Source organism: Perca flavescens, chromosome 5 (assembly GCF_004354835.1).
Source record: "Perca flavescens isolate YP-PL-M2 chromosome 5, PFLA_1.0, whole genome shotgun sequence".
In the NCBI taxonomy this organism is placed as follows: domain Eukaryota; kingdom Metazoa; phylum Chordata; class Actinopteri; order Perciformes; family Percidae; genus Perca; species Perca flavescens.
The window spans coordinates 10,422,889-10,492,791 of record NC_041335.1 but is presented as its reverse complement, the minus strand read 5'-3'; the positions used below and the strand labels follow the sequence as shown (position 1 = coordinate 10,492,791).

The 69,903-nt window shown below is 42.6% G+C and overlaps 6 protein-coding genes and 1 long non-coding RNA gene across 10 annotated transcripts; 6 read left to right on the top strand and 1 right to left on the bottom strand.

Moving 5' to 3' along the window:
- Positions 1-618: 618 nt before the first annotated feature.
- crybb2 (crystallin, beta B2) lies at positions 619-1,857 on the top strand. The gene is made up of 5 exons (XM_028578661.1): positions 619-682; positions 877-995; positions 1,204-1,336; positions 1,434-1,576; positions 1,689-1,857. Exons 1-5 carry the CDS (start codon positions 620-622, stop codon positions 1,855-1,857), a joined length of 627 nt encoding a protein of 208 aa, XP_028434462.1. The 5' UTR covers position 619.
- Positions 1,858-2,215: 358 nt separating this feature from the next.
- On the top strand, positions 2,216-5,016 carry ctu1 (cytosolic thiouridylase subunit 1 homolog (S. pombe)). 2 transcript variants are annotated; one of them, XM_028578658.1, is made up of 3 exons: positions 2,216-2,361; positions 3,466-3,966; positions 4,120-5,016. In XM_028578658.1, the coding sequence occupies exons 2-3, from the start codon at positions 3,471-3,473 to the stop codon at positions 4,653-4,655; spliced, it is 1,032 nt and encodes a 343-aa protein (XP_028434459.1). In that variant the 5' UTR covers positions 2,216-2,361; positions 3,466-3,470; the 3' UTR covers positions 4,656-5,016. The 2 variants fall into 2 exon arrangements, with proteins under 2 accessions (XP_028434459.1, XP_028434458.1); XM_028578657.1 differs by having other exon boundaries at positions 2,216-2,458.
- Positions 5,017-5,326: 310 nt separating this feature from the next.
- Positions 5,327-26,693, top strand: pxnb (paxillin b). 2 transcript variants are annotated; one of them, XM_028578038.1, is made up of 14 exons: positions 5,327-5,529; positions 19,325-19,533; positions 20,015-20,100; positions 20,306-20,445; positions 20,521-20,704; positions 21,348-21,462; positions 21,567-22,865; positions 23,905-24,171; positions 24,299-24,721; positions 24,901-25,062; positions 25,619-25,792; positions 25,886-25,967; positions 26,110-26,258; positions 26,393-26,693. In XM_028578038.1, the coding sequence occupies exons 1-14, from the start codon at positions 5,517-5,519 to the stop codon at positions 26,657-26,659; spliced, it is 3,570 nt and encodes a 1,189-aa protein (XP_028433839.1). In that variant the 5' UTR covers positions 5,327-5,516; the 3' UTR covers positions 26,660-26,693. The 2 variants fall into 2 exon arrangements, with proteins under 2 accessions (XP_028433839.1, XP_028433840.1); XM_028578039.1 differs by lacking the exons at positions 21,567-22,865; positions 23,905-24,171; positions 24,299-24,721 and having other exon boundaries at positions 5,346-5,529.
- Positions 26,694-29,653: 2,960 nt separating this feature from the next.
- rnf181 (ring finger protein 181) lies at positions 29,654-33,785 on the top strand. The gene is made up of 6 exons (XM_028578670.1): positions 29,654-29,728; positions 31,040-31,167; positions 31,497-31,633; positions 31,748-31,863; positions 31,963-32,037; positions 32,123-33,785. Exons 2-6 carry the CDS (start codon positions 31,082-31,084, stop codon positions 32,180-32,182), a joined length of 474 nt encoding a protein of 157 aa, XP_028434471.1. The 5' UTR covers positions 29,654-29,728; positions 31,040-31,081; the 3' UTR covers positions 32,183-33,785.
- LOC114555905 (transmembrane protein 150A) lies at positions 33,674-51,434 on the bottom strand. Of its 2 annotated transcripts, XM_028578669.1 has the most exons (9): positions 51,395-51,434; positions 42,131-42,406; positions 41,670-41,717; positions 41,434-41,520; positions 40,894-40,961; positions 38,663-38,790; positions 38,389-38,566; positions 36,415-36,754; positions 33,674-36,278 (listed from the first exon to the last, which is right to left on the bottom strand). In XM_028578669.1, exons 2-8 carry the CDS (start codon positions 42,193-42,195, stop codon positions 36,453-36,455), a joined length of 876 nt encoding a protein of 291 aa, XP_028434470.1. In that variant the 5' UTR covers positions 42,196-42,406; positions 51,395-51,434; the 3' UTR covers positions 33,674-36,278; positions 36,415-36,452. The 2 variants fall into 2 exon arrangements, with proteins under 2 accessions (XP_028434470.1, XP_028434469.1); XM_028578668.1 differs by having other exon boundaries at positions 33,674-36,754.
- A 4,827-nt stretch (positions 51,435-56,261) lies between these two features.
- Positions 56,262-59,309, top strand: LOC114555403 (potassium voltage-gated channel subfamily V member 2). Its single transcript, XM_028577770.1, has 2 exons — positions 56,262-57,385; positions 59,055-59,309. Exons 1-2 carry the CDS (start codon positions 56,315-56,317, stop codon positions 59,307-59,309), a joined length of 1,326 nt encoding a protein of 441 aa, XP_028433571.1. The 5' UTR covers positions 56,262-56,314.
- Positions 59,310-64,902: 5,593 nt separating this feature from the next.
- LOC114555055 (uncharacterized) lies at positions 64,903-67,087 on the top strand. The gene is made up of 4 exons (XR_003692523.1): positions 64,903-65,073; positions 65,919-65,973; positions 66,432-66,530; positions 66,761-67,087. It is a non-coding gene; the product is annotated as an uncharacterized LOC114555055 (long non-coding RNA).
- Positions 67,088-69,903: the final 2,816 nt, after the last annotated feature.

Here is a 69,903-nt window from a genome sequence, read left to right as displayed (position 1 = left end):
TGGACAAAACTGACAACTAATGAAATAACTTTGTGGGAGTGTGACACCCCGGGGTGGGGGGAGGCTACGCGGTGACCCCTCATTTCAGTCTGCTGGGCCTATGGCAGGCCGATCTGCGGGCCGGCTTGGATGCTGTGGGTACTCTTGGCAGAGTTTCCACCCCTGGGCGTCCCGTATATATTGGGCTGATCGTGCCATCACAAACACACTGGCACAGACAGGTACTGGTAAGAGGTTTATGTCCATCACGCTGTATTCTTTATAAAGTTTACGTTTATAATTTTTTTTAAACGTATTTGCTTCCATTTTGCCTCTGTTTAAGGTTTATTCTCTACAAACTGTATCTCATGTTGCATTGCTGTAATTCTGTGTTCAGAAGGCTGTGAACTTTAGAAACTTTGTTTTGGAGGGAGAGGGATGGAGACTTGTATACATGTGTGTGGGTAAATAATATAAAACTAAATCTATGACAGTGGGATAATCAGCAGTTTGATCTGCTCATATTTTTGATATAACGATAGAACATTTTGTAAATTGTAAAGACATCCACAAATATTTATCAGAAACAAAGAAATGATCGGTTCTTCTTTTCAGTTTCATCTTTGCCGATCCATTCACTATGGCCACAGACCACCTGAAACCTGCATCCAAGCAGCAGCAGCCAGGCACCAGTGCATTTAAGGTGAGAGGAAATGCAACAGACACGCAGAGAACAATTCAGTTACAATTTACAACTTCCTCCTTGGAGTAAGCACTTGTGCGTGCCCTATTTGGATCCCTGCATCCTCCGAACATCAACAGATTTGCGCTCTTGAAATTGAGCCCAGTAGCTCGACAACACTCACCCTTTCCCCTTTTCTCCCATGATTGGTACAGCTGGTTATCTATGAGCAGGAAAACTTCCAGGGACGCTGCCATGAGCTGACTGGTCCCTGCAACAACCTCCAGGAAGCAGGCGTGGAGAAAGTGGGCTCCATACTGGTGCTGTGTGGACCGTAAGTGTGGGTCAGAAACAGACAAAACACTAGACAATGGATTAAAACCAAAACAGACAGGCAGTGACACAGAGACTGGGCCAGTCAGAGGAAAATACTATTGTGAATGAGTATGGGATGGAAGGGAGTTAAATGGCCAGAAAAATCTGCTATTAGCTTTCTTCCCTGCTTTGCCACTACTCCTTTTCTTTCTCCTCTGCCCGCTCAGATGGGTGGGATACGAGCAGAACAACTGTAAGGGGGAGCAGTATGTGTTTGAGAAGGGGGAGTATCCTCGCTGGGATTCCTGGACCAACAGCAGGCGTAGTGACACCATTGTTGCATTCCGCCCGATTAAAGTGGTAAGAAGGAACACTTTTTACTGTTACCCCTGGCATGCGTCCCATCACGTGCTTCCCAAATCACCCACTGGGTTAATGCCCCTCTCTCCTCTCTCAGGACAGCCAGGAGCACAAGATTGTCCTTTACGAAAACCCCAGCTTCGCGGGGAAGAAGATAGAAATCATAGATGACGATGTCCCCAGCTTTCATGCGCACGGCTACCAGGAGAAGGTCTCCTCTGTTCGGGTTCAGAGTGGCACGTGAGTAACATTCACCGTCAAGATGTTGAAGATAACTTACTACACGTCCCTATCCTTTTACCTTTAACTGTCTCTCATCTGTTTTCCCCTCTCTGTGCTCCTGGTGCACCAGGTGGGTGGGCTATCAGTATCCAGGCTACAGAGGCTATCAGTACCTGTTTGAAAAGGGGGAGTATAAGGACAGCACTGAGTTCGGAGCCCAGATTCCTCAGATCCAGTCGGTTCGGCGCATCAGAGACATGCAGTGGCATCAGAGGGGTACTTTTCACCCCGTCAACTAAGCTTGTGACTCTTTCCTGTCATGAACCCTGACCTCGCCATGCCTTGCTCCCTTCCAGCACCAACCCCTTTGTCCTTCCATTACACCATACTGCATTTTGATATCTATTGCAGCTGCTGCAGTAGTGACATTCTTTGAAGCAAACTAATAAATCCTTATGGCTTACATTTGACTTAGTTGTGTGTTTTACCTGTTTCACCCTCTGCCTAAGTTATTTGCCAGACTTCTCACCAACATATTAAAGGGACATCACACAGGTGGAATAAAGTTACGTCAGTTATGTTAAATTATTTGGTCTATGAAGGTATTATATAAAAAAAAAACCACACACACACACAGACACACACATTTCAGTGCTGTTCACGTGCACTGGGCAATTGCGACCACTAGGTTGTACTGCAGGGGCTAACGACGGACGTCACTTCCTGTTTTCCGGACGAAGAAGAGCTAACGACACATGATGAAACAACATGCCACTTTATCTGGTCGCGTAGCTAACGCTAAGGTTGTTAAAGAAAGAAAAGTTATATTTTAAAAGTAGTTTTCCTAGTGTACTTCATCACCACATTCTCGATTCGGACCTCGGCTTGTCGGAAACGTTGGTATGGAAATGTTAACTTATAGAAATGTGATTACTTAGCTAGCTAACTGAACTTGGCTAGCTAACGTTAGACCTGGAAACACGTATAACGTTGACCGTTTGCTCATGATGATTTTGGTATCATTGGACTTCTAATCACGCTGTCAAACCGGGTAGCTAACGTTAATTAACTGACGCGTGCTTTTATTATATTAAGTCATTTCAAACAAGCTATGTGAAACGTTTTAGGTTCTGTATGGACTTTATCCCACTATGTTTGTGTAGTTGTTGGTTGTCTTGAACAGAGACAACCTCACATCTAACTTAGCTCCCTTCAAAGCTGGCAATAACGTTAGCTAGCTACATGAGCTTTGCTCGTTGCCAAAAGTGCATTCCTGTTAGACGATATTTAAAGACGTTTTATGAGTCGTTTTGTTCAACTCTTAAATTCAGTATGCCTCAAAAAACAACAATAGTCGTGTACTTATACAAGTTACTTACTTCCTTCTTAAATATTGTATGTTGGTCGAAATGTCCATAGACCGTATATAATGTCCAGTTGTAATCTGCTCCCCCAATTTCTGTTGTGCAGTGCATTATGGGTATCCATTAACAATATTTAAAAATCAAGTTAATTTTAGTATGCAAATGGCATTCTTAGTATACTGAATTTTGTCATTTTTCCAGCTGCATAATAATGGTGTGGATTTGGGAAACTATTTTTGCCGTTGCACAGTATCAAAAAGTAGTCTTAATGCCAGATTTTCTGTGTCTTTTGTGTTGGTTCTCTTTATTGGAAAATAATGTATTTATATTGGCTTTTCTATAGCACAGACAGACTTCTTAAACTATAGAGAGATTTTGTATTCCAGGGGCACCTTTTACGAAAAAATAAGTGTAAGATCGCTTTCAACAAGTGAATGATAATGAAAGAGAAAAAGTAATTGACACTAAAACCTGTGGGTCAGCTGTACTAAAGCATCTGCCACAATAACATTGTTGTCCTTTTGAAAAAAAAACTTCCAACAGTCAAGATGCCTGTCCTGTGCAGTAACTGTGTTGACAAGCGTGCTGTGCTGAAACGTCCAAAAACGGGCCATTCGCTGTGTAAGGAGTGCTTTTTCTGGGCCTTTGAGGAGGAGGTGCATCAGACAATCGTGGCAGCACAGCTGTTCAACCCTGGGGAAATAGTAGGAATTGCTGCCTCGGGTGGAAAGGACTCCACAGTGCTCGCACATATAATGAAGCTTCTAAATGAGCGATACAACTATGGCCTTGAACTTATGCTTCTCTCGGTGGACGAGGGAATCTCTGGTTACCGAGATGACTCCTTGGAGACAGTAAAGAGGAATCAGCAACAGTATGAGCTGCCACTGAAGATTGTGTCGTATGAGGAGCTGTATGGCTGGACTATGGATGCTATAGTGAAGCAGGTGGGACTGAAAAATAACTGCACCTTCTGTGGAGTGTTCAGAAGGCAGGCATTAGACAGAGGAGCCATCATGCTGAAAGTGGACAAGATATGTACAGGTAACTCTAAATAACATCATTAAAATGTGAATGCACAAGTTTCAACCTTGAAATTGGACTGAGCACACTTGGCCTCAATTTCAAAGAAAACTGTTTTGTTAGAATATGTTACAATGGCTGGATGTGGGTTTTTTTGTTTGTTTTTTCCCACAGGTCACAATGCTGACGACGTGGCGGAGACTGTTTTGATGAACGTCTTGCGAGGGGACATAGCCCGTCTGCGCCGCTGCACTGCCATTTCCACAGCCAGCGAAGGCGAAGGGGTCGTGCCGCGCTGCAAGCCCCTCAAATATGCGTATGAGAAAGAGATTGTTCTCTACGCTTACTTTAAGAAGTTGGACTACTTTTCCACTGAATGTATCTACTCTCCCAATGCTTATCGTGGCCATGCGAGGACCTTTTTAAAAGACCTGGAGAGCGTAAGGCCTAGCTCCATAATGGATATCATGCACTCAGGGGAGAACCTGTCGGTGCGGGAGGGGGTGAAGATGCCTGTGCAGGGAACCTGCAACCGCTGTGGCTACATCTCCAGCCAGGCTCTGTGCAAGTCATGTGTGCTGCTAGAGGGGCTGAACCGAGGTCTGCCAAAGCTGGGCATCGGCAAACACCACCGCCTGCATGACAAAATCCTCTCCCAGCAGCCCCTTACTGAGAAGGAGGAGAGGAAGCTGAAATCAACAGACTTTTGACAATTATTATCCTCTGTTTTATTTGACATAAGACTTTAAGATTTTAGAATAAACCATATTTGTTGTCTTTTACATAAGAAAAGTTATTTGTTTTCATTTGGCATCAATATGTCAATATGTATTGAAAGTTGGCATGGAACCGCTCAGACCAGTGAAGTATCTTCACAGCATAGAAAGTCCATTCACTGCTGTTTTACAGCTGATAACCAGGAATCACTGCGATACTATGTACACATACTTTCCAATGGTTTTTATATATACACATACATACATACATCTCTGGGGAGGATATGATGACAGTTGTGGTCACATTCCAAGGTGTTTTATGAACTCTAATTTAATAAATGCATTGTCCAGTATCCTTTTGTTTCTCCTGTTTTTTTTTTTTTTCTTGATTCGGATGACCAGGATGCAGTAGTTATTAATCCTAATGAAATGTATCAGTTGAGGCTTAGAAACCAGTGAAAACCCCACTCATTGTGTGAATACTGTTTGTTATCACAAACAAATTATGAAAATATCCTTGCAGTTCGTCACTTTAACTACAGTCCAGTCGCATTACTTTAAAGTTAGTTTCGCATTTACTGACCTATCTCCACAGCGCTGCAGCTGGCTGGTGAACGGTGACGCTTTGTGTAATTCCATCTTCTGGCCGCTAGATGTCGGTCATCACTGAGCCTCAATCAGAGCGCGCGCTCTGCTAAAGTACACATGCACATATTGCAGCGCGTTCACGAGCCCAATCCTGACCAACTTCCAGGGCAGCAGTGGTGAAGTTTGGAGAGGAAAATTCAGACTTCGTAAACAGTTGAGAAGCTCACCAAACATAACACTGACGCAGGCCAAAGCCAGGCAGCCACTATGGACGATTTAGGTAAGTTACGAAGTTGTTTATAAAACGCTCTGTTTTCCTACAGCCCTCAGTGAGGAACGAATAGCAGGGTGGAGGAGTTAACGTTACGACGAGATTTAATGTTGAAAAGACAGTTTCTGGGTCACATTAATCTGGAAATGCTAGCTGTTTTCTGACAAATGTTACAGTACTGGGTGGCTGAGTGATTGTGTGGCACATTTTACCCACTTTGATTTATGTAACGTTAAGCATCGTAGTAACTTAGCGGCTGGACATCGTTAACGTTAGCCTTCACCACCACCACCTCCTTTTAAACTCTCCCTCTCTGTAGTTAGTAGCTTTAATGTCTCTGATAATAATAACACGCTATCCTGCACTTTTAAAGAAACTACTTTTTTTTTTTCTTCAATATATATATGCCAGAGGGAGGAGATATTTGGCTGACATTTTGACACCGAGCTTCAACATTACCTCCTCAACTTTTGCCCCCCAGGCTATTCATTCCAGCTTTGAAGTGGCGGAGTCAACAGGCCTCCCCATTTAGACTGCTCCGTACAGCACAATGTGAGCTCAACCCTGGCTTGGCTGGCTTTTAATGCATCTCCAGTCTGATGGAGCAGACTTAACTTAATTGCTCGTGATACTTAATTACTGACCATACAATCTAGCCTTAATACAGGACACAAAGATGCAATTAGGACAAATAGAAAAACTGCAGATTGTACTTTATGTAAACTACTGTATGTGATCACTGATTAGACATGTGGGAGCCATATGTTTAATTTAAAAATAAACCCCCCAAAGGAAACCTCCACATCTCATTTTACTATGGCAATGGTAGTGTGTGTCAACACACCCTTCTACAGGAGGTGAAACCGTAGTAGTAATTGGTAGGTTCCTGACCCAGTGCTACAGAGCAGGTTTTATATGTTAGATTGGTGTAGCTGTGCCAGTTTCAATCTGTGTCCACGTATCATAGACCTTGTTGGGGATTCAAAACCCCTCATGCTCTGCCCTGTGTTTTATTGATTAATTATTGTACATTGACATTTAGAGTTGCAAATCATGTGGTGAAAAGGTATAAACTAACTTTTGTGTCTACCCGCAAGTACAAAATTCACTGCAATTCACTAAACAGTCAGAATTTTAAAATGTAAGAGGACCCATATTCATGTTTGGTTATTTGCCAAAATTGCTGTTGGAATAGATACTTTCCCCCAAGAATATTACTATTCAAATAAGTGTTCATTTTACATAAACTTACTGCTGATGCTAAAGTCAGTTTGCCATGATATCTTATGTGTTTTAGAGGCATTGACATTTGCTTAGAATTCTAAGTTAGGGCTGTGACTAACTCGTTATCATTAAGTTGAATTATTTTGCTCTATAAAACGTTTAGTCTACAAAAAAAATCTGAAAATAGTGAAAAATGCCCATCACAAATTGTGAAACCCCAAAGTGACGTCTTCAAATAGCTAGTTTTGCACAACTAATGGTTGAATACACAAAGATATTTAACTCGCAGTGATAAAGTATATTCTGACAAAAAAGCATTATAGAACATATTCAACATTTGAGTGACAGTTAATTTCTGACAATTTTTCTTACACAATCGATGATCAAAATTGTTGATTATTTTTCTGTAAATCGATGAATCAACTAATCTTTCAGCATACTGCCTTTTATCTGCCCTATATCCAGTACTAATAATGACAATCAGTGACTGACTATGTGTATCTCCATGCAGTCTATCCGCTCCGTCTATTTTTTGTGCCTCATTAACCAGTCACCTCTTCAGTTCATTGGTCCTTGACCTTTTGCACTGAACCTCTGAACTTCTAACTCTGGTTGTTATAGGGTTTACCAGCTGGTCAGTTTGCTATATTTGCTTATTCTGAATAAATCGTGTATTAAGCCTCTGCCGGTTATCTGTAGGGATGCTCCCATCGTAGGCATTTAGCGAATTGTTTAAGTGGAGAGACGATGGGCCGTAGTTTGGCCCCGATCTAAGAATGCCTCCAGGGCACATTAGATGCTCTGGCTGCCATGTGCCACTGAAAGGCTTGATTGTTGTTTAAGAGGGAGCCTGCAGTCTCACTGAAGCAGCGTGGACTGCAGGCTGAAGGAGGGGGCGAGGCTGCTGTGGAATGTCGAACATCACTCTGTGTCAGGGGTCCAAGGCCAAATACTCTCTGGGTCATGACTCACCTCCTACCACTACTCTCAGCCCCGTACGTGCTGCCACCAGAGGGAGGGAGTCTCAGTCCTCGAAATGGGTTTTCTGGTAATTGCAGACGCTTATAGATTGTTAAAAGAAGGTCTTGAGCTTTAAGGTCTGGTTGGTAGCCTGACGATCACAGAACCGTCAAGGTAAATTGCTTACTGTTACGATTTAAACATTTTATTTTTTTTGTCCACATCATGTGGCAAACCCCTCGCATATCCTCCCTAAATATGCAATGACCACGACCAATTTTTTTAATGTTTGTAAATACTTAAAGACTGTGGTTTGCTGTACTTCCAGTAAGCCCCCAGCTAACAAGTCCCCACAGGCCCTTGTCTTGAGGCCCATATATGACTGACAGGTCTACATGGAGCTGTTTGGAAACCTGATCAGACTCCACTCTTTCCGTCTTCTTCTTCTTGTGTATATTGATCTGCCCACGTTGCTAAACACTCGAGGAAGGGAATTCCCTCAGCATAGTGCGAGCACTCTTCCAGTCTGTCCTTTTTGAGTCAGAAGTTTCCACAGGTTTGCTCTGATCAGTCTTTTACAGTCCAGACCAGGTGGCAGCCAGGCCGAGCCCCACTGTCATTACTGATGTCTTCAATGGGGGACCAGTCCTCACCCAGATATGTCCTTTTAGACCACATGTGACACACTGTCCTTTGGCCCGTCCTGCTTCTGTGTTTCATGATTGTGGAGTGTGAAGCTAAGCTTCGCTCTCTGTGAATTCCTCAGGATTGCGTGAGATTCAGGCAGACTGACCTCGCTAGGCTGAGGAGGCCCTGCTCTATGTCTGCAGGTTAACGGTGAAGAAATTGGATTGGTACAGCATTATGCTGGAGGGTCATCATGACTAAAGTGAAAATAACCCATGCATGATAGACTTTTCTTTTGGTTGTAAATTCCCACTAAAATTGGCTGTTTGTGGATTACCAATAAATCAAATCAAGGGCTGGATTACTGACACGGCAAAGTGGCCAAGGGCCCCCCACAAAACCCAGGTTCACTGCGTGGCCATTTGATTCATTTAATGCACGATCATCTTGCAGAGGGGCTCATTTAAAAATATGGTTTTAGTACCTTCAATATTTTAGTTGATTTTATACTTACATAGTGCATTTTCTTGTGTCATTTTGTGTTAAACACAACAACGCGGTTTAGTCAGCATCAGTATATTTATTTGAGACACTGGGCGAGTCTTGCTTGTTTCATACAACACCGGAAAGATGTTGTTAACACTTAATATCACGCTGTGTCCTAAACAGACGAGAATGTAGCTAGTAACAGTCACACTAACAGTCACACTTGCTGACTTTGTAACGCCAACATGCAGAAACAGTTATCGTACTGTATGTAAATCAGGTCATGTAAGCTGCTAACGAAAAACTTCTTATCTTTTTTTTACTTTCAGTTGAGCAACTAAAACACTGAAGAGGAACCAGACAGAATTGTGTGCGATTGTGTGTGATAGCCCATGAACATAGTCATTGTTTATTCCTGTAATCGCCTGATAAGAAAAACAGGTACTGTTTATCGCTTAAATGCAGACAGGCTTCAAAACAATGTGAGACACTCGGCTCTGTTTTGAACGCACTGAGGCCCCATGTGTATACATGAGGTAGCTATGTGGGCCGAAAAAGACAGAAGCACCTACTGAACATGCATTTTGTAAACACACAGCAGCCTAGTTAGATTTCCTGTAATAGTTAATAGTTGATTGCCCTTCAGAGGAAGGCCTTATTCTCCTGGCAAGAGTAAAAGTTGGCTGTTGTAGAAGCAGCGTGGTCTTAAATGTTTACAGCGTTTGCACAGCATACCAAAAGATCTTAGGAGGTCTTAAGTGCTTTCTGTGTCCCGGTGTGTGGGCGGCACAGAGTTAGTGTTACCAGACTAGCTTTCATCACCCTATGAGAGCTGCAAGGTTAGTGCATACCGCCTCTAACCAGTGGGCTCGCCTGCTCCGCTACAGGGACGCTCCTGACTGTAAATCAGCCTTGTTCCCGAGCTCCACACCCATCCTGTTCTGGATCTGGGGAAGAGAGAGCTACATGGCTGACCTCATCGCATAGGCAACAGACCCTGCCCCACATCCTGAGGAAACAGAGGAGAAAAACAATGAGCAGAGTCAGTGCTGGAGGCCAGCAAGCACTAGTAGAGTGGGCAGCTGTGGGCCTCCAGTGTGTACATCGGCTGCCAGAACAGTGTTTTCCCTATTAAATGCTGTTGTACCACATTGGTGCTTCGCAGTCACAGCGTCTTTCACTCTCTCTTCCTCTTTTCATGCTATTTCCCCACCTTCCCTGTTCCTTGGCCTTGTAACTTGGCTCAGAGAGCAGTGCTGATTATTTTCTGGGTCTGGGTAATGTAGTTGGAATCCGAGTCCCTGCTGGATTCTTGGAGCATTGCTCAAGCTGGGGACACCCGAGGGCATGTTTGAAGACGGTGGGGGGCTTGATGTCTGTAAACAGGGCAGGAAATCTCATTTTTATTTTTCTAAATAAAATTCTGCTGTTTATACAGTTTTAATATTGTACCCTTAATATACACTTTTCTCCTCATGTCTTGCCATTAAGGCTTGTATCGAACCGCAATGCTTTATTGGTAATAACTGAAAAGTGTTCGTAGTGCTGAGAATTTGAAAAACTGTAAAGTACCAAAAGCCAGCATTAAAAGCTTGCTCAGCGTTTTGGTATCCGAATCTCACTAAGGTAACTAACTAACAAAGGCATCTAATTGGCTCTAGTTTAGAAAATGGTACCAGAGATGATGAGTTGATGATTTAATTGATCATCACAAGAATCTGATTAATAATTAAAGTCATTTTTTTAAAAGCAAACATTCTTTGGTCCCAGCTTCTCAATTGTTAATATTTGCTTGTTTTCTTAGTCTTAAGATATTAAATATCTTTGGGTTTTGGAATGTTGGTCGGACAAACATGCAATTTGAATATGTCAACTTTGGCTTCAGGAAAGTGTGTTGTGCACATTCTACTATATTCTGCCATTCTAAGGACCAAATACAGTCGGGGAAAATAATCAACAGGTTGGTCGATAATGACAATAATTCTTTGTTGCAGCCCTATTTGTTACCAGCCTGAGTGGGTGGCGTAGGCTGACTTCATTCACTGTTTAAATCCATCAGGATTTTGCTGATGGCTGTTTAACGTACTACTCTTCTATAGGATGGCTACTGGTTTGGAGCATGGCTTGGTGTTTTCAGTCAGTGTTTGAAAGACAAGACGGCCTTTCTTTAAAGGCGCTGACACGCCAACCCGATTATCGGCCGCCAGACAGTCTGGCGAGGTCAGTGACTCGAGTCTGCGCGGTGTGTTCGGTGCCGTTGTCAGTCAGAGGAGCCGTCGGCCTTCATTTGGGCTGATTTGACTTTGATTGGTGGAGCGCTAACCCGGAAATGACAAGAGGGATGAGCGTGACTTATGCTGCGTTCAGAGGTGGGAAACTCAGGCTGATGTTTGATGTAGGCGACTTTGGTTCACTGAACATATTTCTATGACAATAAACTGTTTATTGTGGACAAATGCCTATGCCAAGAAACATACACAGACATAACATCTTTCTAATTATTCCTAAATAGGCCCATGTATAAAAAAAAACAACACATTATCCGTGTCCTTTCCCGTTGGTTGTCCTGCAGATAACACAAACACCTGTCCATGTGCTGTTTGTATGCTTGCATAAGAAAACAGCAGCAAATCTTATTTGTAATTGTGGCCTCCATGTTTTCACACACCTGATGCTCTAGGCTACAGCCAACAGTTGGTGGCAGTCATACAACAAGTTGTTATGCCAAACGCCAATATAACAGAAGAAGAAGAACACTCATCCCGACCATGTGAACGCTAGCAGTCGGAAAAACAACGTAATCACGGGGGCGGTCCCTGTTATTCCCAGGTGGCATGAACACAGCCTCTCGAAATCTGACGAAAATCTTTTAAACTGACCTTTGTCGATCTGAAATGAAGACGGATTCAGCAACTGCACTATTTCTCGCTTGAAATGTTTTCAGAAACACGTTTTGTGAACTATCTTTGTAAAATATGAGATCGTATTCCGAACGAAGCCGCCATTGTGCCCGGTTGTAAAATCCGGGAGCAGCCAGACCCATGTGACGCGTTTGTCCAATCAGCTGCCGGTTTTCATTTTTTTGGGCGACATTACAGCAATACAATACGGCGCCTGCTGTTATGGAGACGTATTACGTCTCGCGCACGCGCAGAATGCTTCGGTGTGTTCCGAGGCACTTTTTTGACCAACTCGGGGAGCCGACTGATCAGTCCGACTGGCTTTTCTGCCGAAGGTCGGCCGTCGGGTTGGTGTGTCAGAGCCTTAAGGGTCTTCCTCATCCTACCCAATACACTCTTTAATACACAAAAGCCTACTCACTGGCATGCAGTCTTCACACATGCATCGCCAGAATGTGTCTCCAGTGACTGGGGTGTTACATCAGTCTTTAGACTTTCCCCTGTCATCTGATTTACTGGTCTGTGGAGAAGTGCTTTTATTTTGGTCCAGCGTTCTCTCAAGGGGCGTGTCATCTCTCGGATATGGGGCTGCTTGGCAAAGTATTTTTAGGTATGTTTATTTTGAAGTAATCACCCTAAGATGCTTCTGTCTTTCGGATGGTACACTATTACACTCATTCATCCTTTGTCTGTATGGGCCTGTGTGTCCTACTGTAAAAACGGGTGGCCATCTGTAAACTGTAAGGCTTAACATTTATTTGAAAATGTCTCTCTTGGTCCATCATTTAATCTGTTTGCTGTTGGTCCATCCTCATTCACTCTCATTCTCTGTTTGTCTGTCCCTGGATTCTCCCCCTGCCTCCACTGCCTGTCTCACTGGCATGTCACCCTCCACCCCCTCTCCATGGCCCCTGTCTGTCTTGTTTGATATAAATATCGTGTTGGGGTGGCCTGATGGGGTAGAGTTTCGGTGTGGGGCTGTGGCCAGTTCTGCTCTTTTGCTCCCTGGCTATAAACAGGTGAGCTGTGGACCCTGGTAGGCGATCACCATTGCCCACATGTTAATAGAAAAGATTAAACAGCCCTGGTTACCCCCCCCCCCCCCTCCTTCCTGCCTGCACTGTACACCACACTCTGTGGGAAATGGGCAGTAAAAACATTGACATCTCCCTTATCCTGGAATTCAAAGCATGCTGTAGTTAGTGGAATGGGTCTTGTAATTGTCAACACATTATTTTCATTTCATGGACTGACAGATGGGGTTTTGTATTCGAGCACATTCCTCACCGGTTCTCTACCTAAAATCCTGCGGTATTGGAGGAATGTGTGTTGTGCTTAAGTGGGTTTTATTACAAGGCATCATTTTGTTTCCAGTTAGGACAGGTTGCATGTTATATGATGTTTCCCTGGATTAGACTGTACCTGTCCCAGAGCCACCTTCCCCGTGTCCCCCGCCGGATTGCTTTCTTTCACAGAAGCGGACAGAGGAATGTGTGGAATTCCCCATGCACCTTCGCTCCCATCTGATAAACACAGCAGGACTGTGGCAGGGCCTTGGATTGGGGGGTTTGCAAAGGCAGGACTGTACGTGTACCCACTGCCACAAGAATGTGTACACTATCCACTACTTGAGAGTTGTTTGTTGAACGTAATGAAGATTAGTTACCACAGTGTGGCCACAGATGGTTCCCCCTGACAGAGTGAGCCTCTGTAATATGACTGACGTTTGATGAATTCATCTTGCATTATTAGTCCCAGTCATATCCTTTTTGATGACAGCTTTATTCCTCCAGACCTTGCACAATGGACCATTGAGTCAGGATGCTGTTAGAGCAGAATTGGACTTTGTCCATTGTGGCTACTACCCCCTGTCTGAAATGGAAAAGATTAGCCTTTTACTTGGCTTACAGTGCACGTTTGCATTCTTAATGCTTCTAACTCTTCATGGACCAGAGTTGTCTGAGACTGACGAAGGCTTGTTGTACGTCCTCATGCCATGCCGACTCAATGCTGCCCTCTTCAGGGGGTAATGAGGGACGCAAGACAATTTCAGTAGCATCTTTATCTTAATCTTTATGCTTTTATGACCTGCATTAAATCAAATAAATCACATTGTAGTAGAAAGCTGCAAAAGGATGTGACTGGGACATTTTGGATTTATAAATGATACTTTTCTGACGCTAAATTTAAACAGGTCTGACTGTGCTACAGGTCTTTTCAAATGTCCTGTTTTGATCTTTATTTATCCTGATATAGAAATAGCTGAATTTATGCCGGTGCATCTCCCACTGTGGTTATAGTTCCATCCATATTAGGGCTGCAACTAACAATCATTTTTATTATCGACAAATCTGCTGATTTATGTTCTCTTCTATTTTAATGTTTTAAAAAAAAACGGGGGGGGAATCACACATTTTTCACAATTTCCTAAAGCTCAACATGATACTTAAAATCACTTGTTTTGTCCCAACATCTGTCTAAAACCCAAAGATATTTAGTTTACTATCATATAAGTGTAACAACCCCTGATCCGCATTCAAGTCAGGGACCCTGAGAATGAAGGGCTGAAAGCAACACAGACAACACCACTTCTCACTGGGACTGTCTAATTTTGGAACATAGTGTAGCTGTGTTTCCCAGCAAAGGAGTAAATACTGGCGTAATGAGGACTGGGTATCGGAAAGAAATAACCCAGTACCAAGTGGTATCGAAACAAGCAATACCTGCATTTGATTATTTATTTATTTTTTGAGATTTTGAAAAAAAAAAAAAAAAAAGATCATTTGTAATGTTTTGCTTGCAGCCAATCACTGCAAGCGTCTTCTTTTTAAACTTACTTTTTTTTAAATTTTGAGCCTACATACACACAGCACATACATTAGGAACGCACATTAGGAGACACACAGTTTCAGTTCTAACATATAATCTTGCCCTCACCTCCTATCTTCAAATATTCCGTCCTTCTTAAAAGGAGGGAATATGAGCAACATGTAGCAATGAGTATACCTTTGCTGCCAACAGTAACTGCAATAGGTGTAACAATACAACTAAAGTGGAAGAAGAGGAAAAAAAGAAGTGATATTATCTGGGAGTATACCCAGTATGTACACTGCTGGATCCAAATTAAAGTCAATACCCAAACACATGTTTTATTTCCTTTTTGGATACTCTTCCCAAAATCTAAAATCATTGGGCAATCCCAAAATATATGTGTAAAGTCCCCCACCAAGCTGCAACCCCTCCAACATCTCTCAGAAGTATTACTGTACTTTGAGGTAATGGCTGGAGTGTTAAAATACCTCATTTTGATCTTTCAATCAAACTCCCCTCCATGTTGGGCTTACCTTGTGTCGCGTTCTTGTGTTTTAATGCAACACGTGATTGACCGACTAGCGCAGCAGCTACAAGACAGACTGTATGTCCGTGGTGTGGTGAAGTCGAGCGCTGTGTGTTTGATGGAGTTGGCAGTGTAGCGTGTAGAGAATGCCACCAGTTAAGTGGCTACACTAGTACGCGCCTGTGGCGTCTGATTAAAATATAAATCCAGAAGGATTATTTCAAATGAAGTACTTCATTGGTATCGGTATAACTTTAAGGGTACTGGTATCGTCATTTAAAAAAAATGATACCCAGCCCAAGGCATACTGCATTAGACATTTATAGTTTAAACAATGAATCTGACTGTGCTGATGTCCTCTGAGGAGAGCTACTCTAAGAGTTGGCGGGCCTGTGCCTGAGTCACAGATGTGTAGTATCAGCATGTGGGAGGGAGGGGGGAGTAATGACTGCAGAGACACTTTTATAGTACAAGTTTCAAAAACTTGGCTGTCTACAAGTGTTCTGGAAGACTTCAGGCAGTAGAGCTGTCCTCTCTGTCAAGGCCACGAAGAGCGTCCTAGGAATACATTACCATAATTAGTTCGTCTCCATTTGACAGCTTTTTAAGATGCAAAAGAAATGGTAATCTAAATCCTACACTGTATTTTATATGACCCACCTTTGTCCCAAAACCAGCTGTGGTATTTTTCTATGCGGAGGGCGGCTTTGTTTTACGAGTGACAAAGTCAACTTCAGTAAGACCTTGTTCCGCATGTCAGCACCAGGTGCAGATTATTTTGAGCTGGTCGTGATATTTCAGCACATTTGCACAGACGTGGGCTACTCGCTGAGCTTACCGCCTTTAAATAGGCTAGTGCTCCCATGTGGTTTATGTCAAACTTCATGACTTTAACATTTAGCTTCTGGCCAGGATCTCCTTTTGGACTTACGTCTGATGAAGTGTGGGGGCAGTCAGAGACGAGTGAGCGTCTCCAGTTTGTCACGCTTTTCTTGCTAACTTATCCCAGCTCATCGGAGTTGAACAGACACACTGAAGTCACATGTTTAAGACACATAATTCTGATCTATGTACAGTTAGTTAAGTCAATTTGTAAATGCAGATTTGAGGGGGGGAGAATGCACAAAATATTAGGTAGAAACCAATGTTTGTAATTAAGATAAGGGCGCACTGAAAGGACTCCCTTATTGAAAGGAGACCCTCCCCTCAAACCACTCACCCCATAGACTGGCAACAGGTTATCACTCCTTGTTGCTCACACTATCTTTCTCTGTACTTGTGTCTGCTTCGCACACATGACAAATACACACACATAATATCCTGCTTGGAAGATATTACAAATAGAGCATTTGGAACCAATAATGTGAGTACAGATACTGGCTTATTAACTATTTTAAAAGTTAAATTTTTGAATTCTGGATGATTACTGGGAACTGCTTTATTATTCCATTTTAAGATTGCATTGGGAACGCTTTGTTGTTAGGACAAAGATATCCAGTCTATTCCAAGCCTGAGACGGGACCTAATTTCTTTTATATTTTATTTTTTAAATATATATTCTGTGTACATGTTTCTTTTTTTTTATGGTCACTTGATTGTGTATGGTATGAAGGCAGTGTTCCATTTTTACTAGATGAGTATTCATTGGTGTGCAGTTAGACTTGATCGAAGTCTCGGTGTACTACTCAGCTTCAGCTTTTAAGTTTTAAGTAAAATATTTACTTTTCTGCTGATTTACAGTAGGATTAACGTAACTTTGTGTGAAAGAATTGTGGAGTATTTGGATGTAGTAGGATGATTCAGATTACAAAAAAATGGCTACAAGTAATCCATCATCACTAATGTCCGTCTTCTGTTTTTTTGTTACTAAATATTTTTCAAAACATCAAGAATTATATTTATGTTCTTTGCAGACTTATATCGTTTCTTGAACTGACTCCTAGTCAGGACAGTAAATTAACAGTTTTTATACAGACAGATTTAAATTTAGAGAGACACTTTTTCCTTAGGTAGATTGTATTTTTAGAAGCCGGACGGTTTTTGACCCTGCTTCTCGGGTGTTAGGAGTTTAAAAGTGCAGTGATTCCTTGAAACAGCCCGTAACCATTCCAAGCCTCTGTAGTGTCACAGTGTGCAGCCGGTGTTTGCGGTCTATTCTGGACAGGCTGAGGATGGATGGATTGTGTGATGTAAGAGTCTATTTTGCTCCTGCGTTCCAGTGAACACTGTACCCCCTCAACCCTGGACCGGATTCAGAAACACTTTCTGTCTCTCTGCTTCTTTGTTCTTCTCAGTCTGTCTTGTTAAGTTCGCACCGATTCCCATAAAATGGAGGCTAATCAAGGAGGCACATTACGCACAGAGGTATAAGACTGAAAAGAACAACTGAAATGACTAGCGATAGACCGATTTTATCAGCTGGGCCGATAAATCGGGCCGATATTTGCGTTTTTACGTGTATCGGCATCGGCTGATACGCGGCTGTTGCGTTCGCCGATTAAATTATAAATCAAGCACTTTATTTCAATGGCTACTTTTCAGGTTTATTGTTTTCTTAAATTATTTCAATGTGTTGACAAAGGACATTTTGTGATGACCTGATTATATTGTCTTATAGTATGTCAGCAAGCAATGCATCATCAAGGCTGTGTTGTAGATGTTGATAAAAGCCTTTTACCCTTGCACAGTTAACCATGTGCATTGCCCCCATCCGTATACTGCACATTGCACAGATAATTTGGGTGATATGAATGTGAGATGATTGCAGGAGCGAGACTGATCTGTGTTTTTGTTTATTATTTTTAAAGAAATGGCAGAGCAGATTCCGAGAACAAATCCAGTGTGGCAGGGTTTACATTTGTATGATGTAAATTGAGCGAGCAAAAGCAGTATCTGCTCCAAGTATCGGCTCAAGAAAATCGGCAGCCTGTATCGGTCATCGGCTAAGGCTGATGGAAAAAAAAAACATCGGTATCGGCACTACAAAATCCATATCGGTCGATATGGAAATAGAAATGACAGATCAAGCTCGTAGACAGTAGCGCTGGGCGATATAGAGGAAAATCAAATGTCACGATATTTTTGACCAAATACCTAGATCTCGATATTGCGACGATATTGTATGATTGACTATAGGTGCTTTAACAAAATGTTATTTACACAATTTATAGATTTTTGATAATCTCCAGAAATTATTTAATGACTTAGTGGGTAAAGGTAAATTATAGAACAGTCTGGTAAGTTCAGAAAATGACATCACTTTACTGTAATGCAGCCTCTAAAAACCAGGAAAAGACAACACTTACCATATTACGATATCCAAAATCTAAGACGATATTTAGTCTCATATCACGATATCATATATATATATGACATATAATTGTCATTGTCATCATTGTCAGCAGGGTTGTATTTCTAGTGGGGACTGATGGTAAGTATGTCGGGGATATTTTATAAAGGCCTAATGGGTTTAGGTATACAGTTGGGCTCAGCGAGGTATGGTTCCGTGCTGTGATGGTGACAGGGCCTAACCTTTCCGTTGAATGATCTGTGCTGGGGAGAAAAGCTTTTTTTGGTGACAGGTTGGAATGAGAGACCGACTCAGACTCGCTGCCATTGTGTTTTGATAGCCTGACACCCCAGTCAGCAGTTGCCTTAGAGCACCCAACCACCCCAGTAAAGAATGAATTGGTCTCCAGCCCAACCAAGTTTCACACAGTTCAGGAATTTGTCTCTGACCTGTTGGCTTTACAAAATAAGATTATTTAAAGTGCTCATATTATGCTGTTTGCCTTTTTCCTTTTCCTTTTTAGATATCTTTTTTTTTTTTTTTTTTTTGCACGTTATAGGTTTACAAAGTGAAAAAGCCCAAAGTCCACCCCAAAGGGACTTACCATCTCCAAAAGAAAACACTGTTCACAAACTGCTCCAAACAGCTCTGTTGTAGTCCAGCCTTTACTTCAGAGACGAATGTGCGTCACTTTGTAACACATGTTATAATGCTCACCTAGCTGCTAGCGTGGCACGCCCTTATGCTCTGCTTCTGACTGGCTAGTAGTCCTTACCTAGCTACTGCGCATGTGCGACTCCCAACAAAGATGGAACAGAAGTGAGATGCCTCACTCTGTAGCTAAAACAGAGAGCACAAAGATTGTTTTTATTTATTATATAGTATGCTTATTTATTTTTTTGGTAGGTACAAGATTTCCTTTTAGTTTTAGGTGCACCTTGCAACAAAAATGCAATCAAACTTTACCAACAAATTTTTCAGACGCGTTGCTGGCGGACCTGGAATCTACTACGTCCCACATCTCAAAGCGACCGGTGTTCTTGCCGGAGGAGACCCCCTACTCCATCCCCACCGGAGGACACTCCTACCAGGATGTGTCGGCTCCACCTCCAGTCCCTCCTCCACCCTCAGCCGAGGCTCTGAACGGGTCACTGATAGACCAGCCGGACTCCCTCCACTCCTCTCAGCAGGTGAGTCTCTGTAGTGTGACCGTGCATAACTCACAAGCTAATGTTTGATGAAGCCATTCGGCAAACAGGTATGTCACAAAGTGCTTAAGAAGAAGCATGAAGTCAGGGTACAAAATTAACTTTCTGTCCACCAGCCAAATGGCTAGTGAATGTTCAAATTCTACCAGCCACTCAATAGATTTGTTTGGCTTGTGTGTTTGTTTGGCTGGTGGGTGGTGCTTATTTCGAACCCTGCATGAAGTACAAGGAAGTGACACAGCACAAATTTAGATTTGGTAGATGTACTAAAAGAGCGTTTATCATATTTTTTCTGTGTGCTTTTGATTACAATCTCCGATATCGGATTAATGAGAAAAGAAATATGAGCAGGAATGTTTAGTCCTAACAGTTAACAGGGTCCAGATGGCTGTCAGATTGAAAGCCAAAAATTAAAGTTGAGCACAGGTTTCCTCAGCATGTCTGACTGATGTGTCCTCTGCAGTCGTTAGGTTCCGCACAGAAGAGCTCATGGTCCAGGGACAGTAGCAGCTCCCCGTTGTCCCACATCGAAGAGGACCACGTCTACAGGTGTGTGTGTGTGTGTGTGTGTGTGTGTGTGTGTGTGTGTGTGTGTGTGTGTGTGTGTGTGTGTGTGTGTGTGTGTGTGTGTGTGTGTGTGTGTGTGTGTGTGTGTGTGTGTGTGTGTGTGTGTGTGTGTGTGTGTGTGAGACATTGAGCGTATCATCCGTCATTTTCTTTTACCTGTGGTTGTCTCTGTCTGTCTCCTCTTCAGTTTTCCAAACAAATCAAAGTCATCAGAATCGTCCACAGCAGCCATGACCTCCGCCATGGGCAGTAACCTCTCGGAGCTCGACAAGCTGCTGCAGGAACTCAACGCGGTGCAACAGAGCTCCCCGTCATTCCCCACCACAGGTACACACAAAGCCCTCAGCCTTATCAGTTCTGTTTGTGTTGAGCAGAGTCAGCTGAACTGTTGTGTGTCCACAGAGGAGGCCGCTCCACCCTTACCCTCCTGCAGCATCACCCACTACGAGAACGGCGGCTCCCCTGACATTATGGTGAGCCCCTCCCCTCAGGAGAAACCCAAGAGGAACGGAACGAGGCTGGACGAGGCCCGACCCACCGTGGAGAGTCTGCTGGACGAGCTGGAGGGCTCAGTGCCTTCACCCAGGTACACGCAGTCTGTCCACTCCAGCTGCTCTGCTAACTTGGCATATATGGGTGCCCGGATAGCTCGCTTGGTGGAGCGGGCGCCCAAGTGTAGAGGTTTGCTCCTCCACGCAGCGGGCCCGGGTTCGACTCCGACCTGCAGCCCTTTGCTGCATGTCTCCCCTTTCATGTCTTCAGCTGTCCTGTCAAATAAAGGCCTAAAATGCCCAAAAAATTATCTTTAACTTGGCATACATTTGCAGTGTTTTCCCTAGGTTTGTGAAAGGCTTAGGTGCATGTATTTGGCGGGAGGTTTACGTTTTTCAATAAAAAAAAAAAAAAAAAGGGCAATTTCACATATCTGTGTCTAAAATGAAAAAGCTACAGAAGATAATAAATAACACTGAAAGAATTAAAAGTTGCTAATTATACCATGCTCTGAACCAACTAAAATCATTAGATCTGTCATTTATTCGGTTTAGGTGGTGCACAAAACAGCTTGGGTGCTGCACCTAAGCCTTACAATGGTAGTGAAACCCCTGAAAAAGATGAAACCGTTAGAGGTGGTCTTGCAGTGAGAAAATTAGGCAATAGATATTTTGAGTTCTGCTAGGCTTCAGTGTTTGCATTTAATTTCAAATCGTATTACACCTTGTATTTTCCAGCTCCTCCGCTCGCCACAGCGATTTGGACTCGCCTTCTCAGCAGCAAGCCAGAATTTCAGCTTCCTGTGCCACCAGAGAGCTGGACGAGCTGATGGCCTCTTTGTCTGACTTCAAGGTACAACGCAGCATGCTCAACAAAACGCACACTTCTCCTGCCATATTCCTGATGATTTCTCTGTCCTCTTCCTCTGATCTTGCCTATGCTTCTCTGTCCTCTAGCCCAGTTCTTTGGGCTCTATGCTGGAGCCAGCAGGAGCGTCTTCCAGCTCTCCTCATCCTCCAGCCTCTTCCTCCATCACCCCAGTGGCTTCCCCTTTCCTCTGTCTGTCCCACCCGTCTGCCCGTGCCTCTCCTCTTTTCTCTTTGCCTGCTGGTCTAGAGCTGCACATAGACGAGGATGGAGGAGACTGTGGCATGCCGATGCCCCGCGCGAACCGTCTCTGTCCCCACAGTCCTACATCCTCCCTATCTGCCGCCAGTGACCTGGACCTGGACTCTGTCGTTGATGTCTCCGCCACCATGCTGTCATCCCAAACCAAGTCTCTGCTAGTCCTCTCTCATGCCGCTTCCTCTAACTCCAGCCTCATGAGAAATAGCCCGAGTCCTTCCAACACCACCACCACCCCGTCACTTACCTCAGTTAACACCATCCTGGATCACAAGTCCCCGAGTCCATCTGTAGAACGGGTCTCGCCCTCAAACGCTGTCGGTAAATTCCCCTGCGCTCCTGAGACTACGAGCACGGGGTCCGCTTCTTTTCATGACCTCGTTTTGCATTTCTCCTCTCCACCTCCTTCTAAAAACCTCACCCCTCCTCTCTCGGCTCCGAAGACTCCTTCGCCCGTCCCCGTTGCTGCCTCTATATCTCCGCCTTCTGCACACGCTTCCTCAAAAACCACCTCACCATCTCCGGTCTCGCCATTGATGGTCCCCTCTCCGCCGGCCTTCGCTAGCCCCAGCAGACAGCTGTTGGAGTCGGCCCCTAGGGATCCAGCCCGGGGAGCCAGCCCCTTCACTGTGCAGCAAACCCCCGCGGTGGAGCCCTCCCTGGACGAGGCACTAGACAAGCTGCTAGCCATGAGTTTCGCGCAGAATCACTCCGAAGCACACATGGAGGAACCCCAGGCGACGATGGAGGCCCAGTGTCTAGGCAGAGGGATGCCGGAGGTGCACGAGGAGCTCATCCTGCCTATGGACAGAAACAGTGTGCAGCCGGACACTTTCACCAGCACCACCAACACCATCACAGACGACTCGGTGGACGGAGGCACTGACGGGAATGGAGATCTGGACTGGGCTGACGAGGAGCTGTCCATGTCCTTCCACGACGGGCTGGACGGCACCATGACGCCTTACACCGAGAGGCCGTACACAGATGGCAGCATGACCCCGCTGACAGAGGCCAGCTGGATGGATGAGTCCATGACTCCGTCTTCATGCCCCGGGACCCCTGACGTTGCCCTGGACCTGCCCCTGCTGCAGACGCCCACCATGGACAGAGTCTCTGCTTCCGGACATGTACGCATCTGCACTCCCGTTTGACGACATGTGCTTGTTTTGCTCACATGGTTTTGTTCTTGCTTAAGAGACTGACGCTTCTACAGTGGCTGGCGTCTGCTTTGAGGGTCGTCACTAGCATCGTTTACGCACCGTTTAACATCTTAGCACAGATAAGAGAGGATTTGTTCTGTTAGCATTCAACGTTATCACTCACATCTTGGTTAGCACTATCAAGTAGGGCTGAAACAATCCGACAAATAAGTCGATTGACTGACAGTGAATCAACAATATGAAAGTTTGCTGCTTCTCTGTGTTTTACATTATTTTAAATTGCATATCTTTTGGGTTGTAGACTATTGGTCACATAAAACACAGCAGGCTTTCAGTATTTACTCTTCTCATAGTCTACACGGTTAATTGATTTAATCAAGAAAAAGAAAATCTGACAATCACAAGACTGTAGCAGCCCTACTGTCGAGCCTCATGAGGGGTGACAACAAGATGCTCTAATTTGACTGTCCAGTCGAGAATCAGATACCCGTTTAGCTGGGCAGAAACTAGACCGAACAAAAAAAGGGCTCTTGAGCTCTGTGGAAAAAGGAAAAAAAAAGTATTTTTGAAAATACCTCGTCAGAGAAGCTAGTGGAATACAAGGTAGCTGAGAGAGGGAGATGCTCTTTGCTTCGATACTGCACTCAGTACCAGTACTCCGCATGGCACACGTTAACCAAAATCCTCCTTACCTGTTGCACCAGTTTTGTGTGGAGGACCCTAATGCGACCAGCATTGTGAAGTCGCTGTGGTGCATCATGGGTAGGGTTTTTGGATTTTTGAAAAGCACCTGACATTAAGCATGCTGCAAGAAGTGCATGAAGTGTGACTGTGAGCCCACTGACCCCAGCATCCTGGCCTGTCCCTGGTCTAAACATTTTTTTTTAAAATCCCAATGCGTGCGACTCACCTTGCTGCCTCAGAGCTCTGCTGGGACCGCGTCAGCTGGGTGATGCTTGGTGTTGACCACGTGTGATAAGATGCTCACCGTTCTCCCCCCCCTTAGATCAAATCAGTGATTAGGCGCACTAAGGAGACTCCCAATGTGCACCCCATGTTCCGAGATGGTCACCTGCGCAGGAAGATGGGACCCATCATTGTGAACAAGAACACTTCTCAGGACCGCCTCATAGAGGAGCTTCAGGGAAAGTTTGGGATCGGCCGCTCAGAGCGGCGACGTAAACAGCCGGATGATTGGCTGACCGAGGGTGTCATCGTCACGTCCAAACCCCAGCGTTTCCGTCCCGACGGGGCCGGCAGTGAGGTCGACAAGGTTGGCTTCGTTGTGCAGAAAACAGTGTTCCCAAATATATCTTTTCCCAATCAGTTCACCTGCAGTTTTCTACACACTGTGCCCTCTGTGTTCCCTTCCTTCTCTCTGTTTTTCTCTCCTCTTTTAGGTCATTATTCCCCCAGAGTCGCCTGTCCCTGTGAGGAAGGTGCTCCCGCCTGTCTCTCCCCCCGCCCCTCGTTGCCCTCCTATTATAGAAGAACCTAAGCGACTACTACCAGTACGGCAGCCCCCTATCCCTATACCGCCACCGCTCCCTCCCCCTCCCTCTCCCCCTCCACCTCCCTCCCCTCCTCCACAGCCTCGGCACATCCAGGAAACCGCTCCCGCTGCACCTCGGCAGATTATAAAAGCCGCACCTCCACCAGCCCCAATTCAGGAACCTCCTGCCCCCAAGCCAGAGCCCCCTCCTCCTGTTCTGATAACCCCAACCCACCCTCCACCAGTGGAGCCAGTGACACCGCTTGCACCCAAAGTCCTGGTGTCAGTAGGCTGTCAAACAGAGTATGACCCAATCTTCCCTCCAATGCAGGCATGAACCCCTGTCTCTTCTTCCCTTCTTCTTTTTCACACTTTTTCATTTTTTAAAACTCTTTAGTAACCTCAAACTTGAATATTGCATATTGAGTTATTATTATTTATTTGTTTTTGATTACGTTTCTGTGTGTATTAGGCACACCTTCAACTGTTTTCATAATTGAACCATTTCAGATTATGGCCCAAGGGAAGGGCGGCGTTCCCAGTGGGCCTCCGACACAGGTCAACAAGCTGGACAACATGCTCGGGAGCCTGCAGTCGGACCTCAACAAACTGGGGGTGCAGACGGTAGCCAAAGGAGTTTGCGGAGCCTGCTGTAAACCAATTGTGGGACAGGTGAGATGCTTTATTATTTTTTATTTGTAAGATAAAACATTTGTAATTATAAATACCAGAGCCCGACCGATTTATCAGCGTGCCGATATTATCAGCGGATATTAGGCATTTTCCAACTATTTTCTTTTTTTGTTATTGTGTTTTTGTTCAAAGGACTTTAAGTTTCTTATCTTAAGTTTGTATTTTTATAAATTTTATTTATCAGAACTTTAATATATTTTGATGTTCCTCTGTTCCGTTGTGACAATTAAACAAAGTTTATTTTTAAACTGCATTATCATATTATTTTATTGAGGACTCCTAAATAACTATAAATAACTAATGTTAGGGAAATCTGTTTATGTTTTGTTACGCGTTTCTGGATATATTATGATTATTATTATTATTATTATAACAGCCGATATATCTGAATATTGGATTTTTAAATCCCCAAATATTTGTATCGATATTGGCCTTAAAAATCTTTTATCGGTCGGGCTCTAATAAATACACGATCAGTCCACTCATTTTTAGAGTTTGCATACTAAATGCACAACCCACTCTTGTGTTTGCCCAGGTGGTGACTGCCATGGGCCGCACATGGCACCCTGAACACTTTGTGTGCACACACTGTCAGGAGGAGATAGGCTCTAGGAACTTCTTTGAGCGCGAAGGACAGCCGTACTGCGAGATGGATTACCACAACTTGTTCTCCCCACGGTGCTACTACTGCAACGGGCCCATACTGGATGTGAGCCGCTGCATACTGCTTTACGTAACGTGGTCATGTCTGTCAGTAGATTACAGTCAGCCAACCAATGAGTGTTGTCCATTGTCTGTTCAGAAAGTTGTGACGGCGCTGGATAGGACGTGGCATCCTGAACACTTCTTCTGCGCTCAGTGTGGATCCTTCTTTGGCCCGGAGGGTACTGTGATCCGTTGCAATGAATTATTACTATCCACTTTATATGTACAGTACACACATAGTACTATAAACAGTAGTTTCTGTTTGCATTTAGTTGTAATGGATTTAAAGAAAGAAATCTGTTTTCTGTTCCTACCGTGAAGGCTTTCATGAAAAGGATGGAAAAGCCTTTTGCAGGAAGGATTACTTTGACATGTTTGCGCCAAAATGTGGCGGCTGTGCCAGAGCCATCCTGGAGAACTACATCTCGGCGCTGAACAGCCTTTGGCATCCCGAGTGTTTTGTTTGCAGGGTCTGTATCTTGCATTTCTATCGTTCTCGTGTTTTTTTTTTTTTTTTTTGGTTTTTTTTTTTATGCACCTGAGTTTAGCTGGAGTGCATGCATAAGAAGAATAATGGCATCTTCCTTCTTGTCTTTGTTTACAGGAGTGCTTCACCCCGTTTGTGAACGGAAGCTTCTTTGAGCACGATGGGCAGCCCTACTGTGAAGTGCACTACCACGAGCGCCGCGGCTCCCTCTGCTCCGGCTGTCAGAAGCCCATCACGGGACGCTGCATCACCGCCATGTCCAAGAAGTTCCACCCGGAGCATTTTGTCTGTGCCTTCTGCCTGAAACAACTCAACAAAGGCACCTTTAAAGAACAAAACGACAAACCCTACTGCCATGGCTGCTTCGTCAAGCTGTTCAGTTAGGGAGTTAGGGAGTTAGGGGGTTAGGGGGTTAGGGGTTAGGGGTTAGGGGTTAGGGAGTTAGGGGGTTAGGCGGTTAGGGAGTTAGGGGGTTAGGGAGCGCGGTTAACAGTTATGGGTCAAGGCTTAAGAAGTGTCTAAAGCATCTTTAGCACAGGTAGGGTGGGGATGGGGTGAATTGTGTTTGTATCAATATCAAAGAAGGTTGTGTGTTTTTTGATGGTGACATTGAGTGTGTATGGATTAGGTATGTGCATGTGGTTGAAGCAGCATACGGTCCCTTCCAGAATGAAATACTTTTTAACACGTCCTTCAGACATTTGGAAAAACGTCCCCATTTTACAGACTGACGGCTATGCATTTTTGAAGCTCTTCTAGGTTCTGAGTGGGTCAGCAGGCCCAAGTGGGACTCCGAGATATTCCAAAAGTGACATTACAAGTTTTTTATTTATTTTTTTTTCTCAAATCAACAAACAAAAGTTTTTGTAATTTGCATAATTGTGTTTTCAAATCTTTTTAGTTTTTATTTTGTTAGATGGTGGGGAAACGTTACTGAACACTGTAGAAATCCATGATGTACTCTGCATGTTTTGACATTGTTGCTCACTGGTTGAGCGTGTCATTTTAGAAACCATGAAAAATAGAAACATAAAAATAAGGAAAAGGCTAGCATGAATATTTTCCCAGTGACCAGCGATAAAGAAAATTCAATATGTAGCCTCCCACCAGTAGCTGCGGTGTAATCACTCTCAGTTACATATGTTTGAACAAACCTGGCGTTTTTGTGCTGCCAAATCATTCCTTGTATTTTCACAGAAGATAAAGAGAAACCAATCTGAAAACTGATTCTCGCAGTCGCCTCTTACAGTGAAGTGGAATCACGCAAAGATGTCGGGAGTATATTGTTCACTACCATTACTGTTTCTAGGTACATGCTGAGTTTTTTTTTTTTTTTTTGTGTAAATATCCAATGCAGCTACATTGTAAGCAAAGTGCTGGCATGCTTAGCACGTACATGTGATTAATAACCACTCGTTCAAAGAGGGAGAAGGCTGCTGGGAAGGCATAGCAAAGATACCTTGGTATTTTTGGTGTCATTACTGTATTGAGAAGCTGATGAATGTTCACTATTTAAAAAAAAAAAAAAAAAAAAAAAGAAGTACATAATGCAAGAAAATGTGCCTGTGATATTGCAATAACTCTGTGGATTAACAACTTTGTACGTCAGCATCAACGTGTCTTTCTGAAGTAACAGGCTGCCTGTGCCATTGTGTCAGTACCATGTCTAATAACACTGGCAAATTCAGCAAAATACTGATAATAGATCATTAGTCCACAGTTATGTTTTCATGTTATTAGTCTGTGAGTCCACTGAAAAAAAAAAAAAAAAAAAAGAGCCTGGTGGTCTGTTGATGACTCATGTCCCTCAGCATCTGAGTAGCATCTACTGTAGGAGCACCAGGTTGGGTCTGTACATGGAATCATGACACACAGCAGATATATATATATATATATATATATATATATATATATATATATATATATATATATATATATATATATATATATATATATATATATATATCGGGCCTTTGTCTTGTTCAGGGAATTCTAGAGCCTCACATCTTTTCTCACTCTATTTAAGATATCATGTAACAGTTGTCTTTTGGAATCAATTTAGTAGTGTTATTTAACCAAAGCCATACCTTCTTTAAATTGTTTTTGTGTCTGTTAACTTTTTTTTTTTTTTTTCCACTCTGAATGTCAGTAGTTATGAACAGTGAGAGTCCTCACTTCTAGTCTGATTACGCAAATAAATTCTGTTTTGCTATTAAAATGTCATACAAGTGCTTCATTTGTGATATGTTTTCACCCCGGAACAAAAACGTTCGTCCAACTCTTGTTTTTATAACCTATCGGTCCAATTAATACCTCCTTCCCGGGCTGTAGTAGTACTTGAGTCCAGACTCGAGACACTCTTCTGTTGTCTCAGACTCGTCTTGGATTTGTTGGTATTTGGACTTATTGGACTCGCTGCTAATATTCTAGTTGGCCTCGGCCGAGTCCAGCACTGCTTTTGTTCTAAAGTAACTTCCTCCTTCAAATCCATTGACGAAGCATTCAGAAAACAGGTTTAATTCAAAATCCATCTAGAACAGGCATCGAGATTTGTCGCCTGGTATACGCCTGGCTGCATCATATACAGTAGGCTACAGTAGGCTAGCTCAATCCTCAGGTATCAATCATTTTAATTTTGGCCACAGACACAATGTCAGAGAGCACTTTGTGAACTATGAATTCTTCAGGACAAGTAATAAATTCAAGAATTGGAACATTTCCATTTTATATTTGAAGCACTGTAGGCCTAAATAATACGGCCTAATGGGATCCTATGTGTTACTCTGCACTTGCTTTTTGATTATTACAAATGATAAAGCAAAATGATCATCTTAAAATAGATGTACTGTCTCTCAAATCACATACATTATAAACAGGTAAGTAAGTGGTCTTGAAGTGGATTTTTTTTCTGTCTCGGTATTGGCTGTCTCATTTGGAGTCGGTCATGATTTGGACTTAAACGTTTTTAGACTTGGTCATGACTTGGAGTTGAACCTCTTTGGACTTGGTCTTGACTCGGTCTCGACTAGTCCTGTTCTTGGACTTGTCTTGGACTCGACAAAGGTCCAAGACTTGACTCCGGCCCTGCCTCCTTCCTCCTCTTCAAACATAAAAAAGAGGAGTAAAGGTTTACTTTGAATGCATAAACAATAGAGACATGTAGAAAATCACTGTTGCTCCATAATTCAAACTCAAAAAAAATTCAAATTCACATAGTTAAACCAGAGGTTTTAATTGAAAACAGACCTTGTGTAGAATCCATAGATGTACACTAGCAGTACAGGCCCCGTATCAGGTGGTGGCGGTAATAAGACGTCATCGTTTGTCAACCGCCACAAAACGTACAGAAGAAGAAATAGGAGCGCGATTCCCTACTAGGATTGGACAAAGTGTCACGTGTGTAAATCGTCATACCCGGAAGAATGACAATGGTTATCGGTGCTGACATTTCTGGTAAGTCGAGTTAATTTGTCCAAGTCTGGCAAAGAATTTGTTAATGTCTTCTTTTGTCCAGCACGGTGGTGTCTATTTGGACGAGCTGAAGAAACTCTAAAGTGTTGCCTGCGTCAGACTTTAGCCGTAGTCGTGCCTCGGTTTAAAAGTATACCAAACTCATTAAATAACCTCAACATTTAACGTTACCCATGTGTCCTTTTTATCAGAGAATTCGATTTTTTATATATATGTATACATAATACATACATATGTATGTATGTATGTATGTATGTATGTATGAATGAATGAATGAATGAATTAATTAATTAATCATGTTTACTTGTTATCAGTGTGAAATCAATAGACAAGGTGTGACCCGGTATATTAAAAATATATAACTGTATCACTGATAAACCACTGATGGTCCAGGAGTTACTCTTAAAGGTGATGGTTATCCAATCATCACTTAAAGGTCCCATGACATGGTGCTCTTTGGATGTTTTTATATAGGCCTTAGTGGTCCCCTAATACTGTATCTGAAGTCTCTTTTATATAGGCCTTAGTGGTCCCCTAATACTGTATCTGAAGTCTCTTTTATATAGGCCTTAGTGGTCCCCTAATACTGTATCTGAAGTCTCTTTTATATAGACCTTAGTGGTCCCCTAATACTGTATCTGAAGTCTCTTTTATATAGACCTTAGTGGTCCCCTAATACTGTATCTGAAGTCTCTTTTATATAGACCTTAGTGGTCCCCTAATACTGTATCTGAAGTCTATTTCCCGAAATTCAGCCTTGGTGCAGAATTACAGCCACTAGAGCCAGTCCCACAATGAGCTTTCCTTAGTATGTGCCTTTTCTGTGAATGTAGCTATTGATGAGGAGAGGGGGGGGGCAAGGTGGAGGGTGGGGGCGTGGCCTTGACCAACTGCCACTTTTCTCGTTTGAAAGCCATGATGTCTCTCTCTTTCTCATGGGTGGGCCAAATTTTCTGGGCGGGCAAAGCAGAGAAAGGGGAGGTAACCTTGCTCCTTATGACCTCATAAGGAGAAGATTCCAGATTGGCCCATCTGAGCTTTCATTTTCTCAAAGGCAGAGCAGGATACCCAGGGCTCGGTTTACACCTATCACCATTTCTAGCCACTGGGGGACCATAGGCAGGCTGGGGGAACTCATATTAATGTTAAAAACCCTCATAAAGTGACATTTTCATGCCATGGGACCTTTTTAAAAGGTTCCGCCAAATCCCTCAACTGTCATTTGAAATGTCAGTTGTGGGCTTTATGTTTTTTGACAAATGAGTGAACCTTCAGCATCCATATGTCTGCCAGGTATCTTACTGCAAAGAGGACACAAACGTTGGCGGGACCAAAATGGCATCCTACTTTGATGAGCACAACTGTGAGCCCACCAACCCCGAGGAACAGTATCGCCAGAATGCACTGCTGGAATTGGCCAGGTGAGCCTAAACGCACACACACTGTCTAACGGACACACTGTGATGCTTTAAGATTTTTTTTTTTCTTTCAAAATTAGGCCCTATGTTCCCACATTTCCTTTTTCATAAATTTGTATCAGATTTTATCCCCCTAACTCCTAACCCTAAAAATGTTGTGGGAGGATAGGGCTTAAATTGAAGGGAAATGTAGGAACACAAGACCTAATTTTGAAAATGTCCTAGAAATGTGGGAACATAGGGCTGTGGGAACATAGACATTTTGAGAACAGAGGGCTGTGGGAACATAAATGTGGAATCATAGGGCTGACCCCATTGGTCTTTGTGTATAGGTCTTTAATGCAGGGCTTGGACTTATTTGACTCGGGGGCGTACGACCTGTCAGACTGGGACCACCGTCTTCCTCCTCCAGCTGCCAAAACGGCTGTTCAGACCCTCACCGTGGTCGTCATTTCTCCAGAGCAAGCAGGTGACAGACATTTGCTCCATTACATTCAGATTTACGATCAGCCATTTTTTTCCCCCTGACGTTCAAAAAAAGCGCAAGTAGGGAAGGATTTAATCAAAATGTTTGTTCTCCCAGACAAAGGTCTCAAGTGTCCCGTGTGTTTGCTGGAGTTCGAGGAACAAGAGACGGTTCGAGAAATGCCTTGCAAACACCTTTTCCACGCAGGATGTATACTGCCCTGGTTGGGCAAGGTAAAGCTTGACAAATTTGTAATTCCGAATTTCATTCTAAAGTTTGAGTCTCTACTTAGAATTCCTTTTTTGAATCTTTTGCACGGTTTGCAATCCCAGACTAACTCCTGTCCGCTCTGCCGCCTTGAATTACCAACTGACAATCCGGAGTATGAGGAGTTTAAAAAAGACAAGGTGAGTGTGTAAATAGGCTTGGGATGGTACAAATGATCCTCAGCTTGGCACCCTTCCCTGGCTGAATGAGTTTTCTGTTCTGCAGGAGAGAAGAAGACAGAGGGAGCACAGGCTGGAAGACCTACACGGAGCCATGTACACATGACGTGACAGTGCTGCGGTGCAAAGTTTGTGGAACAGTGACATTTTACAGAAAAAAAAAAGCTTCAGGAAATGCATAATGATGCATTCATGCCATTTCGTATAGAATGCAATTTCAAGCACAACATTTTTCTTTTACAAGAAATTGTCCATTGCTGGCAGCTCCATCTAAAATACGAATATGTAACACAACAAAAAAAAATAACCGGAATCCGGTGTGACCACAAAGCTAGCGCTTGTGGTAACCATTTGTGGAGTAATATGTGACCGCTACTATTAAGAGTAACAGGGTTTTCCTATTCTTTCCGGCATGGCGTGAATGCAGCATAAGCAACGGGATCATTAAAAATGCTTATCTTTAAGTTGGATAAATGCTCTTTTCTCACTAGTTAGGATGAATATATTTAAAGATGAATTATGCTGTTTACAGCAGCCCTAAAGCATTTCTGTTAAGTCCATTTATTCCTTCTTTTTAATATAAATCTGAGCTTTAAACGCACAAAAAACATCTGTTCAGCTATGTTTGTCTAATATGAATTATTCAAAGATGTGAATATTTAAGTGACTCCTTTTGTTTTTCTAGAAAAATGTTTAAATCTGAGAAGAAAGTGTGCAGTATAAATGGTACACATTTACATAAATTCTAGTCACTCATTAAAAAAAAAATAAAGCAGCAGAAGCCGAGATGTCCAAGGTTCTGAAACCTACACTTTTCATTTTATGTTAGACCATCCGTGCCTGGTAAATACCCACATCTTTCAAACTCCATGCCCCCCCGGTGTTACACGGGCTCTATTTACGTTTTTAAGTCTCTAATCTGAGGGACAAACTGGACAGAGCTTTTTCTAGAGCCAAAAATGTACAACTTGTTTCCCTGGCTGAGTAGTTCTCATGCTGAGGAAACCAACCTTTGTGTAATAATGGTTGGAGTTCCCCTTTAATTTGTCTCATGTCGTTTTGACGTTTGAGAAAGCATCTCGTCTTCTTGCCTAGACAGCGGAACAATTAGTAACATCACCAGGATGGGCTGGATCGGATTCTTCTACAGCACATGTTGGTTTATACACCTTCCATACCACAGCAATAATCTGGGAAAACCCCATGTCTGCTGTTGGTGCACATGTGCTAACCCACAATATTGGACCTGCTGACCTTACACTGCTCTGCTTGGGGGGGGTGGAGGGTGGGCATTCTAACCAGCAGTATGGATGGATGTATGCAAGTTCACCAAACAATTCTTTGTTGTCTGCTTTGCCAAACTTTTCCATTTCTGCTTGCCTATATCTATCTATCTATCTATCTATCTATCTATCTATCTATCTATCTATCTATCTAACCCCCAAAGACTATTAACCATAATTTAGGATTACTATGGTTAATAGTATTCCACACTGTATAACAAGTACTGTATGCTCTTAACAGGAATTTACTGATAATTTGGTTGTGTATAAGTTCATAAGATTTCAGTTTAAAAAAAAAACAACCCATGCAAAACAATAATTTATCATTTTTATTTCATATTTGAATATAAATCTCTGTCAAATGAAAATACCTAAATGATAGACAAATCATACATATTTATAGAATTTATAAAAAGGAAACAATAATCTGTGTTGTCGACTTGTTTTGTGGGATTTCTCGACTCCATTACCATTCTTTTACATATTTTTCTAAACATGACATACATTTTTATAGACATTGTTTCTGTGTTGCTGTTGCAAGAGTTCAAGACATGTACAGGTCAGGCAGCCTTTTGTAATATAGGATTCTCCCACCAACAAAGTGTGTACATTTGGACAAAGAAAGGAAAAAAAACAAGAAGTAAAATCCACCTTTAAAATGTTGGCCTGTGGAAGATGGTATTATGGAATAGATGTTACATAATAAATCCAACCCTGATGAGGGCTCATACAAGCTGCCATTTGTAGTCACAGTGTGACTTAGTTACAGTTTGGTGAAACAGGCTACAGCTGAACACAAGATTAAAAAGAAAAGATCTGAACATTCCCCTGGCACAGTACGAGGGATAAGGCTAGAACAGTGCACTCATACCAATTCATACACCTACTGCTGACACACAGAAAACCAATTATAACTCCAGTGGATTCCATTCCTTTTTGGCAAGATTTGCAGAACACAGGATTGCTGCAGTCCCATAAAAGATTTGGAAGTTAAATCATTTGCACAAAAAAGTAAAGAAAACTGACCTGACACGTGATAACGCAGCTCGTAACAGCAGATCCACTGTCCTGCCACATGCTGAGACTGTGTGGATTGAGTTATGGCCTGCTGAGCTGCCATTACATTAAATACTTTCCTCAACCTCAAACAGTTGTAAGATGGAAAACACGTAGGACTTCTAGCTTTTTCTTCAGAACATCAAACCCACAGAAGATAAGAGGTAGGTGATGTGACCTTTTCAATAACGTATTGCTGGCATCCAGTGGTTAGACATTTATAAAAAAAAAAAAAAAAAAAAAAAATCAACACTACGCAGAGGGCAGAATACTGTGTGTTATGAAACATACTTCTCCAACGGCTCGCTCACTCCAACAAAAACTTCCTGTGAGCGTAACCTAAATTGTGTGGCATTAGTCAGCTTTAATTTGAGCATTGGTAGTTTGTGGCAGTCTGGTGTGAAGCTAATTCACAACTGTAAATATCATTATAAAGAGAAATTGGCAACAGGGAATCATACACAACCTTAACATAGGACACGCAGTCCCTTCAGTCTACAGCCTGTATGCTATTGTCGGTTTGTAACACTGCGTTGACACCATTAGGTTTATGGCACAAGGTCTACAAACATTATGTTCACCTCTCAGTTTACTCCTGTGAACAAAACGTCCCCTTACGCTACCGAGAAGGCTTGAGATAGCTTCATATTTAACAGAAAACATGTTCGCAAAACTCAAATAAGGCTTCCAAGGGTCCGGTCTGGAATCATATCAGTGTGTGGGTAGTCTGGCTACACGGATGTACATTGCTTGGATAAAGCCTGATATCAATGCGTCTCTCACGCACCTGACGCAGCCCTATCCCAGAACAGATCAGCAGTGTAGCCAGGCCACTGTGGAGCTAGGTCTGGTAATGAGAGACTAGTGTAGGGGCAAGAACTATACAACTACATTATTCTGGAATTGTGTTAGTCAGATTATAGTTTTTACCTTTACGCATCCATTTGTTTTACTATACAAGATGTAGGTCACTTCAAAATGTCTTGGTGTCAAATACACCCCGTGTTCAACTCCAACACACTGAAAAAGGCATCATACACCCCCAGTGGAGCAGAAATGATCAGAAGATTGATGGCAATTATTGCACCAGACAGGACCGACAAGTAAAAAAAAAAAAAAAAAAAAAAAAAAGTAGCATGAAATGTAAAAGGTTACAAAGAAATCCTCAGATCATGCAACATGTGGGACAATAACGGAATGACATCAAGGGAGACGACTTCAGAGATTCTCAGATAAAAGTGATTGAGATGCACACGGTCCTCGTCATTACAACAGAGCAGAGCTGTTCTACATAGACATTCTGCTCTTGCATGTCAATGACCTAGAAAGTGATCTTAAGAATGATAGTGGCTCAAGGTACACATAGTTTGCAAGATAATCCAAAAATGCCATCAAAGTTTGCGCAACCAAATGAAATTGTCGAGTAAAATGAATGATTTTTTGCCGATCATTTGACAGATCATTTATGCTTGATTGATTTAAAAAAGGCCATACGCTTAAAGCCTGTAAAACATACAAAACTGTTAACTATTCACTTCTCAAAACATTCAATATGTTTCTACTTACTACGCAAATCCAAATACTCATAACATAAATTGTTGTTCTCTCATTCAAAAAGTGTAGCCGTGCAGAGATAAGCAAAAGGCCAAAACAGGTGGGCCACGCAAAGCATTGGGTCGTTCATGAAGGAGTGTCTGGACAGGGAGGGGGGGGGATCTTTGTGGGCACACCAGTGATGCAGTTATAAAAAGTAAAGAAAGAAAAAAAAAAAAAAAATTGTAGTTCAGGAAACTCCTGTACTCCGACTGGCTTCACACATTCAGCCTCCTCTTAACATCGCTACAGGACACTTGACTGTAGCAGCTTGCACCAACATTGGAAGAAAAGAAGAAGAAAAAAAAATAGATAGTACAGAATTACAGATGGGATATCCTGTAGTTGTTAAAGAGATCAGAACATCCTCGCTTCCTCCACATGCTGCCACTGTCATCCTGCCTACCTGTGGGAGCCCATGAAGCACCTCTGCAGTGGGCAGAGCTACAACATGGCTATGCTCTCCGGGGTACAGTTGAGATGTATGGATGTGCTGCTCCCCCCGGGGGACTTGAGGCCCTTAGTCGTCCCACCTAGTATTGAGTCCCGGGCCCTGGCTCCCATGATAACCCCTGAGCCGTGGTGGTGACACTGCTGCAGGCCCGTCATCATGGTCTCGCTGGTGACGGTGCCAAACTCGTAGGTGAAGGTGCCGTAGAAAACCAGGATGTCCACTGTGAAGACCCACTCGCAGATGGCTGCAGCGTGCTGCAGGACGAAGCTCTCGTGGATGAAGAAGATGCCGCCTGGGGGGAGGGGCAAGTTAAGGAGGACAAAACATCTCTGGTACATGCATGAGCAAAAACAAATAGAGTTCCTTTTCCTTTCCCACAGAAGCCTGAGCCAAATCCATGATATAATGGGATGAGATATACAACTCATAGGGAAAATAGGGTTAAAATGAAATTGCCTTTGCAGCTCCATTAAACAGACCGGTTTAAAAATAGGTCGTCAGTGAAAGCAGTACATTTACCCCGTCACCAAACAGAAGAGGAGAAGGCAGAAAGGAATAAATTGACATAACAATGAGCGGTGGAAGGAAAAACGGTCATCCCGGAAGCCACCGAGAGGCAGGCAGGGAAGAGAGGCCCCCAGAGAAAGTGAAGCCATCAGCATGGCCGTTGGTAAACAAGAGGACGGGAGGGGGATTAAAGTGAGCCCAGACAGATGTTATCGTGGCCTTGCTTTCCGGTCTCAAAAGTTGAAGGACTAACATCTTAAGCTGCGCAGTAGTCCGTTTCAAAGTTAGTGGAGTGAAAAGGAGAAGAAAACCAGAGGTCTGTCCAGTGTTTTAACAGCATGCCAGCACCTGACTGGACTGGGAGTGCACTGGTCTCAGGAGGACGGCAAAGTGGCGCCATGACGGGGCTAGCTAATAAGGCCTGTAACAGGGTGGAGCTATACAAACAAGCAAGCAGTTACACATCCAACCTCCACAACCTATTCCTTCATTTTGAACTGCATCACATGATTTTTAATATGAAGAAAAATCTGTTTAAAATCAGGTTGTAAACAACAATAATGTAAACGATGGCTGAGGCCAATTAGTCATTCCAGTGTGCGAGGACCAACAATATCAGGGCCCTCGAACTGGGTAACCTTAAATCATCGTTTCCTTTTTTGAGTTGATTCTTAGCAACAAAAAAAAAACTGTTCTTTCACAAATATGTGCAATTACTCCCACCAACTAATCAAAGTATTCTCATAAGTGTAGAATCTGCCATTCAGAATACATACGAGCGGGCCTCCATCTTTGAAATATATTAGCCAAAGAGGGACATACCTCCGCCTTTCGTGCTTTTACACTCTGTGGCACCGTGACAAATGCCAGCTGGGAGATTACTCCCAACTGCTGGCAGATTTGAAAGCCTGTTGAAGATTCTCTAGGACATGTACGGAGTCGCCAAGGAAGCGAAAAAGAGGATAAAAAAAAAGACAACGCGACAGGCAAAACAACAAGACCAAAGTTAATATTGGAGTGGCTAGAAAAGCTGCGTGTAACCAATGGAGATACTAAGAGCTAATTTTCGGGTTCGGCCACCATAGGAGTTAAAACGCACTCAGAATGGGAGGGGCTAGAAAGTAATATTCAGTTGGTTGTCATATGCTATTTCACCGCTAGATGGGAGAAATTCTTACACAATGTAGCTTTAATGACGTTACAGTTATTTGTTACAACTGTGCTTTTCTTGATATGACGCGTTAGCGTAGGAGTGATCAAAAGTTCTATAAAAAAAATAAAATAAAAAAGGTACTAAAAGAAGTCAAAATACACATACAAAACCACGTTTATCAAACATTGTGTTTCGATATAACATACAGTACATAACTACTGTATCTGCATAACAAAGGGGATGTCACACTAGTAAGTAAAGGATACTGAGGACGAGGGAGACCATGGCTCCCAGTGCCAGAGCCACTCTGAAATGGGCCATCCAGTAGTCGAGGGCGGTCACAGCCACCCGGTAGGTGAGCACACACTGCAGGCACACAAACAGCAGCCCTGCTGGAAACGCCACCCCGGCACCCACGTAGTGTAGAGATTTGGCGTGATCAACCTGACAGACAGAACCATACATACAGTCAGAGGGGTCGTTTCCACTTGTCCCGAGGTCCAACAAAAGAAGCCAAATTTGAATTTTATTCATATTTACCTGGAAGTTGCCCACCATGACCAGGCCCAAAGCATTGGTGCAGCCGGACACCAGAGCGCTGGTGTTGACCCAACATCGGTGGCTGTGTTCGATCACCTGGGCGTAGCGCAGAAGGCACACCATCACCACTGCAGGACACAGGCGAACACATACCCATTTACACTGCATCCATCACACACAACCACAAAATACAACTGTAAACGCCTTTGGATGTGAAACTAAACACCATGGTTTAGTTAATTCTTCTTTCATACCGAATGGGGACAAAAAAAAAAAAAAAAAAAAAAAAAAAATCAGAAATTTGAAGGCATCATACGCACATTTTTAAGATCCCAAAATGCTTTAAAAAACAGGATGCTCTTATTTATAGTTTGACCTATAAGCTGGCGGACTGTCATGTGACTGCACCCAGTCTGCTGATGTTCGACTATCTGATTTGCTTTTACTGTGGTCTCACAGAGCCCGTGTTGTGTAAGCGATTGACATCTCTGGTTGCATGAGGGGATACTTTTCTTGAAAGGCTTAGCATACAGACACCGTTCAAAAAAACTATAATCCTGCAGGTTGCTGTCGGTTACAGTACTACCACCGAGGCAGTGAAACAGTAAAACACAGCGTTACCAACGGCAAGGAAGTCAAAGATCACAACTAGAGCATCCAGGCAGAATATACACTAGTGAGAGAGAGAAGGGAGCTGAGAACACACAGAATAAAAAAGGACAGAAATTGGGTGTAGAACTTAAAATTATGGAAAAAATGTAAATACATAGAAGAAAATTTATGTGAATAATGTATTGATAGAGAGTGGTCCAGAGCTGAGTGGTGGGGGAGCCGCATTCATTATTGATTAGAGAGCACAGGCTATTTGAAGCACCTCTGTATTTCTTGGAGGCTAGTGGCTGAGGTCTGTGGGCACCATGGACGATTAATAGAACACATGATCAAACACCTTTTACCTCCGCTACATCCATTCATTGCCTTTGTGTTGAAGAGCAGGAGGAAGCACTTTGACTGTACTTAGAGAAAATTGCACATCGGCAATTTTACATTGGATATTGAAAAAATATGTACAATGGATTTTTACAGTACAACACTCCATATTTATGGATGTACTATATTATAGTACACAAATTAATGATTATTTAAACTTTTTACAATTTTTTGGTCAAGGGATAATACACAGGGAAATCAGTTATTAAGGAATTATTCCGCATTTTGGGAAAAAATGCTTATTCTCTTTCTTGCGGAGTTGGATGAGAAGATTGATACCACTCTCATATGTCTGTACACTGAATATGAAGCTACAGCCAGGAGACAATTAGCTTAGCTTAGCACAAAGACCGTAGACAGCGAGCCTGGTGTTCTGTTCTTCCAAAGCCCGCTAATTTAACATATTATATTTTATATCTGCTTGGTTAATCTGTACAAAAGCAGGCAAGTTCAAGTTATGGGGAGTTATGTGTTGAAACTATTTCTCTCTCCAGACACAGTGACTTCCTGGAGTCTCCACTGGTTGCCTGGCAACATGGATGTCACTGCCCCCAGCAAAGAAATGGTCCAGCACATTAAAACCACATCTTTATTTATAAGTGAGCTTTGGCGGTACCAGTAGGAAAACCAGAGCCAGTTGCCCAGTGTTGGAGATACTGGTCGTAGAGATGTCTGCCTTCTCTCCAATATAATGGAACTAGATGGCACTTGGCTTGTGGTGCTCAAAGCACCAACGGGTTTTTTTTCTCTTTAAATTCAAATGCAATTTCCAGAAGTCATGACCCAGTTACTCAATATACACATACCTAGTAGTAGAAACTGACCAGTTCCATGTGGGAACTATGGTAGAAAGAAATAGTTCCTACACAACTGCTCACAACATCACAGACATCTCTACGGCCGATATCCCACTGGGCAACTCACACCAAAACAATCTAGACTGATTAATAGAACTACAGGTAAGAGGGAAAATATGTATCTTTGATTTTGGTGTGAACTGTCCCTTTAAACTATGCTAAGCTAACCATATTCTGGCAGTAGCTTCATATTTACTGTACAGACATGAGTGGATTCAATCTCATCTAACTCTTGGCAATGTATTTTTTTGTGGGAGAAAAAAAAAAAAAAAACTCAAATTGGCATATTTACAAAAATGGCATACATTTCTTTAAATAAATTACTCTTGCAGACACCATGTGCGTGCGTGCGCGGTTTTAATTTCAGTTAGAATGAGGTCTTACCCATGAAGGCTCCAACGTTGCCAATCAAGCTGAACAGGCAGCTTTCAGGAGGGAAGGAGCCACATTTACTGTAACACATTAAGACAAAACAGATCTCAGTATTAAAAAAGGTAGGAGAATAACCTATACCCACACATATCACTGTATGCAAGGCCACAGTCCCTTTGCCATCTGTCCGAATTTCTACCAGGACAAATTGCCATGTGCAATCAAAATATATAGGAACAAATAAAGGGGACACACACACACACACACCTTAAGGTCTTTCTTCTACATACCGGTACACTGGGAGAAAAAAAAAAAAAAAAAAAAAAAGCCTGCCAGTCTCATGATGCCTTTTTTTTTGCAAGAGTGCCTTTGTACTGGCCTGTGGTTAGAGGCTTATTTGCAGATTACACTAATGCAGTTTATGCAAAGCGTGGGTTAATGACGGTCACACAGCCACAACATAACAAGGTGCTAATGCATGCCTCACGGCCTTTGCTGACACAAAATTGATTTTGTATTCTGGAGAAACAACGAGGAGGTCGAATAGCAGACCTGATGAGGGGGATGTCCTGGATGGTGCAGCACGTCTTGGGAAAGCCTGGTCGCGGTAGCTCCTCTGTGCAGGTTACGTTGTAAGACCTGGAGCAAGGACACAATGAATTCAGTTCATTCTCCACTGGTAGCTGTGACCAGATGTCCAGATAAAAACTAAAATTAAAATGTCTTGTGCCCAATTTCTCGAATCAAGGGGAGGAAAAAAAAAAAAAAAAAAAAAAAAAATCACTCACCAGTTCTCCACAGGACAAACATGGTGATTCATCACAGCCATGGCATACCTGGGGAGCAAGAACACACCATAATATAAACGCAAGAAGTGGCAAATGTCAAACACACTGCTCTAATCCCTGAGGATCCAAGGTGAAGTTATCAAGAAAGAAGATTATACTGGGCTTCAGAAAAAAAAAAAAAAAAAAAAAGTCATTCAACATCAAAGGATATTAACTGGAGCATGTGAATATACTCAAATATTAATTGACAGAGCAAATATCTCAGTATAATATTTGAATATTCCTGTTTGCAATTTCCAGCTTACATTTTTTATTTTTTTATTGTGTAAATAGCTTGTGATACCCAGTAACACAAGCCCAACACATTATTACTTGTTGCCCCATCTGTACACCTGAGAATGTGAACACATTATGTTTCAGTGTGAGAGCCTTTGTGACAGTCAAGAGTTGCTGTAACTCACACTATCCATATTCCTGTGATGGAGAAGGCAGACAGGCTGACAGGCAGGACGATCCAGGCAGTCATTGGGCTGGCAGTGAGCTGGCTTTGTCCCAAGCATGGGGTGAGAGGGGGGCTTCAGGCTGGAGTGGCAACACGACAGGAGGGATCAGGTGGGGGGGGGGGGGGTAGGTGGGGGTGCGCGGTCACTAACACACAGGGAAACACACAGGGGGGGACATGAGGAAAAAAGGGGGAATGCTCTTCTGCTCCACAGAGACCTGCAGCCAGCAGCAACCTGAAAGAAAAGGAGGTGAAGGTTTTACTAAATGTATGAAAATTACACTTTCAGTAAAATGGACTGCAATTATATAGAGCCTTTAGGGTTACTAACTAGGGCTGGGCGATATGGAGAAAATCAAATAGCACGATATTTTTGACCAAATACCTTGATACCGCAACGATATTGTAGGGTTGACTATTGTTGCTTTCACAAAATAGTTAATCAATGAGATTTTTTGATAAATAATCATCAGTAATGTGGATATAATGACGGTGAGTGGGTGAAGGCAAATAATATAACAGTTACAGTCTGGTAAGTTCAGAAAATGACATCACTTTACTGTAATGAAGCCTTTAAAACCAGGAAAAGACAACACTTATGCCATATCTCACACACACACACACACACACACACACACACACACACACACACACACACACACACACACACACACACACATCACACAGTTGCACACACACACACAAAACACACACACACACACACAGCTGTATTGTATTTGGGCCTTTGTATTGTATTTGGGCCTTTGACATACAAAGCTGACTTCAAAGAATGAGAACGCACCAAAAACAAACCGTCTCACGTCTTCTGTACTGACACAGCAGACTACAGTTGATCTGGTGACGTGCCGATACGCACGTACTTTCTGTGCCTGTTCAACAGGAAATAAGTGGTCTGTATGTCGTACTACTCAGAAAATTCAATTGCAGAAACATTTAACATTGCTGTGAATCTTTGAATCTTTTCTCATAGGCCTGTAATAAAAAAAAAAAAAAAAAAAAAAAAAAAAAAAAAAAAGGAGCTAATAAAAGAAGGCAAATTGTTGAACCGGTGCAGTCAACTTCATGCCTATTATTAGACAAACTTCAATCTCAGCCTCTTCTTGGATCAAGTTTTCCCTCCGTCATTGTTAAACATAAGTGGAGAATTGTGTTTATGATGAGAAACTCTTGCACTTTGGATTCTGAATGGCTAAAACGAAACCTGGCGTTTACTGCACGACCTCTTTCACGCCAATGACCAGGGTTATCTGATCTGTGTTCAACCCCTTCAATTGTCAGTTTAAAGCCAAGCCAGTCAACACAGGTTGACTCCTGGCCATGTCCATTCAGAGACGACCTAGGTTATAACCCAGGAGCGATGCATACCAATTACGTCACGTGTTGGAAATGGGTGGGGCTGTCTGCACAGTGAACTTTGTCGCATACTCCAGTCCAGCTGTACACAATCAGAAGTAGAGTTTTGTGAGAAATAAGGAAAGGTATCTTTTGATTGTTTCGTATCGTGACATTCCAAAGCACAAATAAGCAGTGATCGAACTATACCGTGGCCTTTGGGGAGCCCACTTTTGCGCTTGCGACTTACAATGACACATAATAGCTACAAGTGTATACATGCACTATACTGGATTTACCCTATTACACTTTATCGACAGGAATTGATAGGTCAAACAGTAAACAGCCACCCTCAAATAGTCTCATAGGATGTCTTTGAACAACTGTTAAAAAGTTACTCAGGCTACCGAAGAATACCATAATTCCTCAGTTCAATTAGGCTGGGGGGATGGGGGGGGGTAATGGCCTCTCACATGTTCCGTTTGAGCTTCAACTTTACTCTGCTAACAAAAGTGTATTGGAAGTTACACCTAGAATTGCCTCGAGCCTGAAAAAACAAGAACTTTGCTATTAAAATGTGAAAAGGTGAAGTGAAAAACATGCAGCTGTTACTTGCAACTATTCTGACTAAAACCAAAAGGATGCAGGCAATGGCCAAGTGTGACTTTGCTCAAGATGCAGAAGGCAGAAATGCTCAAGGCTCTGGGTGTGGAGGGGCTGTCCTGGTTGACACGCCTCTTCAACATTGCGTGGAAGTCTGGGACGGTGCCAAAGGAGTGGCAGACTGGGGTGGTGGTTCCCCTTTTTAAAAAGGGGGACCAGAGGGTGTGTGCCAATTACAGGGGTATCACACTTCTCAGCCTCCCTGGTAAAGTCTACTCCAAGGTGCTGGAAAGGAGGGTTTGGCCGATAGTCGAACCTCGGGTTGAGGAGGAACAATGCGGATTCCGTCCTGGTCGTGGAACAACGGACCAGCTCTTCACTCTCGCAAGGATCCTGGAGGGAGCCTGGGAGTATGCCCAACCGGTCTACATGTGTTTTGTGGATTTGGAGAAGGCGTATGACCGGGTGCCCCGGGAGATACTGTGGGAGGTGCTGCAGGAGTATGGGGTGAGGGGGTCTCTACTCAGGGCCATCCAATCTCTGTACGACCAAAGTGAGAGCTGTGTCCAGGTTCTCGGCAGTAAGTCGGACTCGTTTCAGGTGAGGGTTGGCCTCCGCCAGGGCTGCGCTTTGTCACCAATCCTGTTTGTAATATTTATGGAAAGGATATCGAGGCGTAGTCGGGGTGGGGAGGGGTTGCAGTTCGGTGGGCTGGGGATCTCATCGCTGCTCTTTGCAGATGATGTGGTCCTGATGGCATCATCGGCCTGTGACCTTCAGCACTCACTGGATCTGTTCGCAACAGAGTGTGAAACGGTTGGGATGAGGATCAGCACCTCTAAATCTGAGGCCATGGTTCTCAGCAGGAAACCAATGGAATGCCTTCTCCAGGTAGGGAATGAGTCCTTACCCCAAGTGAAGGAGTTCAAGTACCTTGGGGTTTTGTTCGCGAGTGAGGGGACAATGGAGCGGGAGATTGGTCGGAGAATCGGCGCAGCGGGTGCGGTATTGCATTCAATCTATCGCACCGTTGTGACGAAAAGAGAGCTGAGCCAGAAGGCAAAGCTCTCGATCTACCGGTCAGTTTTGGTTCCTACCCTCACCTATGGTCATGAAGGCTGGGTCACGACCGAAAGAACGAGATCCAGGGTACAAGCGGCTGAAATGGGTTTCCTCAGGAGGGTGGCTGGCGTCTCCCTTAGAGATAGGGTGAGAAGCTCAGTCATCCGTGAGGAGCTCGGAGTAGAGCCGCTGCTCCTTTGCGTCAAAAGGAGCCAGTTGAGGTGGTTTGGGCATCTGGTAAGGATGCCCCCTGGGCGCCTCCCTAGGGAGGTGTTCCAGGCACGTCCAGCTGGGAGGAGGCCTCGGGGAAGACCCAGGACTAGGTGGAGGGATTATATCTCCAACCTGGCCTGGGAACGCCTCGGGATCCCCCAGTCGGAGCTGGTTAATGTTGCTCGGGAAAGGGAAGTTTGGGGTCCCCTGCTGGAGCTGCTTCCCCCGCGACCCGACACCGGATAAGCGGACGAAGATGGATGGATGGATGGCAAAAGGAGTTATATGGTCAGCTATTCCATCAATCAATAGATAATCTCCCTCGAGGGTTAAAGACGACACAAGGGTTAACAAACAGCCATGTACATCGGCTCTTCCTGTCTCTCCACTGCTGGCTGTTCCAATTTAAAAATGGGGGAGAGGAGCAAGAGGGGTTAGGATCTAACAGGGCTTGCAGCAGGTGAATCGGTCGTGCTATTAACGTCGTTGCTACACAATTTCTTAGCAAACAAAAAATTAAACTGCCTTGTTTTCTTTTTGCCATGGCTATACAATGCTAACTGCAGAATGGATTTCAAGGACTTTGCGCTCCGATTAATGACCTCCAATGTTTATATTTTTTCTACAAATATTTGAGTTAACATGTACTAAACATGAGTTGAATTTGCACCGCCACGCCTTGATGCTCATGACAATAGCATACAGTTCTTTATTGAAGTGAATTAGATTTAAAAATCGCCATCATGCATGAATGAATGATATTTTTGCAATTTTACACATAATCAACGATGATCACATTACACAAAACGGAAATTGCATGTCAAAATGACACAGTTAATATCTTTAGAGAGACCTCCCCCCCCCCCCAAAATTTCACAAATCACGTTTTCAGAGGAGCCTGTCTTGTTAAGGGGAGCCAAGCTCACCCTAGCTCCCCCGTAGTTAACACCCTGCAAATAAGTACCACCAATAGCCCAACAGATGATTTTGTGGAGACAGATGGTCTTAGTTCAATTCTATTCTGCATTTCATTCATTGCCAGTGCAGCAGTAAACAAGGGAGTAGGCTACTCTAGTATCTATTTAGGACCATTTAAAGACGAGGGGAGAACATTTCACTTGGTTTGGTAACATCAAAAGTAAAGTTCTTTGCTGTCGGCTTTCCGACTCATTTTAAAAAAAAGAGACCGAGAGTCAGCAGCCACCCTGAGCTGCCAGCTGTACTGTCGAGGCAAAGTGTACCCTTGTGAGCATGCCAAGGTCAGCCCTGTGGTGGAGGGAAGTGCGGGACAACACATATCATTTTACACAACGGACGTCGTCACAAGTGTGTCCTTTGCTCAGAGGGAACATATACACGAACACAAACTTATCTTGAACTAATCCAAATGAAAGGTCAAACTCATGGGTAGAGCAATTTTTTTTAAACCATAAAAAAAAAAAAAAAAAAAAAAAAACTATATCCATCTTTCCCGATTATTGTTGGGGTACAGGAAACCTAGACACAACAAATCTGTTTTTCAATTATTAATGGTAATCAATCACTTAATGACAGTGTGTCAGATAGCTCTTATGATGTCATGAACTTCCTAGGTTACTCTATTATTAGGCCTGTCGCGATAGTCAATAATTTTTCAAAGGAAAAGAGAGTGTGTGTGTGTGTGTGTGTGTGTGTGTGTGTGTGTGTGTGTGTGTGTGTGTGTGTGTGTGTGTGTGTGTGTGTGTGTGTGTGTGTGTGTGTGTGTGTACCCGCCCCCGCAAAGCTCCGACATGCAGACAGCAGAAAAAAAACGTAGCTGTACTTTCACCAAAATGAAGGCTGAAAAACAGAACTATTTTGTTACAAACATTTACTCACCATGTGGCAGATATGACATAGATATAATTTATTAATTAAATGTAATGAGTTAATGAGTTTCATAAATAATTGTTAAATGTAGTACAGAGTCTGTAATCTATCGCACAACACTCGACGAATGCAGCAAACATTTTACAGCCAGTACGAATTGCCTGGGAGAACATACGTGTCAAACGGTAATTCCACAACTGTATAACAGCGTTAAAGACATACTAAAATCAAAGCCATATTGTGGAGATTTAAAACGTCTTCCGTTTCCAGTGTTAGATATTCTTTAGAAATAATAGTTTATTGATCTGTGAAAAGGTGTACCTGCATTATTATGCCATTATTATTATTATATTAGATAAAAATGGTCTCAGAACGACAATATTATCGTTTACGCAATAATTTCTGGGACAATTTATCGTCCAGCAAAATTTGTTATCGTGACAGGCCTATCTATTACACTATTTCCTATTAGAATGCAGAGACAGAAAAACCAGGGCTAGACAAAATGGAAAGAGTCTTTATTCTTCAAAAGAGTTTTCTTGTCAATTTCCACATTTGCATCAGGCACTATAGAAATAAAAAAGAAAAAATAGAAATTGTCAATTTTATTTCTATTGTTTCAAAACTGTCACAGGGTATATAGATGGGTTTTAAAAAAGGGAAGGATTTGGCCCGTTTAAAGGGGCAATAGAATGCAAAACCGATTTTACCCTGTCATAGTTGAATAACAGTTCGGTGGGTAAATAAGACATACATAGAAGCTCAAAATCCCATTGACACCCCTTTACTATGAAAATCTAATTTTTTATGTTAAAAAAAAAAAAAAAAAAAAGATTATAAAAAAATGTTGAAAAGAAGATTAAAAAACATCCCCCCCCTCAAAAAAAAAATACAGAAAAATAAATAAATAAATAAAATCAATAAATCAACAGAAACATCGGAAAAAGTGACAAAAACCGGGAATAGCGATAAAAGAAAAAAAACCATTTAAAGATTTTTTTGGGGGGGGGGGGCTTTTACATTTATTTGATAGTAACAGTGGATAGACAGGAAAGGTTGGAGTGAAAGATATGGGAGGACACGCAGCAAAGGGCCGCAGGTTGGATTTAATCCCGGGCCGCTGCAAAGGACTCCACCTAAATGGGGCACACGCTCCTACTGGGTGAGCTAGATGTTGCCCCTTATTTAAAATTTTGACCCAGAAAAACAAAAAGTCACGTGGTCGACGGGAAGACAACACAAGGGTTAAATGTCCCACACTATCAGCGGCAGTGACATTACTGCATGCTTGGAAACGTTTAAAGTAAATCTTTAATAAAAACACTCAAATCAATACCTCATTTAAAAAAGCAATAGCCTACAGGGACTGAAGAGGGTAGTGAAAAAAACTTGTTTGGGTGGATTATTTAAGGTAGTGAATCGGATGCCATAAGAGCTGATCCGCGCAGTCTCACATAATATTCATACTTTCACACATGATCAAAAATAATGTAGTCATAACTGTAGTGACTTAACAAAACATACAGTATAGGCCTATCGAAAAAAAGCCCCCGAGGGGCGAACTTGTTTCAGACGCTGCTCTGGGCTAAAATATAAACCCATGTCCAGTGTGCTGTGTAACTTGGATTCAGCGATCCATTCATTCATAGTTCTGTATGCATGCTCACTGTAATTTTACAGTCGGAGACTTTCGCATTAACCGGTTTATTAAACCACTCAAACAGTGCATTATCATAATTATATGATAGGTTGCAATGTCTCACAGAAAATAAAATTGTATGCACGGGATTACTGCTGCCGGCGCTACCGCGCTCCTTAATATTCTGATTATGGATGGCCAAATGGTGATGCGCCGCAAGGACTTGTGGGAAGCATTGAAGCACCTTTCCTTACCATTTAGACAATACAAACGGCTGTTATCATGGCAACCACTTAACTACTTCCAGGTCATTTCACTCCGTAAGGAACCTTCCTAAGCAAAATTGATTATTCGACCGCAGCCCTTGAGTCACGGACATTTGCTCTCCACATCAATAGAATTTGTAAATCAGTTTAGTCTTTTCTTCTCCATCCATTTAAATATACTTTTAACTGGGTCTTTACATGTTGCTCTTGTAACCATGATTTTTTTTCTAAAATAAAACCAGCAGCCAAAATAGAATATCCTCTGAAAAAACAGCCAAGCAGTTAGTGGGTATTATTTACTTTTGTTGTTTTTGGTTGAATTGGTATGAGAGTATGAGAAAAGAAATACATTAAATATATGCATTTCTACAATTTGTCCAGTAGAAATAAAGCTCCACAGCTACCCCACATCATCTGCAACGCAAGTCAACAAGGTTACATTACATTATTGGTACAATTTCCTGTGAGCTGTGTTTCCAGTTTATTTCCTTTGTTTAAGTTATGTTATTTTAACAGGTAATTTACATAAACAAACACAATCGCACATTTGGTCGCGAAAGCCAGACAATTCTACATATAGTCAGTTTAATATTGTATTATAGAAAAACATGGGCTCTGATGTGCATTGTTCTGCATGCATTTCTATACTACTGGTGACAATGCCCGAGTAAGACTGGACTTGAGTACATGCAATTTCCAGACTGATCTCATGAAATGGCGTATGTATGACACGCCAATTCGTATGCCATTATTGGCGTGTTATCAACACGCATACTCGCTTTTTAGGCCTCCCTTGACTTACATTACCTTGCGATTGCGTGTGAATGGACGCCCTAGCGAGTAGTATGAAAAGGCGTAGGGATGTTGGTCGGGGTGGAGGATGGGTAAAACACAGGACTTTCATCCAGAAGAGCGGGGATCGCGTCCCGCGTGCAAGGTTTCCTTTCCACGTTTTTTTGTTTTCCTAAACCCAACCCAGTTGTTCTTTTCCTAAACCCAACTTGTGTTTCCCAGAGCTAACCCCGTTCTTCTTTTCCTAATCCCAACCAGTTATTTTCCTAAACACAACCCGATTTTAACGGTCTACGCGTGTGACGTTTTCTAACCCCAACCGTAGCCTCGCGATAACACGCCACGTGGCGTGTATGTTAAAGCTGCAACGTTGTAGACTGCCGTCCGCTGTATAGCCTACAGCGTAGACACACAGGGTCGCTCACAATACGTACAGATACCACTCCACTTGGCTTTAGGAAAGTAGCGTGTAGGTTTACGCTAAGTCATGATATCCCGTTGCAATTTTTGACTTAAAAAGAGCATCCCTAATTAATATCAGTTATATCTTTTGCATGGTTGTCAAAGTGTTTTTCCTTTGCTTCAAATCGAATAACTTGACAATTAAAGCCATAACAATTACATTTGTGGCTGATAAATCACTTTGTGTTTTGATGTTAGTCATCAAAAGAGAACGTTAGCCTCATTATTATTAGTTATTCAATTTAACATTTCTGCTTCTATACACATTGCTGCGGAGTGACATGACACAGAAAACTATTATATTAAAAAAAACAATTTCAGACTCACAGTTCCAACCATGCACATACAAAATAAGTCACAACAGAATACAGGACAGTAACATTGGGTAAAGTTATGCATCACCAGAGGAAGTTCACAAACCGGTTGCAGATGTACTGTTAGCTAAAGTCAGTAAGATATACAGTTTAACTATAGTAATATTTTTCTTATATTTTTTTAATTTTCATAACTAGCCTCTGGGGAGCAGCTAAAACGCAGGATATGGTGTTAAACGTAGGCAAAGCCGTCTGTGTGTTTGTATATGTAACATTACGGGGGGCCATAACACCCCCAAGCCCCGCAGCCATTCAGAGGAAATATTCGCCACTGTACTTCTAAGATTCGACAAAACTGTGACAATGTACTTAAAAGGAAGACCGAATTAAATGTATCCACTTATCCACATTCGACAACCAAACAAATGGAGCAACATCAGGGAGTTCGGCAGCCTACTCTCCTGAACCGGGTAACGTTAACGGCGGTAGCGTTAGCCTTGTTAGCATCTACCAAGCTAGCTAATTAGCTTGCACTTTACCAGTTGTCTTGACTTGCCTGCATCTTGATTTGCGCTAACCTATGCGATAAGCTGCTGAACAAAAGACTTTTAGAGGCTGGAACACTGACGCGAACGTGGCGGTCCATACACAAAAACAGAATCTACACCTACCTTCAACCTGCTATTCCCAACACAGACCTCAACAACCTTGGTTTCCCTATGAAAACAGACGCGGCTAGCCGTATAAATACCCTCCGGTTGTGCTTTTCAAAATAAGACAATGATAGTCTTACTGTAACAATGACTTTTAGTATATTATACAAAACAATATTGGTTTCTTTTTACAAACTCATTGCTTTCATGGCCCGGTTTTAAAATGAATGTAGAAATAGAAGATGCTCTGCAGTGCTACAAAAATATGGGCTACTGAAAAACGTATTCTCACACAAGTAGACAACGATGACATCACCTTAGTTGGTTCCAAAGACTGTTAAAAAAAATGGTTGGTCCCAACATGTCAGTGAATATACATCAACAGATTCACCACGTGTTCAATCTAGTTTATCTTTATAGGATTCTTTTTATAAATGAATGACGCTTTTATTTTCGCACTATCTCTGGTCTTACTGTGGTGTAACTAACTTTACGCAGCTCTCAGTGTTGGCAGGCCCTACTGTGGTGAAAATGTCCATTGAGAAGTTTAATTTGAGTCTGTTAGAAAGTAATGAATCCTGAAATCAAATATCAGGGATGTGAGTACACGTTTCTGTTATGTTAGGCATATCTATAATAATAATAAAAAAGAAAAATCTGGAATAGGATTTACAGTTGATTTCATATTGCAGCCTACTTATAAAACATGCATCTTTGTATAATTAGAGGCCTACAGAACATAAACATTTAAAATCCTAATCGTTCTACTGATGTTAAGTCTCTATAATAAGAAATCACGTTGCCCTATGAGAAATGATGCAGGTGACCCTCAACTTGTCATTGTAGGTGACAGGTGTTACTAATAACATTAACGATGGCTCTGTTCTATTCAAGTTCCCCAGCAAGCATAATTATTTACACCTGTGCTCTTGACATGTCAACATCTCTCATTCATAGGGTAATGCAATTTTGGGGCGGTTTCCCAGACAGAGATTAAGGCTAGTCCTAGACTGAAAAGGCCTTTTAACGCAGACTAACAGAAATCTACTTTCTTGGTCATGTTGTAAAATAGTCCTAAACTTGGCCTAGTCCTGGATAAACTAAGCTGATTTCCTGAAGGAAGATCAGAGATACTTCAGGACTAAATTGAGGCTTAAATTAAACCACCCAGGAGGCAGGTTTAACTTCAGATTACAAGTTGTTTGTTAAAGAAGACACATGGATTACTTGGAGTATGTCAATGAAGAACAACGAATACCACCAGCTAGGCAAGTTCTTGCTGACAGAAGTGATCCATTGCAATGCTTTGATGACATTAGTTTTCGAGATCGTTTTCGAATGCATAAAGTAAATGTTGTGGATCTCATTTCACTTTTGGAACCAAGGCTTTCATCGGTTACCCAAAGAGGACGGCCTGTAGCAGTTTGTCTGCAGGTGCTCATAACTTTACGATTTTTGGCATGTGGCACCTTTCACAGAGAAACTGGGGACTTATGTGGTGTCAGTGAACCTACAGTATGTAAAGTCATTCACAGAGTATGCATGGCTATTTGTGAATTGAGAAGACATTACATAAACTTCCCTGATGCTGCGACCCAGGCAAACTACAAGGTACAATTCTATGAATATGGGAACTTCCCAGGAGTTATAGGCTGCGTAGATGGAAGCCATATTCCCATAAAACGTCCCTCTTCTCCAGATGCTGAGGAATACAGGAACCGCAAGAACTGGTTTTCTATAAATGTCCAAGGTGTATGCACTCTCCAGTTACAGTTTTCAAACATTGTTGCGCGTTGGAAAGGTGCAACTCATGATTCCCGGATCTTCCTTAACTCATCTGTGTTCTCATTTTGAAAGAGGAGATCACAAGGGAATATTGCTTGGTGACAGTGGGAATGCTCAGAAGAATTTTCTGTTTACACCATACTTGCACCCAACAACTACTGAGCAAAGGCGCTACAACCAGGCTCATATGCGCACTAGGGGACTAGTAGAGTGCATGTTTGGGGTTTGGAAGAGTCGCTTTCAGTGCCTTCGGAAAACACTTAGATTCCAACCAAGAAGATGCTGCACCGTTATCATTGCAACAGCCGTTCTTCACAACTACCTGAAACAGCATGGATGCCCAGATCCCCCGATACAGGAGGATGACAATCTAGATATACCTCCATTTACAACAGACCACACAGAACGACTTGCCTACAGAGATGCTTTTGCATTGTCACTTTTGACATTACCTTGTCACACTTCTGCTGGGATCTAATACATTTTCACATGTAATGAGTGAATGACTGTATTTTACAAGTATTTGTCTGGTATATTAAAGAAACACCCAAAACATCAAAAATGATTTAATAAACAATTTTTATTCCATATTCATTGTTGTGATATTTGAGACAGTTGCATCTCTCTCTCCTTCATCTTCATTTCCAGCTCTACTTGGAGGATCTTCATTCCTTAAGGTACTTCAACTTGTGTTCATGAAATTCAATGGCCAGCTTATTTATATATATATATATATATATATATATATATGTATGTGTGTGTATATATGTGTATGTGTGTGTGTGTGTGTGAGGCTTTATAAACCTACATGAGGGTTTATAACCTACATTCTTGTTTTACTAAACAGCTTTGAAGGGACGTCAACTGCTAAATCTGATCCATAAATCTTGAGGACAATAGTGACAGACAGGGAACCGTAGACCTTGAGAGTAGATGATATTAATCCGATGGAGATATCTATTGATGCTTTGTTTGACAATCCTGCTTCCTGGACTATAACTAATTTTACTTCTTTTTTTCTGCATAATAAAACTGAACTGCAGGGGTGGCTGCCATTGTGTAGTAAATGGAAAGCACCAAGTGGCAAGGCAAAGTACATCTTTCTTTTGACCCACTATGTGTAATATTTCATTGTATAAGGAATTATATCATCTGCTATTTATAATACATTACTAGTTAGATATTTCAATGGCTTTCATTACAGGGGCTGCTGTTCAGTAATTTAATTATTAATTAATTATTATTATTTATTAATTAAATTTTATCTATGACATTTTGAAAACGAGTAGAGAAAAGGCATAAAGACAGCCGACAATGCAGTAGTGTCAGTAATGTCAGTTACACAACCATATCTAAAGTTTGATAATATTTCTTTTTTACTTTTACTTATTTTAACAATTGTATCACGTGAAGCACTTTGTGACTCTGTTTCTTTGACTGTCTGTGAAAGGAGCTATATATTATATTATAACATTAGTTAACATTAGCCACCCAGAGGGAGACCAAGTGAGAATGTAGCAGAAAATGAGTGTATACTGAACTGTGTAATGGTGCATTTTATTGTCAATTAATCCAATTTATCCAGGAGGAGGATTGTGCTATTTCCTCGTCCAAAAGTTACAGTCTCGCTTTAAAAGGCAAATTATTAACCATTAAGCTTGACGAACACTGGCATTCAGTATATCATATCATATATCTGTGGCCTCTTCTTTCTTTCCCTGTGGCTTGCATGACAAATCCAGTTCACCTCTTGTTCTCATGACACACTACACTAACAAGACTAGTTTAAGTCTGGTAGCTCTATTTAAATCTATAAATGCTTTAACCACCTAAATCCTTAATTGTTTTAACTAGTAAGTGTAGTTGGCACCAGGAAGGTAAATAAAGGTTAATATACTGAATGGTTCATAATGTTATCAGACAGTAGCCTTGCAGAATGCCATCTATGGTCAGGCGGCGCTGTTAATCAGCAGGAACATAATCTGATACCCATACGAGGACTCAGTTGCAAGAAAAGTTATTTTTCCAATTCCAATCTGGTTAAATCACTATACGTGTTAGGTAAGAGAATGTTTTTAATGACATGGCACAGCCTTATTGATCTACATACAGTAGGTCTGATATAAAAAACAAAACAAAAGGTAATTTTCTAGATTCTGTGGCCTAGAATCACTTCAACTTCTGAAAAACCCTGCACCCCCCTCCTAATCACAAAGTAGGCTAATGCTTAGAGCCTTTATCCTCTTTTATGTATCCACCAGCCCTTCCTTTGTTCCCCTACAGTATTATAATCTTGAAGCATTGCACAATAACAACCAACAGAAGCAATTAATTGTAAATGTGAAAAAGACACTTAACCTAAAATAAAAATTTGCAAAGTATTTTGAAAGTCATCACAAAGTGTGGTCGTTTTTCACAAAGACTCAAGACGCGAATTGGTATTTTCCAATCATAGCCTTCCAATATAACTTCCTTGAGTAATCTGTAGGGATTGCAAAAAGATTAATGAATGGCAGTGTCCATGCATTCATAAATAAATGTGAGGAAAACAATACTGAGTGTTGTCTTTTCTGTGTTCAAATCACCCAAATCAGTTCTAAGTACTATGCTCGGATCATAAAATGTTTATCAAATAAAAGATGATGAATTCATGATGGGCATTTGTTGAGATATATCACAGAGCCAACACCATGTCAGCCTGGCAGCTCAGCAGGGGATAATGGTATTTAGATGTCCTGTAAGCACGCGGATCCTCTCAGTCAGCAACATTAATGGGGCCATGAGGCATCCTGCTCTTGTCCCTTATGTTACAGTAAAGGGGGGTATTAGACAACAGTAATGCTGGCTGATCTGAGCGCTCTGTCTGCTGTGTAGTCTGGGGGGATCACCATGGTGAGCATCAGCAAGGTGGCCAACTTGTGGAACAGGAGACAGAGTCTTTTCCCCAACTACAAAGTTGCGGATTCAGACATTAATCGAAGACCCTCGGAGATTGCCTATCCGCTGGCCAAGAAAAGCTGCATGAAGACATGGAACTCCATGCAGGAGCTGAGCAGGGACATCTACGACATTTATGCTGAGTACGAAGAAGAACAGGATGACAAAGCTATATATTGCTCTTCCAAGCATGTTTCACTCTCCAAGAAGAACTACATGATCAACATCAATGTAGGGGGTAAGCCCTACCAGATAGCCTACAAAACGGCTGCCAAATATCCAAAGACCAGAATAGGACGACTGGCCACCTACACGGACCACAACATGAAGCTGGACTTGTGTGATGACTACATTGTGGCCACCAATGAGTACTTCTTTGACAGGGATCCAGATGTCTTCCACAGCATCTTCAACTTCTACCGGACCGGTGTGCTGTGGATCAAGGACGAGTTGTGTCCCCGCAACTTCCTGGAGGAGATCAACTACTGGGGCGTGAGGATCAAGAACACCCACCGCTGTTGTCGCATCTCCTTCGAGGAGCGGCAGGACGAGCTGAACGATCAGCTGAAGATCCAGAGGGAGCTGGAGGCAGAGGTGGAGATCGAGGAGAATGAGGAGCTCTTCCATGACATGTTTATGGGCCAGATGCGCAGAGCTATCTGGAACTTGATGGAGAAGCCGTTTTCATCCGTCAAGGCCAAGCTGATGGCGTTGGCCTCCAGCGTGTTTGTCCTGATCTCCCTGGTGGCCATGACTCTCAACACGGTGGAGGAGATGCAATACAGAACTCCCACAGGTCAGCTCAGCGGGAAGACATACTGGGAACACGTGGAGTCCATGTGCATCGCCTTCTTCACGATGGAGTTCCTGCTCCGTCTTGTGTCCACTCCTGACCTCAAATCCTTCAGCAGGAGTGTGCTCAACGTGGTGGACCTGATCGCCATCCTGCCTCAGCATGCGCAGGCCATCTTGGAGTTCTTTGACAGTGAGGAGAATTACATGAAGCACGAGGCCGATATGCAGGCGGTGGGGCAGGTGGGAAAGCTGGGCCAGGTGTTGCGGATCATGAGACTGATGCGAATCTTTCGGATCTTGAAACTGGCGCGACACTCCACAGGTCTGCGGGCCTTCGGCTTCACTTTGCGTCAGTGCTACCAGCAAGTGGGCTGCCTCTTCCTTTTCATCGCCATGGGCATCTTCAGCTTCTCGGCCATGGTTTACACCGTGGAGCATGACATGCCGCAGACAAACTTCACCAGCATTCCTCATGCATGGTGGTGGGCAGCTGTAAGTATATCTTTGTCAAATGTAGTGTGGAAAAAACAGCAGGACTGAAGTAAGAACATAGAGGAAAGTTACTAGAGTAGAAAAAATACGGAAAGCACAAAGCCTTAATATTATAAAAGTTAAATAAGTCACTTAAGTAACAATGTAACCTATTTATTCATAAGTAAAATGTAGTGTCCTGTCCTCGAATGACTTTAATGCTGACATAGTCCCTGAGGCGTAACGTAGATTAGATTACACTCCAGCACTACCTGGCTTACAAAAACCAATGAGGTCAGCTCTACTGCAGGGTGTGTCACCTCATGCTTTGGTACAGTATGTGTGACTCAAGTGGTCGATGGTAACATTCAAAGTACCGATTGTATATTTTTACAGTACTGATGTATTTATGGCACCTGCTCAGTTTTATAAAGTGGAATAACCTGGTTAATGTCCTGAGTTAAGGTCTTTATTTGAGTTAACACAAACCTTTGATTCACTGCCTATGAATAAACCCGCTAACATATCCTTACCCTCCCTCTTTGACCGAGTGGTAGAATCTTACTTCTGATTCAGGCGGAAAGAAATAATAATCCTCTGAATGATAGTAGTGGGTATAGTGAAGGGAACTGTAAGCACTGCTCACTGCTACAGATTCCTGTTGTATTCATATAAACAGAAGCTGAAGAATTGTGTGCCATCTTTGAGTCACATGTCATTTTTGCTGACGTCTGTTAGCAGGAAACTATGAATGGATTCTCACTAAAAGTAAGTTAACCCCTTTGAACAGATTTGTACAACACAGTCCGACTTTGTGGAAATCTGCAGAAAGAAGAAGGAAAACTGAGAAAGAGACTTCCACTACCACTTTTCCCAAAGAATATGAGGCGAAAGCTACACTGATGACTGGCTACATACTGTTGTTATAAGGCAGAGAAATTTTGATGTGTCTCAAATTTTACCAGGCAAATCTAATGGAATTTTATGGATAGTCATGAAAATATGCAGAAGAAGTATTTGCCTCTCCTAATATGAAACTTTGTTGGTAATTATAAAGTTCAGCAATTGAATAGTTTTGGAAGAGTGGGTCCTAATAAATGCGATGTAATTATTTGAGTATAAAAATTAACCATCCGCAAACTATGGCTAATTTTGCTTGTAAAAATGACAATTCACAAAAATAAGGGGGAGATATAGAAGCCAAGACAACTGTTTCTCAATCCACATGATAGACTGAAAAACATTTTTCCCTTATGGCAGCAAGTGAATCAAATATCATTTAACACATAATCAGCTAAATTTCCTGGGTCTTTCATAGTCTGTACACTCCTAAATCAGAGCAGAGGAGCTCCAAACTTAGGACTGGTTAATAGTAACACAGTGTTGCAGTCTGTTCTGTTAATTGTTTCAGTTTTAACGTTGTATACTTATTCTTGTTATACTTACCTGTGTCACTGGATTAATAATAGATTATTGGGAATGTCCTGGCTCCCAGTTTTAATCTGATCCTACTGCCTACTTTGTTGTCTAACAAAGGCAAAATGCAGTGCTTTTTATAAAGGTGCAAAATGCCCCAATTGGCCACATGGATGAGCACAGGTCTACTAAACAGGACACTGACTGAACCTGCTGGTAAGGTTTGTGAGTCATGTTTCTCCATCACCACTGACCCCTCTCACCTCCCCCCCAGGTCAGCATCTCCACTGTGGGCTACGGAGACATCTACCCAGAGACCATACTGGGTCGTCTCTTCGCTTTCATCTGCATCTCTTTTGGAATCATCCTCAACGGTCTGCCCATATCCATCCTCTTCAACAAGTTCTCAGACTATTACTCTAAACTCAAGTCCAATCAGTACACAGCCTCCACCAAGAATCGAGGGAAGGTGAGATTTTCCAACAGGACAATGAAAAGGCTCAACCGCTGCTTTTGTCAAGAACATTAATTTCTTTTCTTTTTTTATTAATAAATAATATGCTTTTGGCAGCTTTTGTAGTTGGGAAGCCAGTGAGGGATCACATGTTTCTATTCTATCTTCACTCTCTCCAAGGGTGTATGACTGACGGTTTTATGAAAATATTTGCTTTTTGTATACAGATAACCATATTTTATATACACTACATTTCTGTCAAAAAGAGAAATAAAAAAAATAATTAATAGAAGTATCCACTAGTTTAGACTTGCTATTTACATATCATATCTCTATATTATCATTAGGCTATTGTGAACCATCACCTTATCGTGGTGGAGAGGTTTGTGTGTCTCTGTGAACCTGAGGGCTGTGTTGTCTGGAGCTTTGTGCTCCTGGTAGGGTCTCCCAAGGCAAAGTGGTCTCAGGTGAGGGGCCAGACAAAGAATGGTTCAAAAACCCCAATGAAGAAGCAAGGTAGAGATGGAGTGACCCTGCCCGGAGGAAGCCGGGGCCCCGCCTGGAGCCAGGCCCAGGCGGGCGGGCTCGTCGGCGGCGCCTGGTGGCGGGTTTGCCACGGAGCCCGGCCGGGCACAGCCCGAACAAGCTACGTGGCTCCCATCTCTCCAGCCCATGGGCCCACCACCTGTGGGAGGAACCGTTGGGGTCGGGTGCGATGCCACATGGGTGGCAGTGAAGGTCAGGGGCCTCGGCGGACCAGACCCGGGCGGCAGGCGCTGGCTCTGGGGGCGTGGAACGTCACCTCTCTGTGGGGAAGGAGCCGGAACTGGTGCGGGAGGTGGAGCGCTACCGGTTAGATCTGGTGGGGCTTACCTCTACGCACAGTCTCGGTTCTGGAACCATACTCCTGGATAGGGGTTGGACTCTTTTCTTCTCCGGAGTTGCCCAGGGTGTGAGGCGCCGGGCGGGTGTGGGGATACTCACAAGCCCCGGCTGAGCGCCGCTGTGTTGGAGTTTACCCCGGGACGAGAGGGTCGCCTCCCACGCCTGCGGGTTGTGGGGGGAAAACTCTGACTGTTGTTTGTGCATATGCACCAAACAGGAGTTCGGAGTATTCGGCCTTCTTGGAGACCTTGACTGGAGTCCTGCATGGGGCTCCAGTGGGGGACTCCATTGTTATGCTGGGGGACTTCAACGCACACGTGGGCAATGATGGAGACACCTGGAGGCGTGATTGGGAGGAACGGCCTCCTGATCTAAACCAGAGTGGTTGTTTGTTGTTGGACTTCTGTGCTAGTCATGGATTGTCTATAACGAACACCATGTTCGAACATAGGGATGCTCATAAGTGTACCTGGTACCAGAGCACCCTAGGCCGAAGGTCAATGATCGATTTCATAATTGTTTCATCTGATCTGAGGCCGTATGTTTTGGACACTCGGGTGAAGAGAGGGGCAGAGCTGTCAACCGATCACCATCTGGTGGTGAGTTGGGTCAGGGGGTGGGGGAAGACTCTGGACAGACCTGGTAAGCCCAAACGTGTAGTCTTGGGTAAATTGGGAACGTCTGGAGGAGGCCCCTGTCCGACAGACTTTCAACTCACACCTCCGGGCGGAGCTTTTCGTGCATCCCTGTGGAGGCTGGGGGCATTGAACCCGAGTGGACAATGTTCAAAGTTTCCATTGCTGAAGCTGCGGCGCGAGGAGCTGTGGTCTTAGGATCTTAGGTGCCTCAAGGGGCGGTAACCCACGAACACCGTGGTGGACACCAGTGGTCAGGGAAGCCGTCCGACTGAAGAAGGAGTCCTTCCGGGATATGTTATCTCGGAGGACTCCGGAGGCAGTTGCAGGGTACCGAAGGGCCCGAAGGGCTGCAGCCTCTGCCGTGAAAGAGGCAAAGCAGCGGGTGTGGGAGAAGTTTGGAGAAGACATGGAGAAGGACTTTCGGTCGGCACCAAAGTGTTTCTGGAAAACTGTTCGCCACCTCAGGAGGGGGGGAGGGGGAACCATCCAAGCTGTGTACAGTAAGGATGGGACACTGTTGACCTCCACTGAGGAGGTAATAGGGCGGTGGAGGGAGCACTTTGAGGAACTCCTGAATCCGACTAATACGCCCTCTATGTTAGAGGCAGAGCTGGAGGATAACGGGGATTGTCGTCGATTTCCCAGGCGGAAGTCACTGATGTAGTCAAACAACTACACAGTGGCAAAGCCCCGGGATTGATGAGATCCGTCCAGAAATGCTCAAGGCTCTGGGTGTGGAGGGGTTGTCCTGGTTGACACGCCTCTTCAACATTGCGTGGAAGTCTGGGACGGTGCCAAAGGAGTGGCAGACTGGGGTGGTGGTTCCTCTTTTTAAAAGGGGGACCAGAGGGTGTGTGCCAATTATAGGGGTATCACACTTCTCAGCCTCCCTGGTAAAGTCTACTCCAAGGTGCTGGAAAGGAGGGTTCGGCCGATAGTCGAACCTCGGGTTGAGGAGGAACAATGCGGTTCCGTCCTGGTCGTGGAACAACGGACCAGCTCTTCACTCTCGCAAGGATCCTGGAGGGAGCCTGGGAGTATGCCCAACCGGTCTACATGTGTTTTGTGGATTTGGAGAAGGCGTATGACCGGGTCCCCGGGAGATACTGTGGGAGGTGCTGCGGGAGTATGGGGTGAGGGGTCTCTACTCAGGGCCATCCAATCTCTGTATGACCAAAGTGAGAGCTGTGTCCGGGTTCTCGGTAGTAAGTCGGACTCGTTTCAGGTGAGGGTTGGCCTCCGCCAGGGCTGCGCTTTGTCACCAATCCTGTTTGTAATATTTATGGACAGGATATCGAGGCGTAGTCGGGGTGGGGAGGGGTTGCAGTTTGGTGGGCTGGGGATCTCATCGCTGCTCTTTGCAGATGATGTGGTCCTGATGGCATCATCGGCCTGCGACCTTCAGCACTCACTGGATCGGTTCGCAACCGAGTGTCAAGCGGTTGGGATGAGGATCAGCACCTCTAAATCGGAGGCCATGGTTCTCAGCAGGAAACCGATGGAATGCCTTCTCCAGGTAGGGAATGAGTCCTTACCCCAAGTGAAGGAGTTCAAGTACCTTGGGGTTTTGTTCGCGAGTGAGGGGACAATGGAGCGGGAGATTGGTCGGAGAATAGGCGCAGCGGGTGCGGTATTGCATTCAATCTATCGCACCGTTGTGACGAAAAAGAGAGCTGAGCCAGAAGGCAAAGCTCTCGATCTACCGGGTCAGTTTTCGTTCCTACCCTCACCTATGGTCATGAAGGCTGGGTCATGACCGAAAGAACGAGATCCAGGGTACAAGCGGCCGAAATGGGTTTCCTCAGGAGGGTGGCTGGCGTCTCCCTTAGAGATAGGGTGAGAAGCTCAGTCATCCGTGAGGAGCTCGGAGTAGAGCCGCTGCTCCTTTGCGTCGAAAGGAGCCAGTTGAGGTGGTTCGGGCATCTGGTAAGGATGCCCCCTGGGCGCCTCCCTAGGGAGGTGTTCCAGGCACGTCCAGCTGGGAGGAGGCCTCGGGGAAGACCCAGGACTAGGTGGAGGGATTATATCTCCAACCTGGCCTGGGAACGCCTCGATCCCCAGTCGGAGCTGGTTAATGTTGCTCGGGAAAGGGAAGTTTGGGGTCCCCTGCTGGAGCTGCTCCCCCCGCGACCCGACACCGGATAAGCGGACGAAGATGGATGGATGGATGGATGGAAATTACACAAAACAGAGTTCCTTTTCAGTGGTAAACTCTTCATACCTGTCCATCATTACAAATGAAATGTATGTGTACCACCATTCTTAAAACCCACAACAGAATTTTGAGAAAACATGTATACAATGATGCAAAACACATCTACAATAGATACATTTGATGTAATTATACAGCTGCACAAATGTGAATATTTCTCTATATCACATGGCTTCAGTGAAGTTGGAACAAGCATATAAGGAATATGCTCACATTTGATATTGTCACCCAATGTGGGAAGATGTTGTTACTTCAAATTAAAATGTAAAAAAATGTTTATCATGTTTTACAAGCAGTCCTCTTTAATCAGATTAAATTTTTATTGTAATATTGTCAACAGTTGTGGTTTGGTCTGGGCACTGGGGAATGAATGAAAAAGTATTTACTATCACCAGAGCAGCTCTCAGGGCATTGATCTTTTTGTTTATCTATATATAATTCTATGCCTAACTGATTTTGAAACATGTCCTTTTGAGAGACAGTTTACAACCAGTAGGATAGATCTGAGCGAAAAATATTAGTTTCTTTATAATTGCAGCTGCAATGTTTTAAATCTTTTTCTGCAGGGGCTTGCAAAGTGTACTTCACCTTCAATTACTGGTACTCCTTTACGTGTTTGCAATGTTTAATAGCCTATGAAGTATGCACTATGATTGACTTGCAATGCATGCAACTGTGTCACACGATGCAGTCTGATACTCTGTTATTAATAAACAGTGTAGCTACTACTTACGAAACTATTTTCATTTGGCGCCGAGTCCAGCCGAGCCAAGCTGGTACTAGCAGTGGGTAAGCGCTAATTGACTGAATACTACATTTGTTCACCTGCATGTATCTCTACTGACCCCTTCTGGTTCTATATCTATGTTCTGGATAACCTTTGCAAATGCAAAATACATCTTGGTTTACTTACATGTATTACTATTAATGTTATAATAGAGGAAAAACAACTTAGGCTATAGTGTTATTCAGCATTTTCCAACTGCTGGTGATTTTAACACTGCTCATACATGGACTGGTGTTTCAAATATACAATATTTTGTCCTATTTGTGTCAAAAAGGGAGGATGACAACAATACAGACCATAGACTGATGCAGACCAACAACCAGTGCCTGAAATGGGCCAGAACTCACCAGTACTCAATACTGTTACCAGCACTTCTGAGCACTTCTGATTTTTGTCAACAAGTATACTACCCTTACTTCTAATTTCTATTCACAGTATTCAGGAATTTCCCCAGTGTGGGATTAATAAAGTCTATCTTATTTTACTAGGCTGATATTTATACCAAAATAGGCTATATATCATATTTATAAGGAAAAAACAAGCATGCTATGTAAAATCAGACATGAGCATCCCACCATCTAGCCCGAATGGAATGATCCTTTGTTTCGTAACCACATGTTTAGACACCGCAAGGATTCGAATGTGAGATTGGCAGTCGAATCAGGCTCCTTAGATTGAATCGTTAAATAGTCGGCTATTCGTGTCACCTACAAGATACGTATGAATATAAATATGTAACACACATGCAATGATCATACTGCTGAATTAGGCGAGTAGCAACTTTTTAAAACCAATTCAAGCATTGCCAACAACACAACAAACCAGTGTCCAAAATGACAATAGCTGGCAATCCATAGGCCTACTGTGTGCGACTGCGACAGCGTCAACAAAAACTGATAACGATATGAATGGCGATCATCATAAAGGTAAGCTAGATTTGGCAAGGCTGTTATACTCTCCATTTACAAAGGCATGCCTAATAAACTGGACACTGAGAGGTATGAAATCTGAGGTGAACAATATAGTCTGTTGTGGAGCTTCATCAGGTTTCCCTGTCCAGTGGATCATAAATGTAGACATATCACGGACGATGCCACTGGACTCCTGTCCGGAACAATAATCTATAAATTGCCACTGAAATGGATCATTTGCTCCAGAAGATGGCAGTAGTTCACCAATGAGCATATCAGCTGCAGTAAATCCTCAAAGAAGAAGTATCTTGTCCCACAGTCTTCTCTCTGGTGGTAAAGTGACCTCTGGTTGTTAGCCTGCTGTAAAATTATGGCGCCTCCAGTTGCAGTGTCACCTTTGATTAAGGTTTGTGTTGCTTTAACGTTACATGTTGTGAAAAAGGGGTTACTCGTGGTTTACTGTAAATTACCTTTTGCCCTCGTATTTAGGTTGCTAACGTTAGCTAGCTACACAGAGCACGCTAACCTGCTAACTGTTAGCAAGGAAGCATGCTAGCTTATAGCTAAAGTTACTACAACTTCTAACTTTAGCGTTATTTGCATTTGTGCGAATGCATTTGTTCAGTTTATTTAATTTATGTTCAATGGTATTGTGAAGTGCGACTTGCCTTGACGGAACCTCACCTTTGACGTTGCTAGCTAACGTTAAGACCAGACTCTCCATTGAAACGACGTAGCTAGCGTTAGCTAACTAGTTGTTATAAATAGAATGCCATTGGATTTAATGGACATTAATCCAGTAGAAGCCATTTTATAAACCGTATCGCATCCTTGGGTGTTTAATTAAGCTGTAACTTATTTTGCCGTCCTTGTTATCGCCCACTGCTGTTCATTATTGGTGTTGACAGACTCCAAACAGGTGGAAAGACTGTTGTCTATCGGAATAATAACTCTGTTAGATGTGTAATTTGTGGCCATGACCAAGGTCTCAATTCCTCCAGCACTGTCCAGAGTTCAATGTGCATTACGGAAGCAATGCTAAGTAAGCATAGACCGTTAAAGTGAAAGTAAGGATGTCTAGAACTTCTAAAGCGAAGGCTACTGGGTATTCTGTCTGTCATTTCTATTGGTGTAGAACCTATGAATGACAAAACATCTTAAATACGAAAATGGCAAGTTTAGTAATAACACTCACTTGTATGATTGAGAATTTGCATAAACTTTGTAGTGACATGGTTTTCTCCTTCACAGACCGCAAGGTATTCAGCTTTGATTGCTGGAATCATCTATGGCAAAAAAAGATATGGTGAGTTATTCTTAGTAATGATGCATTTTACTGGAACAGTGCACTGAGATAAACCCAGAGTAATATATTGAATATAACAGTAATTTGGACCGGGAGGGTGGGAAAAACACTCTAAACACTGTGTTTAAAACCTGATCCTCTTACAAAAAAAAGCATGCTTCGCATTAACTTGACAAATGAGATTATAAACTCAAGTTAATGGATTAACGGTCATAAAATGTTAAAGTGCCAAAGACGATAGATCTTCATTCAGTTCCTGCAGCATCTTATTTAAGGAGGATGTGACACTCAAGTCTATGTATAGATACCATATTTGCTTGGTGCATCTTAACAAGATGTTCACTTCAGATAATGTTACCAAATGTAATTTTGAAATGCAGTCATTATTGGGTGCCATTTTCTTCACATAATGAAAGCTTCTTTTTTTTGTCTTTTAAATAAACCACTAATTTCCTCAGAAAACCTGAAGCCAATTGCAGCTGAGGAGAGGAGGATTGAGGAGGAGGAGAAAAAGGTTCGCGAGGAGCAGGAGCGCATCGCCAAGGCGCTTGCAGAAGGTAGCCTCTACAGCCTTAATCCTGCATGTCAAATATTCAGGCCACAGTTTGCACATGCATACAACTGCGTGCTGCACGGTTTCCTGGAAGTGGAATTTAATAATAGAAACACCAGTATACAGTGTAATACACTTGGTGCTGCATTGCACAATAAAGTGGGAGACTAAACCATATTTGCTATGTAAAATTCTAAATGTACTAATCCCACTTATTTTACTCTCTCCTTACAGCAAGTGAAGATACTATTCTGAAGTAAAGCTGGTGTGCCGTCTGAGGATGTCCATGTGCAATTCCCAACATCTCCTTCCTTTTTTCCTGGGGTAACCATGGCAAAGTCGGGTCCCAAGCAGTCAAACACTCCCGCGTTGTGGACCTACTCACTGTTACCTTGTATGATACAACAACTCTCTGGCATGACAGATACAGTGATTATAAGTTAGTTACATGATATAAAATAAAGCTCTTGGACTCAGCATTGTAATACTGCAAATGCAGCCGCATAAGTTATAACCTTCATGTTTGTAATGAAATGTCATAAATACAAAGGATACACTTTAGTCTGTCTTTTTTTTTGTTTTTTTTTTGACCTTTTAGTTATAATCAGTGTTTACCTTAAGCCACTATTTGGCACAGGTATGACATGTCATATTAAAATAATTTAGCAATCAAGAATATTTTTTTCATATTAGAATTATGCATCTTAGATTTTGTTCCATTGCTTCCTATTTACCAACTCCTTTTGATGACTGGTTCTCATTTACAATATCTATAATTATGCCCTTTAATCATGTGAATACTTGGCATTAGAAACATTACAGGGTTTTTTTGTTTTGATCTTATTTAATGCAAAAGTGCATGTTATTTTTTTTAGGCCTTTATTTGTATAGGACAGTTCAGACAAGAAAGAGGGGGGGGAATGACATGCAGCAAAGGACTGCAGGTCAGAGTAACATGCGGCCGCTGCGTCGAGGAGTAAACCTATATATGGGCGCCTGCTCTACCAACTGTGCTAACCAGGTGCTAAAAGTGCATAAGTGTCATAAGAGTTTCCAAAGGAAGCTGATTAAGTAAAATGTCATTTAAAGTGCTCATATTATGCTTTTTGGGTTTTTCCCTTTACTTTATTGTGTTAGAGATCTTTTTTTTGTTATAGGTTTACAAAATCAAAAAGCCCAAAGCCCACCCCAAAGGGACTTACCATCTCCAACAGAAAACACTGTTCACAAACCAGTTCTATTGTAGTCCAGCCTTTACTTCAGAGACAAACGTGCATCACTTTGTAACACGTTATAATGTTCTCCTAGCTGCTAGCGTGGCACGCCCTCATACTCTGCTTCTGACTGGTTAGTAGTCCTTACCTAGCTACTGTGCATGTGCGACTCCCAACAAAGATGGAACAGAAGTGCGATGCCTCACTCTGTAGCTAAAACAGAGAGCTCAACACAGGGCGAAAAGAGGAGCTGCAGCAATGTGCAGTACAAGAAATATGTTTTTTGAAAATTAAACTATGTAAACCTATTCTGATATAACCTCTAAATACAACTATGAACCTGAATATGAGCACTTTAATTCTCATGGAAAAGTTGTAATATACTTAGAAAAAAAATGTCCTCGCCCTCCCCCCACTGCTTTATGAACCTGTGGAAAATGAGTTAGTTATTACTTGGTTTTCTAAGATGTGCATTTAATTACAGTGAAATACATTAGTTGCAGACGTGCCATTTACTGGAGAAATTAACTTTCAGTTCTAGTTATAAAGATTGGTCAATGTGGTTCAAGAGCTGACCCAACATTAGACATTAATATGCCTTTTATTTCTTGATTGTAGAACATGTATGGTCTATAAAATGTTAGAAAATAGTGAAAAATACCCATTATAATTTCCTGAAGCCAAAGGTAATGTCATCAAATTGTTTGTTTTGGCTGAGAAACAGTCTGAACCCCCATTAGCTTATCACTAAGAAAAGAAAAGCAGCACAATTCTCTCAACCACAAAGTTGGAACTGAACATTTTTTGGTATCGTTTGCTTGGAAAATAACTTAGTTAATTGGTTGTCAAAATAGTTGCCCATTATCTTACTGTCAATTTACTAATCATCTCATCGCTTTAGTTATAATTATGTTCCAAACTTAATACAAATGATTTCCACTTAGTGTGATTCAATGTAGGTGAAAAATCTGACTTTACAGTTTTCCTCCTGCAGTCCCTTCAGGGTCCTGGGTTGCTCACAGTGAAAGCCATGGCTGATGGCTTGTTGCCCAGATGCTTTCAACATTCATCTTCTTGAAGACCAACTAACTGTCAGATCCTGTGGAAATGTTCTTCCATCCCTCTCTGACAGTCACCTGCTAATGGTCACGTGACATGACTTGAGTTCAGACATGTCGAACCTTAGCTGACCTCCAGTTAAGCAGGTGTGCGTCTAAATGCGTCTAGGATCATTTAAACCTAGCTTTTGTTTTCAGATTAGAGATGCAGTTTATACTGTTGGTATTTACACCAAGTAATACTGTTACCAGCAGGTTGATAGCAGCCCAGGATGTCAAAGCATAGAGGCCTTACCTAATATACTCAGGACAGGTAATTATTAGAATAACAACAATGCCCAGGGCGGACTAAAAATACAGCTGGACTTACTGGAAAGTATGCAACAAAACAGATTATAGAATTGAAAAAAATTGAAGAGTAGAAATCAGAAATAATGTAGAAATTTAACAGAAATCTATATATATATATATATATTTTAAAAAACATACATAATTAATTAGAAAAAGTACAAGGGTAAAAATGGCAAGTCTACAAAAGAGGCTTTAAGAATTTATGGTAAACTTTATACTGATGGCATATTGTGAGCAACAACACTAATTAGGTTTGTAAAGGGGTTTGAAGCAGCACATTATTTCATGATGTGTTAGTGAGTAAAACACCCCACTCCTGTCTGTGAAGTGTGGTGTTATAACACTTTGGCATCTGTATGCGCATTTGCTGGTGGTGCAAACTTCACATTTTGCCCCCGGATTATACTGTAGGTGGAAGCTCTGGCAGCTTTTATGGACAAGATGACAGCTCGTTACTTAACTGAGCAAGTGACAACAGGCGGGAACACCTGACATAACATAACAGGGCATTAGTACTCAGTGTGCTATTTTCCAGACGATTTTATTATTATGTAAATTGTAAATTATGTAAAATCGTAATTGTGAAAATACTGCTTTTCACATCCTTTAAACTTTGTGGATCTTTTGATGTTTTACACCCAAATAAAATGTTTTGTCAACAATAAAACCCTATACATTTGAAGTGCACTTACTATTTAAATAAACAGAACCAAGCATTGTTTGGAAGTCCAAAAGTAATAAAAGTGAGACAGTT

What these genes read in the sequence shown, in the direction of transcription:
- crybb2 (XM_028578661.1), top strand. Translation starts at nt 620, where the DNA reads ATGGCCACAGACCACCTGAAACCTGCATCCAAGCAGCAGCAGCCAGGC. An exon ending in ATACTGGTGCTGTGTGGACC is followed by an intron (nt 996 to 1,203) that starts GTAAGTGTGGGT and finishes CTGCCCGCTCAG; the next exon opens with ATGGGTGGGATACGAGCAGA. An exon ending in GTTCGGGTTCAGAGTGGCAC is followed by an intron (nt 1,577 to 1,688) that starts GTGAGTAACATT and finishes CTGGTGCACCAG; the next exon opens with GTGGGTGGGCTATCAGTATC.
- ctu1 (XM_028578658.1), top strand. Translation starts at nt 3,471, where the DNA reads ATGCCTGTCCTGTGCAGTAACTGTGTTGACAAGCGTGCTGTGCTGAAA. An exon ending in AGTGGACAAGATATGTACAG is followed by an intron (nt 3,967 to 4,119) that starts GTAACTCTAAAT and finishes TTTTTCCCACAG; the next exon opens with GTCACAATGCTGACGACGTG.
- pxnb (XM_028578038.1), top strand. An exon ending in GAGTCTCTGCTTCCGGACAT is followed by an intron (nt 22,866 to 23,904) that starts GTACGCATCTGC and finishes CCCCCCCCTTAG; the next exon opens with ATCAAATCAGTGATTAGGCG. An exon ending in CAATCTTCCCTCCAATGCAG is followed by an intron (nt 24,722 to 24,900) that starts GCATGAACCCCT and finishes GAACCATTTCAG; the next exon opens with ATTATGGCCCAAGGGAAGGG.
- rnf181 (XM_028578670.1), top strand. Translation starts at nt 31,082, where the DNA reads ATGGCATCCTACTTTGATGAGCACAACTGTGAGCCCACCAACCCCGAG. An exon ending in CATTTCTCCAGAGCAAGCAG is followed by an intron (nt 31,634 to 31,747) that starts GTGACAGACATT and finishes TTGTTCTCCCAG; the next exon opens with ACAAAGGTCTCAAGTGTCCC. An exon ending in AGGAGTTTAAAAAAGACAAG is followed by an intron (nt 32,038 to 32,122) that starts GTGAGTGTGTAA and finishes TCTGTTCTGCAG; the next exon opens with GAGAGAAGAAGACAGAGGGA.
- LOC114555905 (XM_028578668.1), bottom strand. Translation starts at nt 42,195, where the DNA reads ATGACTGCCTGGATCGTCCTGCCTGTCAGCCTGTCTGCCTTCTCCATC. An exon ending in TCATGGTGGGCAACTTCCAG is followed by an intron (nt 38,567 to 38,662) that starts GTAAATATGAAT and finishes TCTGTCTGTCAG; the next exon opens with GTTGATCACGCCAAATCTCT. An exon ending in CATGGTCTCCCTCGTCCTCA is followed by an intron (nt 36,755 to 38,388) that starts GTATCCTTTACT and finishes CCCTCCCCCCAG; the next exon opens with GCGGCATCTTCTTCATCCAC.
- LOC114555403 (XM_028577770.1), top strand. Translation starts at nt 56,315, where the DNA reads ATGATCAACATCAATGTAGGGGGTAAGCCCTACCAGATAGCCTACAAA. An exon ending in ATGCATGGTGGTGGGCAGCT is followed by an intron (nt 57,386 to 59,054) that starts GTAAGTATATCT and finishes CCTCCCCCCCAG; the next exon opens with GTCAGCATCTCCACTGTGGG.